A 60,948-nucleotide genomic window follows, 5' to 3' on the forward strand; every position below is an offset into this window, starting at 1 on the left:
TGCTTCAGATTTGACCAGACAAGTTTATTGTTTTAGTTAACTAAAATAATAAATGCTGTTCAGATTCCCTAAAAATGTTAAAAATATCAAAACTTATTTGAGCTCTGAATTAGAAGCTGGGAATCAGATTCTAACTTCATTGTTTTTAGCCAGCAGCAGTGTATGTTTTCTAACGGTGATTACAGTAATGACCTGTGATTGATCACAGAGTCACAAGACAAAGCGGCTCCCCAAAATCTGCTGCTCTTAATGGAAATCTTATTAGTTGCAAAATAGTGCAGACTGTGACTATAATGACATCTAGTGGTATACATTGCAAATAACATTCCCTAAACTACTAATGTTCCTCAAAGGATGTTGGGGGTAAAAACTGAAAAGACTTTTTCAGGTTTGTTTGTTGCTCCTGAAAAGTTTATTCTAAGGTATTACTAATCTTGTTTTCATTATTTCTGCATTACACTGATGATAATACTGTTTAGATCAACTATGTTTCCACGCAGCCAATATGAAGCTTATTTTCTGGAACCTTCAGAAACAGAAATCTCATCTCACTCAGTGACTCTCACACATCGATGCAGGTTTGGACCAAATCATAAGCCTGATTCAATAAATCATACAAGCTATTTTTAACTGTAACCAAGTGTCTTCCTCTTTTTCTGACGATACAACTTTTATTTACACAATTGTTAAATGATAGTTGATCTGTTTTTTCATCAATTATTAGCTTTGTCTAAAGGTTCTGAGCTGGTATCTAAGTATGTTTTCTCTTTGATACCCAGCCTCATTTTAGGTAGCACACACACAAAAGTGATTGACAGCTCTAAGACCCATCGCAGGGCTCTGATTGGTTACTTCTAGTTAGTAGAGGGAGCACTGGGAGTAGTCAAAGGAGCTTGATTTTTTTTTCACATATTATGTGTCTCATACCATAGTGTCATGACATAGTGACAGTTTCAACAAATATGTGGGAAAAAAAACAATTGTAAAAGCTACTTACTGTTGGGTACCAGGCTGGTGGGTCTGCTGAATTCCTTTTCAGATCATCCACCAGAGGGCGCCTGATGAAAGCGGGTTCTTAGAGGGCGTGCCGGTGTTACGTCAATCCGCGTTTCCCCATCAGATACGGTTCCCCTTGCGTCTTCTTGCCGCTCCGCCCCGCCCACGCGGCAAAATACGCGCGTGCTCGTGATGAGCACCGAGAAAGCACGCGCGTAGGGAACTACGGACACCGTGAAAGTTCAAACAATATGTTTCGGCAAAGCTGTCACTTTCTTCACGTTTTTGCGGGAAACCAATAGTAATAATACTAATAACAATAATAATAAAAAATAATAGTAATGATAAATACATATATGTCACACACACACACACACACACACACACACATATATATATATATATATATATATATATATATATATATATATATATATATATATATATATATATATATATATATAAAAACAGGGCAATGCATTTTAATGCTCAATATTACCCATCAGATACCATTCCCCTTGTTTTACAGTGGGGGAACAGTATCTGATGGCCATATTTCGCCCATCAGATATCGGGGAATGGTATCTGATGGGTAAAATATGGCCATCAGATACCGTTCCCCCACTTTAAAACAAGGGGAACGGTATCTGATGGGTAATATCGAGCATTAAAATACATTGCCCTGTTTTTATTTCATAAATATATATATGTATATATATAACTAAACATAGGCTATATATACATTTATAATAATTATATATATATGTGACTTATATGTATTTATCATCACTATTATTATTATTATTATTATTATTATTATTACTATTATTATTGTTGTTGTTGTTGTTGTTGTTATTAGTTTCCCGCTAAAACGTGAAGAAAGTGACAACTTTGCCGAAACATATTGTTTGAGCTTTCACGGTGTCCGTAGTTCCCTACGCGCGTGCTTTCTCAGTGTTCAGCACGAGCACGCGCGTATTGTGCCGCGTGGGCGGGGCGCCAAGAAGACGCAGGGGGAACCGTATCTGATGGGGAAACGCTGATTGACGTAACACCGGCAGGTCCTACCAGACTCACCTGTGGGGAATCGTCATTTCCTGGAGTATATGAGCAGCTGGCCGCCAGCACATCTTCGCCAGAGTGTTTGCCTGAATTGGTACATTGAGCCCTCAAGAGCTTACGCTGAGTACACTAGCAGATATTCGAGTTGCTTAGAGATCTAACTTACCCTTGTGAAATTTTTCCAGGACGCCTTCAAGTGGCTTAAGGAAATCTCGAGCCTTCCCCACTTTGGAAGAAATGCTCTCGTGACGCCGTGAGAAGTAGTGATGGACAAATGAAGCCTCATGAAGCAATGAACCTTTCCAGCCCTTTGCTTTGCGAAAAGGTTCATTACTCGATGCTTCATTCATGACTCACTAGTGACATCTGCTGGTGAAACTAACAGCCTGGTCACTCAGTTGGATCATACTTCCAAAAATTACTAAATGCAATATTGTCACAAAGTTTTTTATCAAACTCATATTTAGTAACAGGAGAATCAATGAAACCATATTTAATTGTCATATGTTTTAATTATTAAAATGATTTGTAGCCAATCTAATCCTGGTTTATGTTGAACGTCAGTGGTTGTGTTGGGTTTTCTTTTATGTCAGGCTGATTTGACCATAAAGACATTTGATGTTTTAGTATCTTGGGAGTGCAGTGCATGTTGGGACATTTGCTTTTTCTTGGATTTATAATTGGCTCTGATCTCTTATATTTGGCTAGATGTTGAATTTTAGTTCTGCAACAGGATTAAATCTGTTTCTGCTGTGAAAGACTGATATATCTTTGCCAATCAGACTACAAATAATAGTGGAACTTTGCAGAAGGTGGGGAATTGGGAGGTGGAGGGGTTAATTATTGTTATCTAAGAATTTTATTGTGAGCGATCATCTCAAAGTATTCCCAGATATCAGAGATTTTCCTCTTTCTGGCTCAATTTCAGACAATTAATCAAGTTTACTTGTGTAGCACATTTCAGCAACAATGCAGTGCAAAGACATTTACATCATAAAATCACAAAAATATAATTATAAAAAAAAACACCATAATCTACAATTGAGAAAAGCAGTAACAAACATTACATTTTGATGAGTGCCATCATCAATACACATCAAATATGTTGGTCAATGTTCATTTTATTTTGGCTACTGATGACAAATATCCTCTGATGCGAGACCAAAAGGACAACAACCCATGATGCAGCACGGCTCATAGTGCTTTTATTTTGAAAACCGACACGCAAAATGAAGCAGTCACGTGACCCATGCAATGCAAGGCCTCGTTTGTTGCCAGTCACGTGGTTTTCAGCAAGACGACACAAGCCTCCTGGTCGTGGAACACTGGACCAGCTCTACACCCTCAGCAGGGTCCTGGAGGGTTCATGGGAGTTCGCCCAACCAGTCTACATGTGTTTTGTGGACTTGGAGAAGGCGTTCAACTGTGTCCCTCGGGAGGCCCTGTGGGGGGTACTCCGGGAGTATGGGGTACCGGGCCCTTTGATACGGGCTGTCAGGTCCCTGTATGACCGGTGTCAGAGTCTGGTCCGCATTGGCGGCAGTAAGTCGGGCTCGTTTCCGGTGAGAGTTGGACTCCGCCAAGGCTGCCCTTTGTCACCGATTCTGTTCATTACTTTTATGGACAGAATTTCTAGGCGCAGCCGAGGTGTTGAGGGGATCCGTTTTGGTGGCCTTAGGATCGCATCTCTGCTTTTTGCGGATGATGTGGTCCTGTTGGCTTCATCGGAACGTGATCTGCAGCTCTCACTGGAGCGGTTCGCAGCCGAGTGTGAAGCGGCCGGGATGAGGCTCAGTGCCTCCAAATCCGAGGCTATGGTCTTGAGCCGGAAAAGGGTAGAGTGCCTTCTCCGGGTCAGGGGGGTCGTCCTGCCTCAAGTGGAGGAGTTTAAGTATCTGGGGATCTTGTTCACGAATGAAGGAAGAAGGGAGCGGGAGATCGACAGGCGGATTGGGGCAGCATCTACTGTGAAGCGGGCGCTGTACCGGTCCGTCGTGGTGAAGAGAGAGCTGAGCCAAAAAGCAAAGCTCTCGATTTACCAGTCGATCTACGTTCCCACCCTCATCTATGATCATGAGCTTTGGGTCATGACCGAAAGAACAAGATCCCAGACACAAGCGGCCGAAATGGGTTTCCTCCGCAAGGTGGCTGGGCTCTCCCTTAGAGATAGGGTGAGAAACTCGGTCATCCGGGAGGCACTCAGAGTAGAGCCGCTGCTCCTCCACGTCGAGAGGAGCCAGTTGAGGTGGCTCGGGCATCTGGTAAGGATGCCTCCCGGACGTCTCCCTGGTGAGGTGTTCAGGGCACGTCCCACCGGGAGGAGGCCTCGGGGAAGACCCAGGACACGCTGGAGGGATTACATCTCTCGACTGGCCTGGGGACGCCTTGGGATTCCCCCGGAGGAGCTGGAAGAAGTGGCTGGGGAGAGGGAAGTCTGGGCCTCCCTTCTGAAGCTGCTGCCCCCGCGACCCGACCCCGGATAAGCGGAAGAAAATGGATGGATGGACACAAGCCTCGAAGCGGGGCTTCATCAGACACGCCCCCTTTTTACTCGGTACAAGCCTCGAAGCCTGGATTCAGACGCCCATCACTAGTGAGAAGGGCTCACTGGATTCCCGAGACACTCTGTCACCTCCCCCGTGTCTTATCTGTTGCAGTCTCCAGTTGGCGGCCAGCTCCATTGCTCCTATGTGCCGTCAAGAAATTACCTATCCGCCCAGCCGTTGCCCTCGGAATTTCCCACCGCCTGGTGCCTGGCTTTTCTCCCCCCTCTGTTCGGATTCAGACTATCACAAGTAAGAGCAATCAGATCCTGTTCAACTGAGTTGATTTTTCCCCATATCTCTCTCCCTCAGGGAGCAGTTGCACCCGGACCCCTTTGGCAGAAGACCAATTCCTGACTTAACTGTTGAACTGAGTTTTGTGAATAATGATAAACCCTTTGTACTTTTACACCAGTCTCTCTGAGTGTTTCTGCATGTGGGCAAAGAACATTAAACCCGACATGACACTTACTGCCGTTTTAATGTTCAGGGAAATTTATTTTTAGTGCCCAATCAAAACGTGTAGAAACTAGGTTATTAAATTAGCTACAGCATTTAACTTCCTTTTGGGATTAATTAACTATTTTTGAATTTGATGGCACATGGAAATTAAACACTGTTCACCTTTATGCATGGTGGCAAAGTTAGGTAGGATTTTCCCCATTTGTGTTTTAGAGAAAACTGAGAAGAATTTAAATGAATCTTTTGCTGTTGAAATTGACTTATCTTTTGATATTAAGCCCATATTCCAAAAAGAATAGTTGACGTTACTTCTTAAATACTCGCTAAAACATCCATTCCCAGACATGAATTTCTACATTAGTTAAAATAGGAATTTAGCAGCAAGAATCCTGGAAATAAAAACAAAACCAGAAAGATGGAGCAGAGTTTTAAAAGTTTGACAATAACTGAGGCTGTACAACAATACAAAAGGGACTCATGTTTATTGATTTTTGTTTATTTTTCAAAATCAAACTGCTTCATGGAGTTTCCAGCCAAACAGGAAATCAGTTAGACATTTTATTTTTCATCCCCTCTCATTAAACACTCTTTCCATTTAGTAAAGATAATGGCAGCCGGAGAAATTCATACTTGGCTTGTTACAGAGTAATGGTGAGCTGAAATGAGCCGTGTAAATTAGTGTGCAGATCATTTCAAGATGGCAGCTGGATGGGGCACAGACGGGTGAGCAGCAAAGATATGGAGGCAGCAAAAACAAAGCATTACCAGCACTCGTATAATCCAACATTAAAGCTTCAGTGGAACAAGTGGACGAGTCTGGTGAGGTGGAGCTACTAAAGTCAGAATGATGCAGAGATATTTATACTACTTCAAGTTTTCCACATTTTGTCACATTTCACCCAAATATTATATTGAGATTATATGACAGACTAAAGCAAAGTAAGTGTGAAGTGGAAGGAAAATAATGCATGATTTCAAAATGTTATGATTAGAAATTGGAGATGTGTGACAAAAGGATTTTCAGGCCTTTTTATGCAAGTTAGAAGTTGCATTCTTAGACAACAGCATCATGACTGTAATGTTTTACAATATAATGCAAAACTTCCTAACAATTATTATTACTTTTCCAATCTTTCTGACACTGACTTTTGTATTGTACATTCATTACTGTAAATCGCCTCGACACATTTTGTAAGTTTGTGCTAAAAGAGGCTCCATTCTAAAACTGCAGAAAGCAAATTCAATCCACTAATTGGACCAGAGGTGGGTAGTAACTAGTTACATTTACTTAGTTACATTTATTGGAGCAACATTTGGGGGAAATATAAAATAAAATAAAATAATTTTAAGCATAGCTAAGAATAGTTTTACAGCACAGTACTTTTTACTTTTATTTTTGCAGTATGATGAAGTATCATTGCTCTTTTTTGAGCAAAATATCTGGTTACTTCATCCACTAAATGAAGAACAAACAAATTTTAACCAAACTGCTGCCGACACAGACAATAACATACAGTTTATGTCAAAATGAAAATTATTGTTTCTACACAAAGTTTCATTTTATTCTAAGTCCTCTGTACCATTTGGAGATCATGGGGATATGCTGTAAACAGCTCATACTGTATTGTCACTGAAAGAACTCTACCATTTTCTAACACTGTATACAGATAACTTACTGTAAGTACTGGTTTTATCATTTTTATGTTTTTGTATTCCATCTCTGAGGAATTAATCTAATGTGTTTAATTTATTTCTTAATTATTCATCTATTTATTTATTTGTATCAATGTTTCATTTTTGTCTTAAAAATATCAGAACTTATGAATAATTTTACAATTGTTTTCTCTTTGATGACATCATTGCGACATATTGACTCAGATTTTATTATCAATTACTCAGAACATGAGTATAGTTTCTTAAACATATTTTGGCCATCTGTTACGCCCCCAAGGTCTAGGGGTCCAGGGACGATAACATAAAATGTGTCCAGAGGAACAAATGGTGTGTAAGATGATTTATTACAAGAAAGTTTTCCAAAACAATACAATTTAACCCAACTAATGCAAAACAAAGGGGTCAACAAAGTAAAGAATATTAAGTGCAAATTAAAGTTACGAAAGGGGTCCAAACAAGTCACTTCAAAGTAAACTCAAAATAACCCAAAAGGTGAGGAAAGAGCACACAAAGGGAGCACCAAGCCTCCCAAACAAGATTCTAGCTTGGCAAAGCAATCTAAAGCTGTAAAGCTACGTAGCAAAACAAGCAGAAACAAAATAGTTCAAAACTGCCACAGCAGTTGTACAAAATGGTTCAAAACAAACTTCCCAAGCAGTTGAAAACACCAAACATGGGGGACAGCTTCACAAAACCTCTTCCAACTAGCTGCCCCCCTAGAGGAAGGATTCAGGAGCCCTTTATAGGGTGCAGGTGGGCCTCATCAACATCTGATTGATTGGAAAATCCTCTGCTGGTCCAATAGTGGAACTGTTCTCCGACAGCCTTCAGACCAGCCAATCAGGAAGGTGTGCTCCCACAGCTGAATCTGCATAACAAAAGGAGCCTGCACAGCCTCAAGAGGCCAAGGGCCGTAACACCATCTTTCAAAAATTTCTGTAAAAATAAAAATTGTACAATCTCACTGACCCTGAATATAACACTAAGTGGTATAGTTAACTGAGTAAGACATAAAATAATGAGCTCATTATTTTGTGTTTAGTGATTCTGACCAGCTTGATTCACACAACATGTTTTTATCAATATTGATGTGAAATTTGCTGTAGATTTAACAAACTTGACCTGACAGATATTTATTTTACCATCACATCCAAATTCAAAACCACTCCACTTTATTTGCAATGATTTTGATTTTTCATGTGGTTTATTTGTTAAAACAGACCAAATACAGTGACTGTCCCAAATAAATGTTGTGTTTAGAATATCTGGCCCATATTTACGGAGGACTGAAACTAACATACTTAGAAATAAAAGCAGAAAAATAAATGCACCAAACCTTCCTGAGTTTACTTGTGATAACTTCATATATACTTATTTCATTTTTTGTAAACTGTTTTTATTGAATATCAAGTTTAACAGAACTGCGCAATAAAGAGGTCCAATTTAAAAATGTTTTTTATACTTTGTGTTCAGCTGCACATGTTCTATCATTTGAGATAAATACAGATTTTAAAAAGAACAAATGGTCTATTATTTGTATTTTATGTACAATTGCAAATTATTTAAAAAAATAACATAAAAACAACTCAAAATGACTTGAAATTAAAGGTTCCGGACTTGAGACTTGACTCGATTTTTGCCTGTCTTGACTTGAGACTTGACTCAGACTTGAGGACAGAGACTTGAGACTTGCATCACAGTGACTTGGTCACACCTCTGCTTCTTGGATGGCTATGTTTTACTTTTACTTGAAAAAAATATGTTTAAGTACTACTACCTGAGTACCTGAGTACTCTTACCTGAGTAAAACTTTGCCGGCACTCTACCCCCCTCTTCCCCCTGTTATCCAGAGATGAAAAGAGACTTTTCATCTCTGGATAACAGTGATAAATCATGAAGGCAACACTCATCCATCTTCAACAATCATCAACAATAATCTCAGTTAGTGTGTCTTTCTTTCAAAAGCAACATTTAGAAACATTTGTTTTATTATACTAAAATCAACTTTAAATAAGGGAAATATGTTTTGTAGTAATTAAAAAAACAATAACTTAGTGAAAAATTAAAAACACCCAAAAGCTTTCCAGTATTTATTCACTTTAATTTTTGAAACGAAAACCATGGCCGACTGTCCAATTTGTGCAGTATTACTAGATGACCACTAGATGGCAGCACATAACACCAACAACAAGTTACCCCAGAGGGAAGTGAGCTGGGCTGAGGTGTATCTGTCATTATTGTAGGATTTCATTTATTTATTTGTTTATTTATTTATTCAAATTTTTGCTGGTATAGAAAATTCAAAGTTTCAATAGTCACTGGATTTGTTCGTCCATGTCGAGCCCGATTCACTGCAAAGATCACATGTCTCTTCAGACACATCTCACTTGGACGAGACGTCGGCCAGACTCATTTCCTGGAGAAACTATAGTACACTGTGAGATTGAAAGGGAGGGCCTGGTTTTCCAGACAGAAAGTGCTACCTTCATCAACCAATCTTATGTCAGTAGAGGACATTGGATGGATCAGTACAGAATGTTAAACCATTTGGTAATGCCTAATATTACTTATTTAGTGGCCATCCCTAATTAATGGCCACTAACAGCTTTAGTTCTCTTGGGTTCGTAGAGTTAGATTCCCAGGTGGTATTTTGTTACCAACCAGTGTGACGCCAGTAACTTGCTAAGTGATGAACTTTTAAAGAGATTCTTCTCTGTGTTCACCATCAGTTCAACTGGAAGAGGGGTCAGCTCGATAAAAACTTGTGAAACGTCAGACATATTAGAGCTGTGTTTAATATCCTTCTGCTTATCTTCTATTTCCAACTGTTATGACGTTTGTCTTGTTTAAACAAACACATCCGTGACAACATTCAGACAGTGGATGACAACCCAGTACAGAGACTGTACTGACCTCTGACACCATTGCTATCTTATCTGGTTACATAATGGTTTCTGAACAGGAGTTTGACTTTGATGAACTCTAACAAGTACAGGAGACATTCAATAAAAACCCCTTGATTAGAAAACATGAAGCATTTACATATATAAGATAGAAAGGAATTGATCATTGCTTAGCTGATCAATGAAGCGGAACAGTGAGTAAGTTTCACAAAAAATCAATTAATCGACGTAAAGTCCCCTATGTGGGGAAACCGGAGAGCTGCTGATGTCAAAATTCGTCATACTTGTGCTGTAAAATTCCAGAACGCTGATTGGCTGAAGTGTGGGGAAAGTAACGCCCTTTTTTCTCATGAGTTTCCGCTCAACCTTACAGAAGCCAGAGCGGCGCAAACCACAGCTGCTCAGTAGGGGTGACAGGTGGATGAGCAGCTCTTCAAATTGAAGTTTTTATTAATTTGTTAAGTTAATTATATATCTACATTTAACACGATATAATCACTGTTATTGTAAATGGCATTTGTTTTGTAACTGTGAGATTTTCACAGAGAATTGTGGACTATCCCACCAGTAGGGTTTCACCTCAGCTACCGGCTTTCCGTAACTCAGAAAAATTATGTAACTTACCGGCCGGCTTTCCGTCTTCCTTCAGTTCTACACAGAGAGAGAAGAACCCGCGTGAAGGGGTACATTAGAAAGACAAAAGGCTTTTTTTTAGTGCGGCTCCCGACAGTTCACAATGAATTCAGCTCGTCGTTGTTCCGCTTTGTTCAGCCAAATATGCGTTTCATCAGTGGGGGGACAACCAGCCCGGACACCGCTTCCCCCGGCTGGGTCATCCGCTACTGGAACCCGCTGTTGTCACACTGGCCCCGGAGGAGGGGGAGTCCGAAGAACCGGCGGCCCGCTGAAGCCGGATGCCGCAGCCACCACCATAACGGCACCAGGTACCATTCTCTGTTTTCACTAACATGTCACCAAGAAACTTTGGCCTAACAACACACCGCGACGTGGCGTTTTCATGAGTCAAACTGTGGGCTCTGGTTGAGGGTAACCCTCTACCCCTTCCCTTCCTTAGTGTCACCTCATCTATGTTACCACGGCAATCGAACTGAGATTTTAGGTGTCCAAGGTTCTGGACCAGTGGTGACAACTTTCTTAAAAGATGAACTTGGTGTCTACTTCGCCTCATTAGAGACGAGCAAATTAAATCTAAAAACCAAAAAGACATTCATCCTTTTTAGTGTCAATCTGGCTTATTTGTTGTCCATTGTGGCCAAAACGAGTAGAATGGGAAGGTAACATCTTCAAGCCATACAATATGGCTTGAAAACCACTTTGTTGTAAATGTTCTCCAGAACCAAATTATTTCAAACATATTTGAGTAATATTTCGCTATGAAGTCATTCTATAGCAGAACTCTTAAGTAGAAAGCTGATGGAGTCATGACTTCTGCAAATCCCAGAGCAAGCAGGCCTTTAAAGCAGAGGTTTTCACACATGATGGCAAGAATCTTGCTTCAAATTTAAAAACACTTTATTTATCCCAAAGGGAAATTAAATGTTCTTATGAATCCTATCATCCAACTATCTTCAAAGTTTCATTGGTGAGTCTGTAGCAACAAATCTGAAGAGGCCTCTGACTGAAGACTCTTGCTGTACCATAGTTTCATGACTATCATGACATACCAACAGCTCATCAGACTGCAGGCAACAAAGATTATATTCCACAGTAACATTTCTTGAGTGATGCCATCGGTTATTACCAGGCACAGCTAATCCACCTCATTAGCTTTGACGCTTCTCTTTAAATCCGCAAACGCTATCGTATCTGGCAGTATGGTTGGAAAGCCGGGCAGAAGAAGATGTCAGCTTATTCTCAGCTCTGCAAAAAACCTTTCACCAGCATCATCCCTGCCTCCTTCAGATGACCTCTGTCACATGTTCAGTTCACAGACCTCTTTCTTGTTTGCTGATACTTGTTATAGCTGAAGCAGACCATGTAATGTGTGCTGAACTGATAAGAAATCAGCAAAAAAGTCAAAATACAGAGTACTTTGACCTGCCTGTACTTTTTCTTTCTCTTTGTTTGCTCTGACATCCACACATTTACTTTTATCATTTTCAAATACTTTGGCTTTATTTTATGAACATTTAACAAACGTGTCATCTTCTTTGAGTTCTACATACTTTAGATCCAAAAACATCAATCAACCAATAGTTGATTAGTTGAAGTTTAATTATAAAACACATCTGGGCAACAAGGCAGTTCAAAGTTACATAATAAAAGAACATGCAGTCGACAATTACAAAACCAGGGACAAACATTACATTTTGATGATTGCCATAATTAAAATCATCAGTACATGTTGAATATGGCCAATGTTCTATTTAGTATGGTTCAAAAGAAACTAAACAGGTGGGGCTTTAGCCTTAAATTAAAGGAACTCAGTGTTTCAGCTGTTTTGCAGTTTTCTGGAAGTTTGCTCCAGATTGGTGGTGCATAAGCTGATTGCTGCTTCTCCATATTTGGTTCTGGTTCTGAGAATGCACAGACTTTTCTAAAATATTTACACAAATAACAGGTCTGGAATGTATGGTAAACCCCAAAATTATTCGAAAGCCTGATGGATTTAGATTTAAGATTTTATTATTTATTTAACCAAGATGAGATTCTTGGTTCCTCCTGGCTGTTTCTTTCCCAGCCAGGAAATGAGAAATGACCATCTGTCATGATTTTTTTTATTAAATACATTTTTTTAAATATTCTGTAAAACAAAATAAAAATGTCAAAAGCTACTTTTATCTTTCTCAAAAGTCAATCACTTAATCTTTATTGGCTTACCGGCATTCAGACCCTGCTTACAACAGCATAGGGGCATTTTGAGGATTTATCCAAAGGGATTAGCTTTAAGGTTAGAAAACCTTCTTGCCATAACCTTAATCTTTTGCTTCCCCTGCAGATTCTGTCAGATTTGAGTTGAAGCAAAAATTACTTCTAGTCATAAGAAATGCATACATAAATTCAAATACTTCTTAAATCCTAATATTCCAGCAGTATGAGACATTTTGTGCCTAACTGCATAGTGTGTCATTGTTCTTGCCAAGTCACTTCTATTCCTGCCACCACTAAAACTCTGAGAGCGGATGAACCCGAACCCTGATCCAGATGATCCTCCGGCTGGTACCTGAGCCCAGTAATCTCCTCCGGCTAATTCTCTCTTTACTTCCGTCTGTATTCCATGACTCTCCACTTCTCTTCTCAAAGTAACAGTGAATCAGAGCTGCTGACAAATGGTCAGGTCTTCAAATAGTTGAACCAATTCTCCTGGATCCTCCCCTGTAAACGGTTCAAAACTCATTTCTTTTCTCTTTTTATTTGGGCCTGGGTTTTTTAAAACTGAAATTGTTCAAACATTTCATGCTGATCTCTGCTTTAAAGGTCTCTTAGAGATTGCTAGAGATTTTTTGTATTATCATTTTTATTATTACTTTAGGTCATTATTCAGTCTAATGTTAATGTGACGTGCTGTACTAAAACGTTTTGATTGCTGTGTTGAATATCTGTGTTCCTGAGAACTGATTGTTCCCTCCACCCTTGGGAGAAATCGCTCTCAAGGGGAAGGGCTGGATGACCTGTGTGTTAGATGGAGCCTGCCATCTGTTTTTGTTTTATCTTTTCTTACTCTTGTTTTCCCAAATAAAAGGTCTGCTCCAGCAGAGAGGGCAGAACGCTCCGTGAACAGCTCAGAGGAGCAGTTGCTGAGTCTTCTCCTTTTGCGAAAGTTCGGCCATAAAATTCATATACGTTGTCTGTGGTTCTTTTATGTAGGTACTCGAAAAATACCTATCAGTCTCAATGTGGCTTATTGTGTAACTGAGCTAGGACTTTAGTCAACAGATGATTTACACGAGGTGAAGTAGATCTAGGTCTGCCTCACTTTCTGTTCTGATATGTTGAGTCAGCTAAATCGGATTGAAGAGCTGAAATCAACAATATGAATAGAAATAATGCATGAAGACAGTCAATACCCTGCTGATTATGGATCAGCAGGGCAAGTACTTTGTCCCGTATGCATGGACATGTTTAACTGGCACAGAGTTAAACTGCTATGTTGTGCAGGTTCTCTGTTAATTCCATATGTTGCACAGCGGGACTGTAGTAGTAGTAGTAGTAGTAGTGCTGATGAGGACTAATCAGATGAAGGTTTTACCAGCAATATTCGCCTTATCTGTAGTGTCACCATGAGCTTGTTGGAAAGTACAGACACCTTGGAGTGATGGAGCTAAAGCTGGTTAGTCCAACATTGTTTTAGCTGACTTTAGTCTTTTAGAATGACTGTTCATTTCCATATCAAGGGGACATAACATCCAATGTGGAGATCCACTATCTAAACCTGCGGGCTTTGACTTTGTCTGATCAGCTGCGACTCAGCAACCCACTGTCTCTGTCAAGGACTGAGTAAACTTAGATTTCAGGCTGTCAGTTTTTCACAGGGTGATGGCTAATATGCTGCTTCACACACACCTTCAGTGTGCGTTACTTAGGCATGCTGAACAGCATAGCTTAAAGAAGCCAACCGAACCACATCATTGGTAAAAAGTAGGGTTAGTCCCTGAGGTTCCACACTACCTTGAGAAATTGTTGATGCAGAACAGTAGTATGACTGGGAACATAGGTGTCCAATCTCCACTGGTGAAGAGTTTGACATAGCATCAGGAATCTGGTCCTAAAAGGTCTCACTGGTACCTCAAGTGACACGGTGCTCATGGTCCTGAGCTTTCTCTGACGCCACAAAACACCTGTTGACCATACAGCTAAAGTTCCCTCAACTCTGAGGGTAAAGATCTGGTCCACTGTTGTGTGAGACAAAAGCTGTATTGCTTCTGAATTTGGCGTATGGCAATGAGTGTAAATCTCCTCTTCAACCCCTACAGGAAGCTTTTCCATAGAAGCAGAGAAGCGTGACCACTTAGTAATTGGAACACCCTAACCAATCTCCTTAAAAAAAAAAAAAGAGCGCAGATTAATTCTGTTCATTTTCCACCAGTCCATTGCACTTCTTCCATGTCCCAGTTGGAAACCTTGGATCCTATCATTTATGTTGATGTTGTCCAGTGCTATTGGTCCAATGGGAATTGCAATGGTTTCTTTTATCAGGATCGTTGTCCCTGCCTTGATATCCAAGAGAGACTGGGTTATTCAGTACCATCTATTCATTTTTCTATCCGATTCTCTTCCAATGGAAAATATTCCAGCTTTTCCTCCTCATTGGAAGCTTTAGCGCTCATATCTGTTAATGGTTCTGTAATTAGTTCCTCAGTGACTCTCTGTATAAAGCTTTGCTTTTGTTTTCCATCACATGATCTACTGTCATTTCTTTCACATTCCGTGTAAGTGAATCTAATTTGTGTTCCTGGTAATTCAGTTAGGGGGGGCATGTGATTGGTGCTGCTGTGGGTTCTCATTCTTCTACAGATGAATGTGTGCCACCAGGCTGTTCTGGAGTAAATCTGTACTGTCCTGAGACTTCATGCTTAAAATACCAGAAAAAAGAGCTAATAATGTTCCTTGAGTGATTTAGTCTAGTCACGTTCCAGATGACTGTGTGCTGTCACTCTGCGCCACTCAGAGGAGAAAGACCGTGGGATGACTGAAGGTCCAACGGAGAGGACCGGTGGTGACAGACAGTTGTTCCGTGGAGATCCTTCGGACTGACTGGAACAGGGTCCATGTGAGATGTAGGTGGTGTAAGTATCAGTTTGTGTTTCTGATAGAGGCAGGGGATCAGTGGAAGAGTTTGACTCCAGCTTGTGGCAAGGGAAAGCTTTGACATGTGGCAGACGGTAAACCTCTAGATACTGCCGCCTATCAGTGTGTGGATGTGTTTAGATGGATAGAAAATACTAGGTTTAATCCATTTGGTCTTACAGAGTAGACTAGAGAACTTTGTCTTTAGAACAGACCTGATCTGCTTCTGAGTTCTGGGGTTGTGATTCAAAACCCTGTGATTATTTGAGTAGTAGTAACCATTCTGGTGGATCTGATAGGTTAGATTTTCAGCTCAAATCAAGTGAGAACCAGCACCAGCCTTGGCCTAACCGGAGGAGGAGAAGAATTAGATGTAATGCAAAAGGAAAGCTTTTTTTTTTTTCCTTTTCCTTACCTTCTTATTCCAGGGTGGAGTTATTATGTTTTATCTCTAACCGTGCTACGTTCATGAGTTCCCAAATGGATGGAAATATATGATTACCTGAATTCTCAGGGTTTATGGCAGCAATGTGATGTGAAGATTCTGGTTCAGACCTGAGTCTTCTGTATTTCTACTCAGTAGTTTCATGTTGGTTTCAGAGATACTGTGGTTGTTTCACATCCACACCTCCTAGAAAAAGCTGTTGATTAGATCTTATGTTAATTTCACAGCTGGAGGCTCACACCGTCACATGTTGGTCACTCCAGTTTGACATAGATAAACTTTACTCTGAAAGAGATAAAGTTCTACAGTCTGAGTGTAGAAGTTCTAACATACACTTTCTATTTCAGCAATAAATTATTTCTTTAGAAAAACACTGACATGGTTCTGAACTCTGAGCCTCTATCTAAACACATGCAGCTCCTTTCATTTGTTCATCAACCCTCATCTTCATCACAATGAAGGAGCTGTTCTGGTCTGAGCCTGGCTTAGTTCGTCTCCCAAAGGTCACTCTGTCACCCAGCAAGGAGGAAGGGGAGGGGACTGATGAGTCAGGGAGGATGAGATGCTAAGCTGAGTCACTGCAGACAGGAGGAAGGGCTGTTTTATTACAGGACTATCAGAGAAGGAACTGACAGACAGACGGACCGTCCTGTTCTGTGGATTCAGATCTGACCAAAGATGGAGGCCATGGGTAAGACCCTTCCTTCCTCGACCTGGTGGTTAACTGTTGTAGATCAGAGAGGCTGACAGCACTGCAGCTTAGGAGATTCCCTCAAAGCTGTTTAGTGTAAAATCTGGCAGGGAAGCAGAATCGTCCTTCTCTCAGCTTACTGAAGTCTTGTTTACCGATGTGCAGCTGGTAATTACACTTTGCAGTAGACTTGATCCTGAATGGTCCTTTGTCTTTAGACAACCACCTCGCCCTACTAGAATTGTAGATCAATTTCTGACCCAGTAAATGTATGTACTGTACCCCTAGTGCAGTAGCAGATGTTCAAGTTTGGGTTCCCAGCTGCAGGAATGTTCTAGACGTTGGGACCATTGGTACCTGGCTTAATCCTCTGTTGGATCCATATGATCCAATTTCTTTAAAGCAGTTCTTTTCAAATAGTGAGGTGGTGAGTTGTCTGAGGGGGAGTGAGAGGCAACAGGACTTTGGTATTCATATATTTTATTCATGAGTTGCACAGTGGGGCAGTTGGTAGCACTGTTGCCTTGTTGGTAGCAAGAAGGTCCTGGGTTTGTATCCCGGCTCAGGGTCTTTCTGTATGTATGGAGTTTGCATGTTCTCCCAGTGCATGCATGGGTTCTCTTGTCCCACTGTCCAAAACATGACTGTCAAGTTTATTGGTCTCTCTAAATTCTCCTTATGTGTTCTTCCCTGATGTTGTCCTGTCTGTCTCTGTGTCGCCCTGTGATTGACTGTCCAGGGTGACCCCACCTCTCACCTGTTCACCGCTGGAGATGGGCACAAGCACACCTCGTGACCCCACTAGGGATATATAGGGATGGATGGATCTTTTATTCATGCTTGAACCATAAACATCTAGTCACTAGGTGGCAGCAGTGCTCAGTAGGCTACTGGTCCAGTCAGTAGAAGAAGTCTCCTACTCAGACTGGTGTGGTCATTTAACTTAAACTTTTAAGAACTGAGAACAGATCATTTGCACATTTTCACTTTTGAGTATAACTGAGCAGTCTGGATAAAATGTTACAAATTGACTTAATAAACTGAACTGCAATTAATTAATATGTAAACTGTTGCAGCTCATTTATGTGGGGATGACGATGTTTACAGCTGCCTTAGATTCAGAACTGAACATTACTCAAAATATTTGATTTATCTTTCCTTGATTTTGTTGATGGCATTTGACATAATGTAATGTTTATTGTTTGTTTCATAATTGTTGACTGTATGAAGCACAACACTTTCTGCCTTGTTGCTGAAATGTTCTTTACAAATAAACTGGACTTGACCTTAATTAACAGAACCATGGCCTTACAGGCTGAAGCCTGTCAACCTCAGTGCGGTTCACCGCCACCGTGTTTCACCTTTGACCCCCACTTCCTGTGACTAATGCGTCTCTGTCCTGCCCCCCCCACAGTTTGTCCAATGGGCAGCAGCAGCAGTAGCAGGTTGTTTGGGTCGATGGCCCAGGCATTGAGCAGTTCCTCTCTGGCCCAGCCTGACCCGGACCCGGATCAGGACCAGGACCTAGTGGAGGTAGAGCCGGAGCAGTTGCTGAGAGAGTGTGAGGAGGCGCTGCGGCGGCGCCCGGCCCGGCCTCAGCGGGACTTGGTCCGACCCAAGCTGCTGGCGCCCTGCAGCCACCAGCATAACCCGTCCATACGGGTCCTGCAATGGAACATCCTGGCCCAAGGTAAGGCTCTGTATGCTGAGAGGAGCTGTGTTCTGTCAGCTACTGTGTGTTCATGCTGTGTGTGTGTGTGTGTGTGCTTGCAGCTCTCGGTGAGGGGAAGGACAGCTTCATCCGCTGCCCCCTAGAGGCTCTCAGCTGGCATGAGAGGAAGTACCAGATCCTGGAGGAGATCCTCACCTACCGACCCGACATCGTGTGTCTGCAGGAAGTCGACCACTACTGTGACACTTTCCAGCCCGTTATGGCCCGCCTCGGTTACCATGGCAACTTCCTACCCAAACCCTGGTCTCCCTGTCTGGATGTGGAGCACAACAATGGCCCTGACGGCTGTGCGTTGTTCTACCGCCGCTCGCGCTTCCACCTGCACTCCACAGCCCACCTGCGGCTGTCAGCCATGATGCTGCCCACCAACCAGGTGGCCATCGCCCAGACGCTGCGCTGCCTGGCCACGGGCCGCCAGCTGTGTGTGGCCGTCACACACCTGAAGGCCCGCAACGGCTGGGAGAGGCTGCGGAGCGCGCAAGGCGCCGACCTGCTGCAGAGCCTGCAGGGCATCACGGCCCCTGGCTCGGGGGCCGGGCCGGGGCAAGTCCCTCTGGTTGTGTGCGGGGACTTCAACGCCGAGCCTTCGGAGGACGTCTACAGGCGCTTTAGCTCCTCCCCTCTGGGCCTGAGCTCCGCCTACAAGCTGCTGAGCGCTGACGGGCAGACAGAGCCGGCGTACACCAGCTGGAAGATCCGCCCATCTGGAGAGAGCTGCAGCACTCTGGACTACATCTGGTACAGCGAGCGCGCCCTGAGGGTGGAGGCGCTGCTGGACATCCCCACAGAGCAGCAGATCGGACCCGATCGCCTGCCCTCATACCACTACCCCTCAGACCACCTGGCCCTGCTCTGTGACATCAGCTTCAGGGAGGAGCCTCACAGGCTGTTTTAGGCAGCCAATCACAGCTCCAGCTGTGACTGGCTGCCTAGACAAGACAGCCACATCAAAGGAACCTGACCTTTGACCTGATGCTGAGCTTGTCTTAAACCTTCCTGTTTGTGTGAAGCTGGCTGCTGTGAAATCCCTTCTGCTGGAACTCTGATGGTGAGACTGAACAGCCCCCCCGGGGGGGTGGGGGGGTCTCTCTTGGGGATTTCTGGCTCTATGAGGACCTGAGGGTTTCATTTAACGACATTTGATCACTGCAGTTATTTATAAACAGCCTGACTGTCTTAAATTATTCCTTACATATAGTGTTGTGGGTTTCATGATTACTAATAAAGTGATTGTTTTTACTCTGAACATCGTCTACCTGATCCTTCAATCACTTCCAGTCTCAATCTGCTGGCAGTTGGATTAAAAAAAGTTTTAGTGCTCCATTAAGTTACTTATGAGCCAGCATTAAACAAAAAAACATATTTATTGAATTTTTGCAATACTGCAATTTTTGGTGTTAATCTGACACCAGCAGTGCCAGTATCACTACTGAGCCTTCTGAACATTTTTGTGGTTTGAATTATTTTGTTCAAACCTAGGATCGAATTTCGACAAAGTTTATAGGTGTCTGTAACATATTAATGTTATTTATCATGTAACATTAACATGATAAATGACAATGGAAATGTAAAAATGAGGGTGCAAAAATGTATCATGAAAGCAAATCAAAACGGTCTTTTCTGAGGTAGAGTTCAGAGACTATAGTACAAAAATAAAATTACAAGAGAAAATCTGAAACTCGAGCATTGACTTAATACTGATACTGATGTGGCATCAATATTTTACATCGATCCATCCACCTCTCCTCAGCAGATGAATGAAACATTCTTGAGTTCCTTGAGACTCTAAGAATCTTGGAGAATCTACTCCTTGGATTCCAGTTTAGTTTATTAATCATAGAATATATCCAGACAAGACAAGTCACATTCATTTCTAAAGAAATTATCTGCAATGGACCCAATATGCAAACCAGTGAGTTGTGAAGAGGAAATGCTGGAACACGCAGGAGGGAAAATGTGGAGCTGGTTCAACGTTCTGAGTGTAAACAGGAGGAACAAAGGTGAAGTCAGCTTGACGGGTTTAAAACTGAAAGCAGTATTTCTGAAATGAAAACAATGAGACCCAATACTAAGAAGTAAAACATCAGTAACAGCCAGAGGACAATCAAAGGTTCTGGTGGGTTAAAGAGGAGCAGACATGTAGTGTTTGATAGGATCAAAGGCCTATTGAGCTGATGAATCACTAATCTGCATTAGAGAAGTTGATTCCCAAGTCCTTAGTGGTTTCAGCACATTAAGTCTAAACTCAGTTTGACTTAAGCCGACACCTCTTAATCAAGCTGATTATGACTTATTCTTTTGTTGTAGCCATAGTTTCTTTTCACCTGTTATTCTCTTACACATGTGAAAACTTTTCAGGTGAAGCAAACATCAGTCAGTGCCTCTGTGACTCAGTTCATGTGACATCATTCTGTCCTGCTGTCTGTCCAAGCAGATCCACATACCTTCACTGGACCCACATACCTTCACTGGACCCACATACCTTCACTGTTTGATCCACGATGAAACCAAAGAAAGTTCTGCTGATTATTTCAGCATCATCGCTGCAGGAGCAACAGAAGACAGTTCAGTGAACTCTGTCACACCAGAGGAAGACAGACAGACAGACAGACAGACAGGGAGATGCTGCATTCTGAGAGAAAGAAGATCTGAAAGTGGACTTTTGAAGTTCAGATCTGTAATTTCATCATCTGTGGAATTCTCTTAAATACTGCAGAATTATGCAGTTCAAGTGTTTTTGGAACCAGCAGGTGGCGCAAACCGTCACTGACTTTGGAATCTTAACATTGCACTTCATTTCTGTGCCTCTCCACTCTTCCTGAAGACTGTGGCACCTTGATCTCCAAATGAAATGAAAACTTTACTTTCATCTGAAATGAAATGATATCTCTGTAGCACATGACCTGGATATGTCTGCATGGGACCTGAAAATCTCCACCAAACTCTTGAACACCCTTTGCTCACCCTGTCTTCATTTTTTAAATCCACAATTTTTTTTCATCCATTCAACTTTCCATCAATGTACTTTTGTCCAGCACCATCAACAGTCAGCTTCTTTAGCCTTGTGTACTTTACTCTGCTTGTGGAAGGTGTCCGACCTGCATGAACTTAATTTCTCATGGGTCTCAGACCGTGTTGTGTGCTACGGGCACATTATGATATTTTTTGTCTATTTTTTCTTTTTTTTTTTTTTTTTTATAGACTTCAGTTGAATGACTTTTTGTTAATATATTTTGGAGTTTGGATAACTTTTTTTTTTTGGTAATTAACTTGATTACGTTAATTTGTGGCGCTGTTTGTCCGCCTGTAAATAAGCTGGGTTTCGACATGTTGGAGATCCGCCTTTCCGCTCGCTTCCGCTCGCTCCACCACCACCCGGAACGCGTCTTGACGCGCTCGTCCAGTCGCTGGGCCGCAGCTGACGACTCCAGTAGTGATGGGTAAATGAGGCGTCATGAGGCGTTTCGACTCATAGCAACACTGTATTGATTCTGTGTCGATACTGTGTCACTCAATACTGACACCTGCTGGACATTAAAAATTCCTACAGGCAACGTAGTGATTTGATGACCAAGTCTGTACAATAAGATTTAAGTCTTTGTTTTTTATTGAATATTATATGTTGTATTATGTCATATCTTCAGTTACATTTAAAATATATTTGATATACAGTCAATAAAGAATGTGACTTTATGGTACTTTATGGTACCATAAAGTGAAAATGTAAGTGAATGTGTTAGGAATGAGGATGCATGGACTGTTTTTTCCCCCACACATTTTTATTAAAAAAAAGTTTTTACAACCTTTTGAAATTAAGGCTGTTACGCTTTTTGACAAAACTTCTGCTGTAGAAAAAAATAAAGTAAACTACATTTACAGCGAACCCTTGTTTTTCTTAGTAGTTGCGTTCCGAAAATAACCCGTGAGGCGAAATCCGTGAAGTAGTTACCTTTATTTTTTACAGTTATTACACAGCATAAATAAATACTCTACATTGAAACCAAAGAACAAAACCTGTTTTCAGGTCAGCGGATGTGCGTGTGCGTCAATCGGGCATTAATGTGATCCGCAGTCATGTCATTAAAGCGTCTCCTCCAGATGCTCCGACAGATTCACAGCTGGATCTACGGCAGAGCGACGGATCTCATCAAACGAGCCTCCAGTCAGGTTTTGTTCTGCCTCTGGCCACAGTTTTTTTTTTTTTCCAGCAGACATTGAAAGTTTCAGTTTCCATCTCCTGAGTGGCCAATTAAACACCGTAACGTTATTGGCACTCAGGTAGCGCGGAGACTGTTTTTACCAATCATATGGTCAATTAGGACGAAAAACACTGGAAAAAAAACTGCACAAAAAAATCAGCGAAGCAGCGAAACCGTGAAAAGTGAACCGCGTTACAGCGATGGTTCACTGTATATAAAATAATTTATAATAAGCAACTGAGTAATTTGTAGAATAGCTGCATATCTGAGTTTATAGGTGAATCTGGGACTTCATTCTCATGCCTGGCCTCATAATGCCTCAGCATTGAAAAGGTGGATTTATTTAAATAAGACAGTTTAGTGAAACAAATGCGACACTTAACCTGCAGAACATGATATGAAAGTAAACTAAAAGTCAGTTTCAGCTGAATTTGGGTTCAGATAGATTAAGTAGAAACTGATGAGAACCGGATGAAACGACAAAAATGAAAACAAATTTATTTTCCAATATAAGATCAAAATGGTCCCACAGAGGAAACATTTCCTTTGAAGCTGCTCCATAGATGACAATGTAAAAGATCAAGAATTTGTTTGGAAAATGCTTTTGACAGATTCGCTTCCTTATAAACACAGTTTGGCATCCAGTGTCATTTCAAAACAGTTCCTGTATTGGTCACGTGACTTGCTGAAACCAATACGCGCACCGACACGGGTGTTGGTCTATGGGCTTGACGCATGCGCCGGCGCGTCGGCGTTGTTGGAATATCACTAGTGAACAGACTGCTGTGCGGTATTTCTGTTAGCCTTTGTTTATTTGCTTCTGTGTTGTGATTTTGGGCTGGTGGGTTGTTCTGGTTTCGATCTTTCTTTTGCATTAGGTTCTTTTTTGCTTTAGTCCCCCATCAGTAAGGACTTCGACGGTCCTGTATAGGGTTGGCCCCCTGCTGTACCGTTTTGTTCTGTTTGATCGGTTCACCAGGTCCAACTTTCTGTTAATACTTTTTGTTTGTTTTTTTAGGGACACGGGAAACTGAGGACATTTAGCTCTTTTTCTTCACAGAAAATCAGAAGCAGCTGAACCAAAGTTCAAGAATAAAATATTTTGTTGAACTCTCATTCTTGTCTCGTGTCCTCAAGTATGTTGTGCCCTTGGTGGACGTAACAGACAGGTACAGACAGGTACATGCAGGTCGCTACTACATATTAGTTGCGACCCTGCATGTACACATAAATCGGCGCCCCCTTCCTCACAGCCTTAGATTTGGTCCAGATCTCAATGCTGCAGGTTTTATCTGTATCTCTGTCTGCATGAACACAGAGATGTCAGTCACAGATTGTCAGAGTTGTGTGCAGCCTGTGTAAATGTCTGGCGGGACCAGCGGACGGACAGGGCAGGGCTGTAAAGTGGGGGGTCAGTAACCTCTGCCCCCCTGTTCCGGCGCCTATGTGCAGTATTTGACTTGGGACAATGGTGGTGACAGTGGGAGGAGTTCATCCCTCAATCAATGGGTTGCCAGTTTAATTCCTGCTCTGTCTGCCTGCCTATCTTGTGTACTTGGATAAGACACTTCACCCACCTGCTGGTGGAGGTCAGAGCCTGGTGGTGTTGGAGCATGGCAGCCTGGCCTCTGGGAGCTGGACAAGTCATTTGCCAATCCACTTTTTCTTAAACTGATTTTGGGTTTTCACTGACCATAACCCAGAAGAAATAAAATTCATGAAAATTGTCTTCTTTTGGCTTTTCCCTTCATTTGATTTGTTTAAATAAACAACTTCTCATCAGACAGAAGTCACATGTGCTTTACATTACGATGTCACCAAGTGACCCTGAACCCATCCAAGCTCTGACCAGCTGCTTAGAACAGATAAATGTCTGGATGTGAGATAACAAGTTTAACAACCTCCAGCTAAACAGAAACAAAACTGAAGTTATAATTTTTGGACCTAAAGAGGAACAATCCAAAGTCAACAGAGCTGGAATTAACTTGACATGCATGTGTCTGAACAGTTGGAAGGAGCCACAGTACCTGGAGAGAACATATGCATGCACAAGAACATGCAAGCTCCATGGCCCTGGCTGGGATTCAAACCCAGGACCTTTTAGCTGCAAGGCAGTAGAGCCTGTATCGTATAGTGCATCCCTTCCCCAAAACACCTGAATCAAATAAACTGCTTCAGCTGCTGGAGTGAGGAAGCATCTCAAAGTTCCAGGATAGAAAGGGCTGGACTGGGTCATCCTGTAATAGATAGATTACCAGTGGCGCCATCTTCTGGGGAAACCCTGATTGTGCAAAGAAAAATGTATGTTCTTGTCGCGTATGTATACCTACACAATGTAGGTTTGTTTAACATTTGATTTTAAGAAAATAAAAAGACAAAAAATACATATACTTTCAAACAAATTCTGAAAATCTGCAACATTAAGCAACACTTGCGGTTGTAAAAGAGATAAATTATATTCTACATTACTGAAATGACGTACAGCTGTTGGTAAAGATCCTCCATCTTTTCACTTCTCAGTACTCAAGGCTGTGAAGTCATTTCTACACACCTGAATAAAAAGTCACACTGTTTTCTTTCACATTTGTATTTTTTATAATACATATTTCAGTAAAATCTACTTCAATACACTGATAGTACAAGAAAAAAAATAGTATATTATGCTTCAAATGCAGGGCTTACTTAGTTCACTGACATGGATGCAGACATCCTATTGATTCCCTTTTAAGGAAGAGTAAAAAAAGAGAAGCAGAGACCGACGGTGCTGAGAAGAAACCATGGACTGCAGAAGCTGATGTAGCCTCTGATTGGACAATAAAGAGACAAGTCCCACAAACTTGTGTTTGTGGCCAGCAGGGGACAGAGTCAGATGATGATGAGATAAACCTCTCTTCAGGCTTTGCATAGTGTTCTCTGCTCTTCACTCTGAAGTCAAGCAGCTGAAGCAGAGGGGCTTTGTGTGTGTGTGGGTGTGAGTGTGTGTGTCCCCCCAGAAGGACGTCTGGAGACTGAACCAACGTCTGAATCCTCGTTTAAGCTGCTGAGTATCAAAAATGTTTTTACACCACAAAGTCTTTATATCAGGGCTGATTACAAAAAGACAGATTTCCATTTACAATCTAAGGCTGCCCATGTTATTTGAGCGCTGAGGGAACTCTGTGTGTGTGTGTGTGTGTGTGTGTGTGTGTGTGTACAATCGTCCCTTTGATCCTCTGGGGGCAGCGCTGTGACTACAGCCAATTATAAAGCAGTTCTCATCTGAAGGTGTAGAGAGAGGACGTGTCCTTCATTTCCTGAGCAGAGTCTACAGTCACTTCCTGCAGTACCCCCACTCCATTGCCCAAACCCCCCATTCCCCCTGCTGCCACCCACCCCTGCTCAGGTCAGGTTTTCAGGACGATGCCTCTGCTGCTGCTGGGCTGGAGAGGAGTGGAGGCTCCGCCCCCTCTGATTGTGCTGCTTGGGGCTGGGGATGCTGCTGTGTGGGGGTGGAGGGGGGTGCAGGGTGAGGCTGGCCCACCTGCACTGAGAGCTGCGGCAGAGCCTGGGCGACTGTGGCTGGTTTGGCCAGGATGAGCTGCGGCGCGGTCCGGCTGGGCGCCAGCTGGACGGCGGCCGGCTTGATGGCGGCTGGAGGCAGCTGGGTGGCCACCTGCTTAGCCTGGATGATCTGAGCTACCTGGCCTGGGTTGTTAGTCTGCATTAGCGTGGCCAGCTGGTTGGCTGGGATGGTGATGATGGTGATCTTTTCTCCAGCCTTGGAGCCGGCTGGCAGCATGGTGGGCAGCGCCTGGATCACCAGCTTGGGCGGAGCGCTGGTGGAGGCCTTTGCTACGGTCACTGGGACGCCTGTGGTGGTGAGGATGGGGGAGGAGTTTAGTGTCACCTGGCCTAGAGAGTTGGTCATGACCAGTGGCATGGCTCGGATGGGCCTGTGGGAGAAGAACGGAAGAGGTCAGGGGTCATGAAGCTGAGGCACATCAGCTTCTATCATGTAAGTGAGAAGCAGCTGACTGACTGAGACACACGGCCAGGTCACTTTGGGTCATTGTGGCACCACTAGAATTACTGCTGTGACCCGTTTAGACTGAGCCGGTTTTCATTCAAACTGGAACATTTTTGTTGATTTCATACGTTGTTCATACATCTGCTGGTCAAAGTCTCTGACATGGTCACTATTTGAAATCAGGACTGAGTGGAACTTTTAAGGACATCCCACATGGAGATGTGAAAGCAAACACAGAACACTCAGCTTTAGGGTTTGTTCAGGGCATGAACAAAAATAACGGTGGGCAGCATTGTACTGTGTGCTACTTAACCTGTTCAGTTTAACAACCTCTAACATGGAGCATATGAGTTATATGAGCACCTGGTTCATCTGAGACGGATTGCTGTTTTCTAAATGAGGTGGAAGCTAAAGGTCAAAGAGCATTCAGGTCTCAATGATGTGCTAAAATCACAGTGCCAACTAGTAGCCGGATATGACAACTATAAAACTCAATGTTTTGTCTAAACATGAAAATTTTCACCAATCAACATCTGAAAATACCAGCAGTTCCCAGACAGCAGACTCATGTAAGAATAGTCTAAAGCTCCTTCTCTGTCATCCAGAGTCACTCCAGCTTGCTAACGTCTGATTAGCTTCTAGCCCAGTTGGTTGTGTCCACTGGCAGTGTGTTCCTGTGTGTTCCTGCGTGTTCCTGCGTGTTCCTGCGTGTTCCTGTGTGTTCCTGCGTGTTCCTGCGTGTTCCTGCGTGTTCCTGCGTGTTCCTGTGTGTTCCTGCGTGTTCCTGTGTGTTCCTGTGTGTTCCTGTGTGTTCCTGCGTGTTCCTGTGTGTTCCTGCGTGTTCCTGCGTGTTCCTGTGTGTTCCTGCGTGTTCCTGTGTGTTCCTGCGTGTTCCTGCGTGTTCCTGTGTGTTCTGCGTGTTCCTGCGTGTTCCTGCGTGTTCCTGCGTGTTCCTGTGTGTTCCTGCGTGTTCCTGCGTGTTCCTGCGTGTTCCTGCGTGTTCCTGCGTGTTCCTGCGTGTTCCTGCGTGTTCCTGCGTGTTCCTGCGTGTTCCTGCGTGTTCCTGCGTGTTCCTGCGTGTTCCTGCGTGTTCCTGCGTGTTCCTGCGTGTTCCTGCGTGTTCCTGCGTGTTCCTGTGTGTTCCTGTGTGTTCCTGTGTGTTCCTGTGTGTTCCTGTGTGTTCCTGTGTGTTCCTGCGTGTTCCTGCGTGTTCCTGCGTGTTCCTGTGTGTTCCTGTGTGTTCCTGCGTGTTCCTGCGTGTTCCTGCGTGTTCCTGCGTGTTCCTGCGTGTTCCTGCGTGTTCCTGCGTGTTCCTGTGTGTTCCTGCGTGTTCCTGCGTGTTCCTGTGTGTTCCTGTGTGTTCCTGCGTGTTCCTGCGTGTTCCTGTGTGTTCCTGTGTGTTCCTGTGTGTTCCTGCGTGTTCCTGCGTGTTCCTGCGTGTTCCTGCGTGTTCCTGCGTGTTCCTGTGTGTTCCTGTGTGTTCCTGCGTGTTCCTGCGTGTTCCTGTGTGTTCCTGCGTGTTCCTGTGTGTTCCTGCGTGTTCCTGCGTGTTCCTGTGTGTTCCTGCGTGTTCCTGTGTGTTCCTGTGTGTTCCTGTGTGTTCCTGTGTGTTCCTGTGTGTTCCTGTGTGTTCCTGCGTGTTCCTGTGTGTTCCTGTGTGTTCCTGTGTGTTCCTGTGTGTTCCTGTGTGTTGCTGTGTGTTCCTGTGTGTTCCTGCGTGTTTCTGCGTGTTTCTGCGTGTTCCTGTGTGTTCCTGTGTGTTCCTGTGTGTTCCTGTGTGTTCCTGTGTGTTCCTGTGTGTTGCTGTGTGTTCCTGTGTGTTCCTGTGTGTTGCTGTGTGTTCCTGTGTGTTGCTGTGTGTTGCTGTGTGTTGCTGTGTGTTCCTGTGTGTTCCTGTGTGTTCCTGTGTGTTCCTGTGTGTTCCTGTGTGTTGCTGTGTGTTCCTCACTACGTGGCTGTAAGAATGGGCAGATCTTGACAGGGTTTGAAAACAGTGCTGGAGATGCTGTTTGTTGACTTATTGGCCAATCAAATAATAATCGAGTTTATAGATTAGTCAAATTTTCTGTTTCTGAAGATTTCATATTTGGAAAATTGTGATCTTTTTTTCACCAATGCACTCCTTGGGTTCTGTGGTTCAGAGTGATTGTGTACCATGTTGTTTTGCCTTAATGTTTTTCAGCTTGTGTTTATTAGGACTTGGTATTCAGATCAAGTCAACATTTATAACATCTTTTTAAGAAAATAAAAATTTACGCAAATCTGGTATGAAAAAAAAAAAAATATATATATATATATTTTTAAAGCCATACGGCCCCGCCCTAAAGTGAGACAGTGTGGTGCGTCAGACCTGGTGGAGGCGTTGCTGGGGATGACTGTGACGTAGGTCTGCTGGGGCTGGGTGCTAACAGGGGTGCTTAGGCTGGCAGGGCTCTGCTGGTGAACCGGGAGCTGGCTGGACACAATGACCTCACTGTCCTCCACCTTTATGTCCATGCCTCCCTCGTCGTCGTCAATCACACGGATGTTTTTGGGCATTTCTTTAAACTGGTAAGCAAGTCGCTGACCCTCGACCTTTGCGAGGATGCCTCGCTGGTAGTAATACCTGCAACGAAAAGGTTAAAGCTGGATTATCATTCCAATCAATTAATAAATAAAAAGAAAACGGAAGCAACTTTGTATCAGCCAGTCATAAGTGACTTGATGTGTGTGTGTAGCAGGAGCTGACCTCAGGGCGCGGCCCATGGTCTCATAGTTCATGTCGGGCTTGTTCTTGTGCTTCCCCCACAGCCTTGACACGGCCTTGGAGTCCACCAGCTTGAAGATGCCTTTGTCTCTCTGCATCCACTTGATGTACCTGGGACAGGTGTTTTTATCCTGCAGCAGCTCCAGCAGGAACTCCCACAGATATGTGGTGTTTCCTAAAGAGCGCGTGCACACACACACACACACACACACACACACACACGCACACACACACACAACAGCATGAAAACCAGATGAAGGGAGCGTTCCTGCAGAATGAGGCTTAGGATAGGAAACTAGAGCAAACCTTTTCCTTCCCGCGGTCTCTTCTTGATCCCCAAGTCATAGGAGCCGTTGGAGGCAGGCTGCTGCGTTTTGGGTTTACGTCCACCTGCGTTCAACACACACCAATATTAGTTTTTATTTCCTCTCTTCTCTCCTATTGCTGTTGAATGAGACCTGGAGCAGAATTTGATTTAGGGGCCCCTCTTGCTGCTAAGTACATTAGCACTGCTAAGAGCAATTCAACATGGATCTGGTGAAATCTTGGAGAAGAGGGCCTAGTTTAATTGGCTGAGCAGTCAAATATAATTGTAGTTTACCAATTTATATTTGGGGACAAATAGAGATAAAAGTCAAAGATTAAACTCACAGCATCAGATTATAGCTGTGGTAGTAAAACAATCTAACTATGAACTTTGAACTTTTACAAAGTAAACTTGCCAGCTACTTAAAATCTTAAATTTAAATGTTAAACAATTTAAAATGGTTTAACTTATGTATACAGAAACCGGTGAATCTAGTTTAACTGCATTAATATTCTCTTAGTTCATTTATGCCTTGGACAGGTTCTAAATATTTTACATCATGTTTTAGATCCACTAACTGATGACTTAATTTGGATTAAACAGAAGTGCAAATAATTAACATTTATTTTATTTTATTTTAATTTAATTTTATTTTTATTTGTTGTTTGTACGATTCAATAGTTGTGGGTTTGAGTATTGTTGACAGTGTCTTCCAGTAACATAATTACTCAGGGATATTTTACATTTCCCATCAACTAAACATCTTTTAATACAAACCCCGGTGGACCGCCATGGTGCCCTGACCACAGGGCGTAGCAAGTTTTCTGGGGGAAACCCTGCATGATCCAAATGCCTTCAGTGATGTTGTTAGTGCTAGCTAACTTGCTATCTATGTTGGGGGATCATTTTCAATTCTTTCATATTTTGGCAGTATTCATGTTTCTAAAAGGTATCTGACATGTAGTTTGTGTTCAAATATTGTTGACATCTTTTAATCAATTTGGGAACAAAAGGTTCCTCTGCCAGTAGATAATCGAATCTCTGCTATCAAACTACAAAAATGTCCGAACAGGTTTGAGTGCAGCGCATCAGCAGCATTTAAAGAGACAAATTAAGTTGCTTTCAAATGCACCTGTGGAGCTACAGTAACAAGGAATTCAGACTGAAGCAGCAATGTTCCACTTCATACAGACACTACTGAACCATTTCAATAGGTAAAGGAAGGATATAAAAACATGATGCGACTGTAAAAAGGCTGGTTTCCTGGAGCTAAATGTCCAGAACATTCACACACTGACCTCCTCTCTTCTTCTTGGCAGCAGGTTCACAGTCAGGAGGGATGGGGAAGGAGTCCTCCTCGATGGGCCCACACTCAGTAGAAACCTCCACCACAGTCTCCATCATCACATCCTCTGCTGAACAGATAAGACACATTTACATGCTTTACCTGCTGCACACCACAGACTTTACACTATGGTTAGCTTTCAACTCTGATTATTCAACCAACATGAGACAAACGACAAATACAATATTATTTCTGTTGGAACAATTCAGTTAAAACAGCCTCTGATTCAACATAAACTGAGAAAACAACAAAAGAAAAAAAGAAACTACAATTAATTTTCCAAACTTCTGTTTATGGTTATAATATTGGTGCTATTCTTTGTGAAATGTCTGAATCTATCCTACAGCAGGATATTCAGTCAGAGAGCTGGCAGTGTTTACCTGTGCTGCGGTCATTGTGAAGGCCTCCGGGTGATTCCATGTGTAGCAGAGCTTCAGCTGCCTCAAAGGTTTTGTCAAAGCACACCATGTCGTGGCCTGACATCTCCACTGCAAACAGAGCAAATAAGAGGTGGTCAAAGCAACAACCCCTGGCTCACTGAGCAGAGGTGCTCAGGTCAGACCTGGGTCATCCAGAACCCACTTCCTGACCTATTTGCTGTGAAAATAGCTGAATTCAGAAGTTGCAGCAATGCCAGCCACTATTTTGAAATGTTTACTTCCTGGTCTGAGATCTGCAGAAGAAGTCTGCTCCTCCCTTCCTGTTTCCTGTAAGTGGGTCTGAATGGCGACGCCTGCTTCCTGCCAGCAGAGGGCAGCCTAGGCCAGCAGTCAGAGAGTGGAGGACTCACCGGACTCAGCCGCCTCCGTCACCACCTCCTGCTCCTCAGCCACGTCCTGCATCAGGTACGTCCCGTCGTCGTATACCAGGACCTGGGCCGAGTAGCACTCCTCCACCTGGGCGCTGGGCACCTCCTCCACGATGACGGCCGGAGACCCCTCCTCTTCTTGCAGCACCACCCCCTCCTCTTCTTCCTCCTCCACCATGATCACAGCCTCTCCGTCCTGCTGCACCACCTCCTCCTCCTCGGCAGCCTGCTGCACCAGGTCGACACACATTAGACAAAGAAGAGAGCAATGAGAGTTTCCAGAGTTATGATCTCCTCTGGCATGAAGTCCTGACTTCCTGCCGTCCGTCGGTGTTTCAGATACAGGCGATAGATTGTGGAGCTGTGGCGCTAATCTGGGATCAGTATTTCCTTCCTCTGTGTCATAGTGAAAACGTCTCAACATAAACATCTCAGTGGACACGAGGCCCCTCATAGTCGTCCACCCTGCCCAGCTTTTCACCACCATTAGGTGGTGATGATGGGGGTCAAACTACTGAGCTGATTCTCACCCAGACCAGCTGCAGAAGCCCCACATCATAATGCTGCCACCACAGGCTTCCCTTCATCTGCCTCTCTTCTCTCTGCAAGGGGTTCTTTGCATGTGAACTTCTGCGTTCGAGGATAAGCGGCTCGGTAGCTTCCAGTCTATTGAAAATGGCATTCTACCCCATGTGCTTGCAGGGCTTGCCCAAGGTCACAATTAATGATGAACGATCCAAAGCCCCAACAAATAAGCTGGAGAAAGATTTTAAGATGTAAGAATCGTTATATATCCACAGATACGAAGGTGAGTTTTACTTTCTTTAAACTTTGTGGCCAACATTAACTTTAGCTTATGCTAGTAGGCAATATTCTTGGGACATTTTTCTTATTAAAAATGTGCTATTTAAGTATCTAAACATTTTAATCCATTCACAATATTTTTACCCTATTTTGTATTTATTTTCAAGTATATTATGTGTGTGTGTTGTCGTTAGTGTCAAACAGTGAGAAATTAACAGGTGAGATTACGGTTTGGGCTTTTTGCTTTCGAAGCATGAGGAAGCACAACAAGCCTCACAGCTCAACAGTACGGCAGCTCTGGGAATTGTTAGAGTTCCAGTTCAGCTGGCTGTTCAGGCTCAAAGTTGTTGTTTTTAGAAAAATATGGCCGTGTTCCTTAAGGTTTCTGTGTTATTTAGTTTTGTTACTTTTTTATGCTTCTTGCAAAGAGCTCAGATAGAATGGTGTTTACAGCAGGACAGGCGGATCAGTTGCTCTGCTGTCTGGCCCTGGTCTGCTCACTCGTTCCCATACACTCGCTCTTTTAGTCTGAATACAGAAGTGATTCCATGTGATCCCAAATAACTTGGGGACGGCTCCTTTACTTACCATCCGTCTCTCCCTGGTAGTTTTAGGCTAAAGAAGCTCATCTGGAGTGAAGAGAAGGCTGCAAACTTTGCTGTGCGGCGTTAGCTTTAACTTGTCGTGGGGAATATTTTCAAGCCACCGTCTTCTTAATTCAGGATCATTTGGAAATCCATGAAAACTTAAAAACCCATTATATCAGGAAGACAGCAATGTTCAGAGTATTGATTATTTGCTTCTGAAATATGACTTTGTCTTTTCTAGCTGTCATAGAAACTCAAAGCGGAAGCAAGAAAGCCACTTTTTGCTTATGCAGAAGAGCCCATGACCTTCTTACAGAGCTCCAGAGGACCAATCAGTGCACTTCTTCGCAAACTGAAGCTTTTTTGCTGTTTCCTTATAGTGTTATAGCTTGTTAGTCCCTTTGCACTGTGGAAATATTCTGACTTTTACTAGTAAACCCAGCCTATTCTCTAACCATGTCAAGATTTTCTCCATGACAACAGGATGGGTCACTTCAGACATGTTTGATTAAAATGAGAAGCTGCTCGTTGCATCACTTGGTGTTAAACAACCATCTGAAATATAATGCACTTCAAACAAAAAAAATATTTCTACTCCAGAATCAATAGCTTCAAGCATAAATTATATTAACTCTGCTTGTTTTCAGCTCAAAATTATTCGTACTCTTGGCTGTTTTTATGAAACCGAGAAATAAGCAACAGAAAAGTAAAACATGAGTTACAACAATATTCAAATTTCCCTTTGGGATTAATAAAGTATTCTTGAATCTGAAATGTTGCTTCTGGCTGAAAATGAGACTCCTTTGTTAACAACTGTTTGTGGTTCTGGTCTGCTCTGCATCCCTAGAACCAGAACCAGAACCAAACACAGAGAAACAGTATTCAGCTTCTATGCTCCACTAATCTGGAACAAACTGCTGACACACAGAATTTGTGTAAATTACAGCCAACAATCCAACTGTCCAGAGTTACCATTGATTCAGAACTGGAACATTGATCAATACATTTAATTGTACTTGCTTGAGGATTTTGATGATGGCACATGTAAGGTTTATTGTTTGTTTCATAACTGGTTATTGTATGTTTTATGGTGTACAGCAGGTTGAACTGCCTTGTTGCTGAAATGTTCCACCCAAAAAAATGGGCCAGGCTTAAAATTCAATCTGAAGCCAACTACCTGGAAACACAGCTGGCTGCTCATGAAAAACCAGAGGTGAATGTTTTCTTATGACCAGCACTGTGAAGCCGCAGCTGACAGAACCGGCAGGTTTCTGCAGAAATGTGCAGATTTTTAGATTAACTTGGATATGGACATTAATAATTCCATATTGATGCAGTGATTGGACATAACAGAGACATGTGAGACTGCTCTGTCATCTAGCTGAATACACAGCCATTTTCAAAACATACAGAATATACGTTCTGATTGGTTTCATTTGTCAGAATAGCAAGTATTAAACACAATGTTAATTAAGACCAAACTTCTGTTCTTAAAACCAGTTTGTTTTATTGGTCTGCTACAATATTCTAATTAAAAATGTTATGTTTTCAGTAACTGTAAGCAGAAACTCATTATAATTAACAGACATAAAAACTTTCAAACATCCATCTGTATTTACTTATAATGTGTTTCATATGTGATAAAGTTCCTGAAATGACTTTTCTGTGATATTCTAATGTATATTGAATGTGTCCACTCTATATGCACACTGAGCAGATGTGTCTGAGTGAGAGTCAGCAGATGGAAGCAGTTCTGATCTTTCTGTAGTGGGTCACTGGAAGAAAGATTGATTTGCGCTGAGAAAACAGACCCACTGCAGTAAAAAAAAAAACTTCTATGTCCTCAGAGTATTTTAATTATGACTGATTCCCAGAGTTCCACCACACTCAAGATGCATTACCAAGGCAAATACATTTTAATTATTGAAAATAAATAAGCAAAACAACAAATAGAATGAATTATGACATCTGTAAGCAAAATTCTCATTCAATAAAAGGGATAGATGGCTCCAAAGAACCAGACTGAAGACTTTAATCATCCAATTTTTGGTAGAACAAGAGAAAAGAAAAAAAGCAATAAAACAATTATTGATCTTGTTTTAATTTGTAGATTACAAAGACTAGAAGAGGTTTACCTGCTGAGACTCTTCAACCACAGTGACATACTCCACTATGTTTCCTCCTCCATCTGACACCACCACAGAATTCATCCCTCATTCCTGTTAAAGAGAGAGAAGAGCGTGCCAGAGGTCAGGAGGTCAACTCAAGCTGAGGGAAGTGTGCCGTTTGTGTTCCGAATGTGTTTGAACAAGATCAATGTCAAGGGAAAGCCTGGGGCTGATGTGAGACGGTAAGGTTACGGTCAAAACCAACTACTGCTACAACAACAACTACCACTTCATCATCAACAACAACAACTGCTTCAACAACTCTCACTTTAAGTCAATAATGTCAAGAAAGTAGGACTGCCAACAACTAACTATTATTTTAGTAATCCACTAATCTAAAAATATTTCTACAGATGTTTTATTTAACCACTTGAGGTGGTTAAATGAATTTTTAAAAATGCACAAAAAAGCATAACACTTCAATTCTTTTAAACAAGAAAAACATGTAATTTCTTAAAATATAATAACAGCACTCCTTTAGTGAACGCTTGATCATTTGCAGCAAAGAATGCATCTGCAGCTAAAAAATACTTCCAATACAATAATAACAATAACTTTATTTGTAAAGCGCTTTAATTCAAAGCAGCTAAGGGTTGCAAGAAAATAAAAGACAAAATAAAACAGTGCAGATTAAAAACAAATAAAACTCGTTCCCATACAGTTCCATGTTTCCATAAACATGGAAGCAGAGTTTATAAAGCATAAACAAGTGGCTCTTTAACTTTAAAACCATTCACAGACCCAGCCTGCCTGGGGTCCAGAGAAAGGTTGTTCCACTGAAAAGGAGCATGAGAGGAGAAAATACGCTCGCCAACAGCTTTTCTCCACACTTTAGACATTTTTAAAAGGCTAGGGCTGATCTACTGACCAAGCAACTAATAACCGGATTGGAAAAGGTGCTTAATTTGAAGGGGGGTGGAGTTTTTGTTTTTTTTTATTACAGAATCTGAGCCAAGTGAAGGTAAAACTGTCACTAGAAGAGTTCCAGGTAGAACAGATTTACAAAGAATTTTTTATCTAAATGCAAAATGAATAGATTTTTTTGTACAGTTTCAGTCTTCCAAGTGGCATTTTTAGAATCTGTATACTCCAATTAACAATGAATTGATTACTAAATTAGTCAACTCAATAATCAATCCATCTTATTAACCCAACTAATTGTTTTAGCCCTAAAAGAAAGAACATCCTAAGCTTCATCATCATCAGCTCATTGCACTACAAGCTAATGCAGCACACAGGTAGGAGAGTGAAAACTGATCAAGAGGTAAGAAGGATATTAATATCCAGCCATCACACTCAAAGTTCAGGTCACCAGGACTCCTGGCATCACAGCTTTCTGTCACTCCGACAGCTACAGACAGATCTTAGAGGACAGTCTGTCTTTGGGTTCTTCTGAACACACCAGCTCAGCCTCCCTGCTGTACCTGATCACTACTATGACCACGACAATCATCTGCTGCTGCTGGAAGTCCTGCATGAACAGACTCCAAACGGTCCCAAAGCAAGCATGTGGTCGTTTGCGCTAGTTGTAGCTACAAGTTAATGTTGAGCACAAAATCACCATTTAACGTTGAGTTAGCACGAATCGAGTACCAGCTGAGCCGCAGTGTCCTCACAGCTTTACTGTAAACAAGGCAGCGATTCTGTAGCTCCGAGAAAACAGCAAAACAACATGTTAGCTGACTGCCTGCCAAAACAAGCTATGCATAATTAAAACTGTGACTTATTAAACTTTGAACTCCGTCAAACCAGAAGACGCTGATGGGTGAGGAACTCTAGTTAGTTCTCCATCTGCAGCTAGTGTTTACTTTCTGAGCGGGATCAGAGCTCAGTGCGACCCGTCTGTCACTGCAGTCTCCGTGGCTACAGTTAGCTCCTCTCTGCGCTTAGATACCAGGTCTGTTTACTCACTGCTGTTCAGAAGAGTATTCAACTTTTAAAAGCAAGTCAACATTCATTTTTGCAGTAAAACACAACACTAGAACCTTGCTGTGGTTATTTTTATTCAGCTTCAGAGAGCTAGCAACTGGTTAGCTGCTAAAACACTGCTACTCGTTTTGAGACATTAAACTTTAAGGCTATTCCAGTAAATAGCCTTAAACAGCGGGGACCGTGAGCTTTCAGAGTGATGTGCCCGTGTTGTGGGTTTTCTTCTCTTACCTTGTTTTGCTTTGCTTGCGGGAAGTGAGCTCCACTGCTAGCAGCAGCTAGGGCCCAAGTTAGCTTGACGTGACCAAAACGCTCCTTTCGCTCGCTTCTGTAGGTGTTTCCAAGGCCTCGTTGCCGCGGAAGTCCCTACGCAGGTACCTATTAATCTTCTGGAGATTGAATGTACAGGTCGATATGCCACACAGATTTCGAAGTCAGGCTTCTATTTCCGATGGAGTTCTGCTACCCGTTAGCTTTCCGGTGTGCCGCCTCTCTGCTACAAATGATTCAACGGGTCAAAGCACAGACCGCCTTGACGTCAGACGAACGGACGTAGAAACAAACTCTCCAGATCTGGGCAGCAGCTCAAGCGCCATCTAGTGGAGTGTGAAGGAGAACGCGTTCACTTATCTCAAATCTAAGCGTTTTAAGAAGCTTTTTCGAAAGTAAATGATGATCAATTTGACTCCGAAAATCTTTAAAGAAATCCCCAACTGTAGTTACTGCAGTGAGATTTATGAGGGAAATTAAAGGATAAATGTTAACCCTCAAATTTTAGTCTCTTTTCATTGGCACTCTGGGACAGGTAGTCATACCATCACACAAACAACACACACACACACACACACACACACACACACACACACACACACACACACACACACACACACACACACACACACACACACACACCCAAGAGTAATTTAGAGTATTCAATCAACCTAACAGTCAAGGTTTGGACTGTGGGGAAAAGCTAGAGTATCCATCACTCTTCACCTTTCTGATGATTAAGATCCAATGTTGTGTGAGCCCGTCCCAAATCAGTCCCTTTAAACAAAGGGACTGATTTGGGACAAAACGTTGACAAAACGTTTTGTCAACGTTTTGTCAACGTTGGAAGGGACAGAGGATGTTCACACCTCATTGCTACTACTTCCGTAGGCTTCTATCAGAGTCATTTCAGTTCCTTTTGAATATTTCAGGAGACTTCAAAGTCTCCTGAAATAGACTTCAAGTCTGAAATATTAATAGATTAATAGATTACTATTAATCTATTAATATAGATTAATAGTTTTACTGAAGGGATCCTAGAAGGTCTTCCAGTGTTTTAGAGCAAGTAAACACACACTTTAACAATAGCATCGGTCTTTAGAAGTAAACCACGAAGCATTGATGACAAGTTACAAGACTCTGCTATCACTGGGGAAGGGCTTGAATCTCAAACTGGGTCTTCCTGCAGAGATTGCAAGTTCTCCCTGATCATGGGTTCTCATCAGAACATCGTAACCAAACAGCAGTATTGCCCAGAACATCCTGACGATCTGAACCTGTCGTACTGACCTTGCAAGCACTTGTAGAATAATCAGGACCTGTAAGCCCAATTTGGAGATTTATCTAGGCAGGGAAAGACCTAGAGAAAAACTGAGAGAGGGTTTCAACTTTAATTATCAAGCATACTTTCATTAAGCAAAGGGAGGGTTTTGAGTTGGGTGGTTTGGAGCACCAATCACTCTACACTAAGATGAAACGCCAAACTGAAGCTGAACATGGTTAGTCATCAAAGGTACAACCTGTGGTCCAATCCAACAGATTAGCTACTGTGGCTCAAATTCTTAAGCCTTTATTTTTGGTTCTGATAGAATACAGAATACACAGGGCATCAGTGTGTAGCCACAAAACAGTCAAGGAATTTATTCGGACCCCTTTCCACTAACAATGGGCATGTGAACATTTGACCTGGACCTTTGAGAATTGGAAGTAGCTGGACCAATTTTATACGAGTCATGTTTTCTTACCTCACATGGATGGCCAAGTGTGTATGTGCGTGTGTGTGTCACTACCTGTAAAAGGCATGGTCCCCACAATGAACTATGGGAACAAAGTAAGCTGGCAGAGGTGGTGTGATGGTTTGACAAACATTTGGTCTCATCATCCATGTGGAGTTTACTGACATGTCACCTAATTAAACTTTGTTGAGGACCATGTAGAGAGTATAACAAAATGGCTGTGGCCTTCTTAATCAGGTAAACGAACACTGCTTCGATGCAGAAATGGGACTGAAGCATTGATTTGGTCTACAAATCGATGCTCAGAACTCAGTTTCAGCCAGTGTCTATGCCACTGGATGGGCAAGAATCTCCTATACATGGAAGCCTCAGCTCACGTGTTTGGTGCCAGATCCCATCCCAAACATTTACACAACGGATTCAAGAAAAATAATAATTAAAAGAATTAGGCAGATGGCATTATGCTTTGTTTTCTCATATATGTCCCAACGTAATAAAAAAATAAAAGCTACTTTTTTTTAGTGTAAACCCATCACCCTAAAGTGTGGTGGATAAATACTGACATGCAACATACCTGAGTCCCAGATATATTGATATAGTGCCAGAGTTAAACAGCCTGTAAAGAACATTTGTCTAATTAGATTTAATTGTTCACACTTAAAAAATATTAAGCAATGCAATAAATGAAATTCTGTTTTCAAATTCTTTATTATGCAAAACAAGAGTACATTTTCACAATATCTTCTATTTAATGGCAACCATCTAGAATCTAATAGAGAAATCCAACTGAAAGCATAGAGGACAGTGTGTAATATACCATTTAAAAACATCTATCAGTTCAGTTTCAGTGATCCCTGCTGCCCTACAAAAAAAAAAAAGAAATTCACAAAGAGGAAAAATCTGAAGGAAGAGAAAACCACAACAGAGTTGTCAAAGCTTTTCACACTGGAGACCTTCCTTCAGACATACTGAAACATTTGACACATTAAAAATCACAATCCCTTAATATACAGTTTGTCACCTGTTTGTACATGCTGTATAACCCTGTATTAACCCTGTATTTAAGCTCCACTTAAATACAGGGTTAACTCTAGAAAAATAGAAAAACAAGACAGGATAGGAACACAAAGAGTGAAAGAACAAGATGCTGCTTTATCTCCCCATTTAACCCAATGATTCAATTATGATTCCAGTATGTGTAAAATAGAGATGTTACTGACTACAGTTACAGTTCCCTTACTAGTTTCCTTTTTCAATCTTAATCTGTGGCTATAACATCAGGTACATGATGCTGATTATCCTTTATTCACATGATGTCCTTGGAGTGTTTCTAAAAGTGACCCCATTACAATGGGACCATTATGAAGGTAATGGTTTAGGTGCTATGTTGCAGAGTAAGAAGCCAGATTGGATTGCACAGAGCTCTAATGGGTTGTTTTAAAATGATGAACATGAGGGAAAACAGTGAGGTAGTAGGTCATACTCATGGGTTCGCGTATTTGTTCATAAACATAAAGTACAGTCAGAGTGATTCCACCTGGAACCAGAAGCGGCAGAGAAAAAACCTGGGGCTGGTTTCTACAACGCAGTGCTGGTGGATCTGAACGCTCCTCAGTTTGAGAGCTAATACTGTGGCGGCGGGGCAGTGTTTGGAGATGCACAATGTCAATATATTCCACTTTTTAAGCTTTAACGTGTTAACAGTAAAAGCTTTGGGATGTTTGAAAGGCTCAGTTTAGTCAAAAGCTGTAAACAGAGGAGACAGGAAATGTTCCTAACAACACAACAAAAACCATATGCCCATAACAATCTGGCTATCATGTAACTGTTATACATGTGACGTTTCACAGTAATGGGCTATGTGGGCTCCCTAAAGCAGCTGGTGATCTAAACATTGTACCATGTCAGTAATGTGTAACCAGTTACTCCCTTTGTATTTCAGAGCTGAAGGATGAAGTGTAGGAGAAAGGCACATCCTCCGTCTTCTAGTGGAGGACTGAAAATCATCATTTAGGAGTGCTTTACTGCAACAAATTAAAGCAGCATGTTAGTATTGTACAGATAACTCCAAAACCTTCCTCTAAGTCTACAACCCTATAGTGGAAAGTACACACATACAGGAGGAATCTACATTTTACATGGAAGCACATAGTGTTCATAACCTAATCTAAAATAATCCAAATAATTACATGCTCAATACCTTTGTTGGATACTACTGCATTTGAATCCTAAGAAGATGTCGCCTACCCTGAACAGCAAAGTTTAAAGAGCTATGTTAATTCTTTTCCAGACCACACTGTAAGGAAAAAAAGGTAATCCTTTTTATAGTTTAAGTACCACTTAAAAATAAGTCATTAAGTTTTCTTGTGGAGATGCACAGATCAGGGTTTTAGTAGCTGATATTCATGTCAGGTAATTTTATCATTTTGGTTGACTAAGCAGGTTCATTGGTAGGTACAGTAACTTTTATATATAATACTTATATATAAAAGTTAATCTCCCTAAACTTAAGCATCTCTTCATCTGTTTATCTTATAAGTGCACCAAAGAAAACAGTTTTTTTCTTAAACACCAATGAAACCAGAGTTCTTGGCTGAGGTATTTGATGAAAAGGAGAATGAAATCAGATTTTCCAGTATCTGACCTGCCACTGATCACTGGTTGGAGAAGGTTAGAAAAAATTTGTCAATTTTTATCTCTTGCAAAAGGATTAGTGCATCGCCATTTACTAGTTATAATACTTGCATGCTACTTAAAATTTTAAAAACAAACTGTTACCTCAGAGGCAGGGGTACCGTCATCTTCTGGAGCTGGGATGATTCTACCGGTCATAGGACCAACTCCTAAGACCTTTGGTCTTTTCTCTTCTTTGGGTGTTCCTTCCAGGACAACAACAATGTATTCTTTGCTAGAATCTACTAGTACTGGAGTATCCTGCATGACTGGAGCAAACTCTGTGGATGCAGGGGCCTCGACAACTGCCACAACCTCAGTGGGTACTGGAGCCTCCTCGACAACCGGTGCAACCTCTGCTTGTGTCGAAGTCTCCTCAACAACTTGCACAACCTCTACTAGTACAGGGCCGTCATTGACAACTGGTGCAGCTTCTATGGCTATAGGGGCCTCCTCGACAACTGGCTCAACCTCTGCTGGTATCAAAGTCTTCTCCACAACGGCTGTAATCTCTATGGGGGCAGGGGCCTCCTCGACAACTGGTGCAACTTCTACGGGTACAAGAGTATCCTCAACAATTGCAGTAACCTCTGCTGGTGTTGAAGGTTCTTCAACAACAGGCGCAACCTCTACGAGTGCAGGAGCCTCATCGACAACTGGTGCAGCTTCTATGGCTATAGGGGCCTCCTCGACAACTGGCTCAACCTCTGCTGGTATCAAAGTCTTCTCCACAACGGCTGTAATCTCTATGGGGGCAGGGGCCTCCTCGACAACTGGTGCAACTTCTACGGGTACAAGAGTATCCTCAACAATTGCAGTAACCTCTGCTGGTGTTGAAGGTTCTTCAACAACAGGCGCAACCTCTACGAGTGCAGGAGCCTCATCGACAACTGGTGCAGCTTCTATGGCTACAGGGGCCTCCTCGACAACTGGCTCAACCTCTGCTGGTATCAAAGTCTTCTCCACAACTGCTGCAACCTCAATGGTTGTAGGGGCTTCTACGGCAACTGCTGAAACCTCTATGGATACAGAGACATCCTCAACAACTGGTGCAACTTCTGCAGAGGCTGCGGAGTCTTCCATTGACACTACCTCTACTGGTGTAGGAGACTTCATGGCTGGTGCTACTTCTACAGTTCCAGAAACTTTTCCATCTTCCTCTGGTCTAACAGTCTCCTCACTAATTGCTACAGCCTTGACTGAAGTATCTCCATCTGATGTCGAGACCTCTGTAATAGTAGGGGTCACTTTTTCAACAGGTGTTTCTACTTCTGGTGGTAGAAGTTCTTGATCATTGGATGCCAAGTCATCCTTTCCTTCGGCTTTCTTCAGTATCTCTAATGAAGAGGCAGCTGCTAGTGGCACTGCAACACAAAAGCCAACCATCTAAACATCACAACTACTCAAGTTGTATTTTCTCCACAATTAGCACACAAGTTGAGGTGATGATGCAGTTTACAGATCATCTGCTAAAGTCTTCCAATGACTCATAATTATGAAGTGGATAACACATACATGGAGTTTTAGTGTTAACTGTGAAAAGGGGGATTCGTTTAGCAAAAATTAGATATGGGTTCAATTAAATGGGTTCAGGTTCAAAGACAAACATTATGCAATGTATGCAAACATTTGGTCTCAAGTGTAAATACTGGACAGTGCCATCATAAATGTAGATTAGAAACATGGACAAATCAAAGACGGCAGTAAATATTTTAGTTTAACAAAAAGCTTTATTGTAGGACCTCGTGAAATATCTGTTCACAGTGCTCATTGTTCAGTTATAAGCAAAATAAAAATATGATCACATATGATTTGAATTGGTTTGTAAACTATTAAAATGAATGATTCACAGTATTTCTGACGCTAACATTTCTCTAGACAATCTGACATGACAGTTATTACAGAGTTGGAACATAGCTTTGCATTAAGACACACACACGTGTATCACAGTAGGAGATAAACATACATACATGTACTCTGTGTGATACTTAGAATAGCAGGGCAACATTACAGATGCTTAAAGCAAAGAAAAACAGAGTTTGGTCAAATCAGAAAATAGCATCCAAGGTTTTAGAACAAAATGGTACCATTAATATTACAGCGTCTAACTCTGGCTTAACATTTTGTTGTTGGTTTATACTGTTTGAACTTTTGGCTCATATACCTGATGAGGGTTAACGTGAATGAATAAGGTTTATACTTGTTGAGTGATCACATTTATTTCACCCATAACTGCAAATGAGCATTGCTTGAGAGCTCATAGCCACATGGGGAAGTGCAGATATACTTCAGTTAGTAGTTTCTGACAAGGCCAAGGCCTTGCAAGGCCAGGTAAGAACCTGAACAAAAATCAGACACACAACTATCTACATGACACACCCCACGGATTTCAAGTTACTTTCAGCAGCCTCTGCCCGTTCAAACCCGCTCCAATAAATAAAAAGCAAATATATACTTTCAGGACAACAAGAGAAAATGTGCAGTAAGAGGTGAGGCCAGACACTTGGGGTAAAGCAGCTAGCCTTTAGAGGTTCTACAGACTGGGACAGGTCTTATTGCTCCCTGTGATGTTAGACGACTACTGATGTCAAAGAGGTCTTTGCAGTAATCCAGAAATAATCAGGTGTGTGTGGTGGTGTGTATGTCTCCTTGCAGTTAATGTGTGCAGCATCAGGTTTCCTCAGATTAAGAGCTCGTACCATCGCTTTGCGTCTCCTCTGCGCCGAAAGCAGCAGGTTCGGCCACAGCCTGGGCAGCCTCTTCCACTGCCTCAGCCACTTTGGCTACTTCCTCTGCAGCTGCCTCCACTTCCTGTCCCACCTGGGCGACTGCCTCGGCAGCCTCTGAAACCGCCTCGGTGGCTTCTGCGACCACCTCAGCTGCTTCCTCCACTATGGTTTCTGCCTCATCAGCAGCAGTAGCAGCAGCTTCCTCTTCCCCAGCGCCAGCCTCTCCGTCTGCATCGCAAAGAAATACACACACCGGCTTAGTAGAATAACTCTCCTAATGTTACACACACAAAGAATCCTTCAGATTAATGAATCAGATCAGAATATATAGGATTGGATCTGAATCTTACTGTAAGGCTGAAGTGATTGCTTTGTATCAATTTGGACCAAACTGAATTTGCTGTTGATCATTCTGGTTTCAGTCTAAGAAATGTATTATATCTGGGTCTTTAGATCCCTGAATGTTACTGCTTAATGTATGTAATGAATAACTGTCAAGAACATTACACATTATGATTTTGCTCTTTGTAGAACAACATAATTAGGCATTGTGCATTTCATCAACTGCCTTGTTGCTCAAAGTTTTTTTTACTACAATGTGCCTGTATCGTTTGATTTCAGATTCAAACTCTTAAAGTTGGGGGCAGGAAGGCAACTCGTGAAAAATGACTTGTCATTGTTCAGGTATATTTATAGTTTATATTTCAGTCCAGATTTTTAATAGCGCCCTCTAGAGTCAGTGTTGTCCATGCCTAATACAGATCTCGATACTAAATGGATTATACACATTAACATTGGTGTATTATCACTGATTAATGATGATTCACTTCATGCCAGAAGTCATGAAATCTTGTTGCCAGCATGTTTTCTACTTGATCTTGGTGTTTAACAGCCTGTAGAGGTGACACAACCACGGTTTCAATCTACACTTAAGTTAATAAAAAATAAAGCCTTTTCTGCAATAAACAAAAACAACTGATGAAGGTTGAAAATATCTTTCACCCATGTTTGACTGTCCAACCAAATTACTAGCAACCAAAATATGCTTAGTTTTTATTAATGTATCCCAACACATCCTTCATTCTAATTTGCCCACATTGTCAGTATTAAGCCATTTTTCTTTAACACATTCTTAAAATTTACACAGATCAGCCATTATGATTTCTGACAACTGAAGCACAAAAAAAAAAATCATTGCAATGAGACCCGTAAGTTTATGGTATTTATAATGAAACAAGCAAATCTTTGATATGACTGTGCAGGACATTAGTCCTTAAGATTTACTGTCCTGCAGGTTATAGATGGAACCCTGCTCCAACACACATGAATCAAATGACTGAATTTCCTCTTCAGTATGCCATCAACTTCGGCAAAAGCCTGGTAAAGAGCCATTAATTTGATTCAGGTGTGTTGGAGCAGGGATGCATCCCAATCTTGCAGGGCAGCAAATCCTGAGGTCAAGGGATTGAGACCCCTGGTGTGGGAAGTAGGAACAAGTTGAAGAACCTCAGCAACTTTCACCAGGTCCAAAACATGAGTAGGCAGACTCTTCACATCTGTGAACAACTAAATGTTGTTGAAGTTACAGAAACTAGTGAACTGGCAACAAAATTGTGAACAATCAAGGTTCACTGATAGGTGTAGGGAGGCTACACTGGGCTGTACTGGTTGTGCTCCTAAATGATCCCACAGCAGACCTTCAATGATCTAAAGCAGGGGTGGGCAACTCCAGGCCTCGAGGGCCGGTCTCCTGCAACTTTTAGATGCGTCTCCATTTCAACACACCCGAGTCAAATATTTGAGGTCATTAGCAGGACTCTGAAGAACTTGACTGCACTTAAGAGGTGATTCAGCTGTTGGATTCAAGTGTGTTGGTCCAGGGAGACATCTAAGAGTTGTAGGACACCAGCCCTCAAGGACCAGGATTGCCCACCCCTGATCTAAAGAGTCCTTGCCTCTGCAGCTCTGGCTTGTTGTGGAAAAGGGGAAGGGTTTCACAGGGTGGAAACCTTGACTCCATAAGGGTGTCTAAAGGGTAAAACAGAGTTTGATGGATCTACAAGGTTCAGAACATCATGACAACCTGCCTAGTGGTCTGTTGGTCACCACTTTTGCAACCTAATTAGTCCAGACATGTTGAGGCATTCGCTCCCCTTCTGTAACTTCTGGCACCATTATAGCCACTTCTCCACTGGATTGACTTTATCCAGCTCTGCCCCAATCTGTCCCAGTCAGATTCACCTCTATCACGAGATCCTGTGTGACTCTTCCCCCATTTTTCATATAGTCCAAGCCGCTCAAATCCAAGTATTACAAACAAGCAATTTGACAGCATTCCCTGACTGGTCCATGATGTACAACATCTCAATCAAACAACACTGAAGCTCCGCAGTGGAGTGGGAGACATGCAGACTGATGCCAGAGAGCAGATCAGTATGGAGAAGCACAATTATGAGTTTAATTTCGAGTGGTGCAGGAGCACTTATAGCGCAAACCACATTGTGGAAGAGTCGACCACAGTATACTCGTCCACATTGACGCCCACAATAGTAGGGAACAGACCATAGTGAAGGCGCTTCAAACGGTAGAACCAAACCAGACATTAACCAAATAGAGCGAGACTTGACAATAGAAAAACTAATTTTGTAAGGCTACTTTAGATCCGGCAAGTTGCAAGATGAGGCCTTCATAGTTTGGACTTGTTTATCCAGGGTTTTTCAACTGGATTAGGACCCGTCAGCATATAGAGGGCAAGTCAACACTTTAAACTTGTTCAGAACCATCTCTGCTTTGCAATAGGATACATTACTCTGATGACATAGGTCTGCTCCTATGATCCAGTCACCAGTTCACCAATATGTCTTCCTTGGCTGACTACTGACCACTGAGTACTGGGAACACAGGAGTCCAACACTTCAGCTTTGAGGGCAATCCCACCCACTAACAGGTGCCATAATGAAGAGATCGGTGTAAATGTTACAAAGTCGTAGGGATTACCTTCCCCTGCTCTTGAAATATTATTTATTGATGACATTTAAAAACCTGCCTCATCTCCAAAAATTTACAAGTAGATAAAGACATGCACAGAACAAACTGCATGCAAAATTAAAAGACAGGAAGGAGGACGACACAGGCAGAGGGAGGGGAGAGGTAAAGAAGGAGGAGCAGGCAGGGAGTGGGGTTAAGTGCAGGGTAGAAAGGGTCAAGTGGAAAGTTGGTTCTTACCATCAAATTAACAAGTTAGTGTTATCTGGAACTGTGAAAGCACATCTGACAGTGAAACATACAGACACTGAGACAGGCCAGGTAGGTTGTGCATCTTTAATCTGTAACTGAGGAATCTTTCCATTGCTTCACATTAAATCACAAAGTACACAAAACAGCAGGCTTACTCCTTCAGTGGGGACAGTGTGAGAACAGCTGTGAGTCTGTTGACAAAGGAAAGGCTTGAACATTTCAGTCTGTTGACTCATTGTTCTATGTAGTAATTTTAATAGAAGTCATAAATGAAACAGGCAGAGCTCTGGGGAACAGGAACACTGAACCCTACAGAAGTGTGTGCAAAGTGTGTTTGTCTGAATGGACTTCAACAGCATTTGGTACAACAATGGTCTAGAGTCCCACAACCACAGAGGTTAACAATAGCACAGTCCAGAAAAATCTCTCAAAGTCTCTCAGTCAGATCCATCAGAGACTGTCTCGAAGTTCTCTATGGGAGAGGAAAGGAGGAGGAGGAGTAGAAGGAGGAAGAGGAGAAGGGTTTTCACATCCAGTTCTAGGACGAATATCCAAGCGGCCACAGAGGACCTAAGTTTTAAGCATTATGCTGAAAGAGTAGAGACACAAAATGTTAGAGTTTGGAGGAGGAAATTCTGGTTTTTAAAGAGCTACATTTACACATCATCTCAGTCCAAGTTCAACCACTCTAGCTGTGGGAATGCAGGTGGAACATGAACAAGGCCTGCTAGCATTATGTCACACAGGGAGGTGAGAACCTGGCAGTCTTACATAGAGAAAACAGAGGGAAGTGGGTGGAACGAAGGGGAGGAGTGTATTAGTGCATCACTAAAGCTTGGATTAAGACCGTTTGTTAGAAGGATGGCTTTTGGTTTAGTTTGTGAGGAACATACATTGACATCATGCTAGCCCCTGGTTTCTGTACAATCAGGTTCCTTTTCTGTTTTCTACACTCATCGAAACAAAAGTAACCTTTTTGGCATAGAGATTTGGTTTATCACTAAACACAAAGTCATAATAAAAAACTTGTGTACAGCCTCTAAATTCTAAGAATTTTCAAATCGGAACAAAACATTTTTGTTTCTTCATTCAAAAAAAAGAAAAGAAAGAAAAAGAAACGTTGCTCCAGGTTGACCCTATCAACTCAGTAGTTAATCATGATGATCCTGATCACTTCAGCTCCTGAGGCTGAAGTGCTTCACCGTTCCTCTCAAATGTATATTCACAACTGATACAGTAGTAACAGGTTTAAAAGTGTGTATCCAGCATAGAAATATCATCCCAGTCTGACCTCAGAGTAGGCTAAACCTTTGTATCTGTAATACCATCCGTCTTCAGGTAACAAAAAAGCAGGTCTCTACTGTTGAGGCCTCAACAGTTGAGGCTCATCCAGATCATTTTATTACCATCAGAACCATCGTTGCTCTCACTGAGACAGAGAGCAGACATGCTGGGAGAGCAGCTGCAGGCATTTAGGCATCCTGCCTGTTCAAGCAGATATCCCAAGCTCAAAAAACCCAGATTACAGTAAAACTACTAACACATGTTTCCTACTTATTTCATCACTTAGAAATATAACTGTGTTAAAAAGGAGACTCGTGCTCCGTTTTCAGTGTGGACTTCCTCTTCTGTGGAGGAACCAGATGGATAAGCAGGTTTATTTGTGCCGACAGCAGGTTGTTTAAACCAGGTGTTTGGTTAAAGTGTTTGCAGCATGTTTACACCCAAGCTCACGTTTCATTCAAGCCGTGTGAATGAGGCAGGGACACTACTCACCTTCATCTTTGCCTGCAAACAAACAAAACAAACAGGAAGTTAGAGTTTCATATGCAACATTATATGCCAACACATTAACACAACTCAGACCTACTCTATACATCATGGATTTATCTCCTCTCATGCTATAATTCCTGTCCAGTACAACAACTGATGCCATCAGCCAGAATTTCCACTTGGATCAAACAGCCTAATCTGGTCCATCTACAGCAACAGACATGGGCTGCTGAGAGTCAGTCAGCTGAATAAGTAAACATCCAACCAGGGCTGCTGTAGGCTGTGAAGGAGGTTTGTCATGGTACAAGATGAACTAAATGAAGCACATGGTAAAAAGCAGAAATACATTCATACATAATGCTGCAGTCTGGATTCCCTAACAAATACCTTTCACAATATCTGCATGTGGATCAGTGGTAAGGACAGTGGATGGGAGCGTTCACTACATCAGAACCTATTCAGCAAATGTGTTTCCATCTTCCATTTACCACATTAACTCTTTTTCAAGAAAGACAAAAACCACCTCAAACAAGGGTTAAAACTTTTTTGCAAAACTGAGGAAGTTATTTCAAAATTTGCCATTTCCATCAACCTCTTTTAATGTAATGCATCAAAATCCCCACAAAAACCACTGAAGGAAACATGACTAGTAAGGTAACTCTGTGTGGAACACATGGTGGTCGTTCCAAGTCAGCTGCGTCTAGAAGTTGCTTTGATGTTGACACTCCTGCTCTGAAATTCAACATGGCTCCTCTATTAACCCTTTAACGTTTTTACCAGCGTTGCACTGAGAATTTGCTTGTATAATAAACTCAGGTCTTCCTGAGTTTAGAGCTGAATAGGAAAACAGCTGATTCAACTGTTTTCTGGTGGAACTGGCAAACACCAGTTCCACCAGGTGTTTGCTAACTGCTGCTGGCTAGTCTGAAGGAACTGAATGGGGAAGCTGTAGTCTCTGAGACGGAAGCTTGGAGACTGCAGCTTCACACAGGAGCTGAATCTCAAAGGTAGTTTTGCACAGTTAATGGTTGCCATGGAAAATAATGGATTTCTCAAACATGCATGGAAGAACCAAATCCACACATCATGTATGTTTTTGATGAGGGAATAACATTATACCATGATGTAAATTTCACAAAAGGTTGATTTTACACGATACTGCCCCTTTAAACATTAAGATCCCAGTTATGCTGCAGCCTTGTCTCCTGGCTGCACGGACTGAGCTCAGTTTCTAAGTGCATATTGCCTGGCCTGATCACACTGATTCTGATTCTTTCACTGAATGAAACACATAACACACATTTCTATACACATTTTAAATTATGTGGTATCAAAGTAATCTGGTTGAAATGTTACTACTACTGTTTTAAGTGGATCCAAAAGCAAGTAAAACTCCTCATAAAAAGCTGAAGATGGGGAGGGGGGGGGGAACTTGCCTTTAGGTGGCCAGGGTTTAGGTGTCCATTCAGTCTTGGGTCTGGCTCTGAGCTCACTGATGCGGTCATTAAACCGATCATGATCTGAGGTCACAGTCTTATATCCCTGTTAGAAGAAAAAAAAACAGAACATCTTACTGTGAGATACAGTTAGAGATCACATCTCTGTTCATGATGTTAACTCAACTGTCTGACAAACCTCTGATGGAAAGTAGATAACTTACATATGACAGAGCGCCGACCAGAGCTCCACCACACAGCACCGTGTACAGGATGTTCTGTCCAGAGCCTCCAGGAACTGACGACATGGGCCGCCGCTCCACACCTGCACACGAAACCATGCACACGTTGGATAAATCACTGAATTTGGTTCTCTTTGAGTCCAAAATGCTGCGTCACCCCTCCTCCACCCATGTTAGGTTCCTGCTGACTGGTCGCTCTGCATAGCTCCTGCAGGGCAGGAATAATGTGTGGTTGAGCGCTAAGTTGCAGCTCTGTTAATGTGAAACGGATTTAAAGGGCTCAACTAACTCTGATACACCAAGAGAAAGGATGATTTCCCACTGTCTTGTGAAGAAATAAGACATGGCTGTTCAGAAGCTTCACCTTAAGTTTAACTCAGCATTTCATTTCCTGATGGAATTACTGAGTCGTCTCAGTTTTCCAAAACTAACCTAGAAATAAGCATTTATTGGCAGAACTCTACCAAAGAGGAGGCAGCTGTGAATGAGGAAATGCTGTACAACCAGTTGAACAATCAGAATATTTATTTATTTTCAAAATAGCCTTTATTTTTATATATCGATATTTTTTATTTGGACTCTTGGATTTGTGTCCTGGAGAGTAAGCAGATATTTACCATCTTTTCTTCTTGAGAGAAAATGAGAGGAACTGTTTTAGTGACTCCTGTGTGTTTTAACATCACATTTATTCTCTTTTTAATTTTCTTTACATTTCCATCCCCAACTGTACCCAGTGGCGCAAAAAGTGGGTATGCAGCGCATGCAACGCATAGGGGCGCAGCACCAGAGAGGGCGTTCATACACTTCAGCATGCCTTACGCGCCTTCACCTCGTGCACATAACAAGGTAAATGTAGCGAGTTTTACCCTTCAAGTATCGTCGCCTTGGTGGGGGGAGCGAGTGTATGTTTTCTACGCTCCTTCACTCTGACATATCTTCCTTCGGGTGGGGATGCCAATTTATGTTTTCGCATCCACCTGAATAATGTGTATTTGCGCCCCTGACTGTACCAACGTTATTCCCAAAGAGAGAAACTGAAAACCTGGCATACAGTACAGCAATGGTTTCCAAACTGTGGGACACGCCCCACAGTTTGGGAACCTCTGCGGTAGAGAAACAGATGACAGTCACAGTTTCACAGTTACATAAAAATAAGTAATACATAATTGTTTTGTCATAATTTATTATTTTTACAACAGTACCATAAAACATCATAATAAACATAATCTAAGTCCATATTGTCCGTAAATAAATATTTACAGCCATATGGTAAATAAATATTACTGGGCTCAATGCTTCCTTCCTCCTTTTTTTCCCGTACTTCATTATACAAAATAAAAACAAACACGTATATAAAGAATTAAATATGAAAAAGATTGGGTAAAAAAATAAAAAATAAGATAAGCATGAAGGAGTTAAGGTTCATGTTAACCTTTTTCACATCACAGTATTTATATGTTGTGCAAAATGTACACAAACAATAAAGACAGAAGATAAAGAGCTCACTCCGCTATCTCCATGTTCTATGGGGCTCACGCTGTCAAATTATTAATCAGCTGCTGCAGTAGAAGCCAAGGTCTGAGGAACCTGGTCCTGTCCAGAGTTAAGGGTATTAACCTGTTCACTTATCCAGACCTAATCCTACATGCTGGCAAATGACCTTCCAAACCTGTTATTTATACTTTCTAATCAGCTCAGGTCTATAAAAGTAGGAGGACATGGGGAGAACATTTCTAAACACTGTAGGGTACGCAGGTCAGAAAGTCATTGGATTTGCCTGTTACACCCTCCTCTGTTTAAGTGAAAGGACATTAGAGAAAGGAGCTGAAGAAATTACAGCCCAGGAGTCACTTTGAGAACTTTACCAGTTAATATTTCCAAAATAAAACTTCTCTAGCTGCCATGTTTTTAAGCGCTGTCATTTTCTGTCGAGTTTCATCTTGTAGTGTTTGGTAAATGACAGATAGTGTGATGCCTTCTCGTCGTTTGATTGGATATATTTAGAAGGACCTGCCACCCTAAATGCGGTTTTGAACCCAGTGAGTGGGTGAGTGAGGGGCTTCTTGAAATACGTCACGTAGACACGCAAACGCTGATGGCGGTATTTTTAGCTGGTTGTAGTAGATCATAATGAAGCATTTAAAGCAGAGCTGATGTCACACGCTGACCTTCCTCTAGCAGCGCGAACTGCACTGCTCCGGCTCGTGCCTCAGTATTCTCTCCCTCTACATTTGTCCACTGTCAAACGCGCGCGCCACGTGACTGACAGCGGCAACCATGTTTCCACGTTTACCCACACATTCATGAAGGTCATTTTTAAGAGACTGCGCACTGAACGCGCAGTCCGTCAGTGACGCTCGGCAGAGGTCACTATGGTTCCCATACAGGCCATGCTAGCTCCTAGTCCGACAAGAACATCTGGTAAAAGGCTGTTATTTTGTGCTGCTCCGTGAAACATGGCCACGCTCTAGCGTTGTAGTATTAATTACAAACAGTGGAAATGACCAGTATTGTCATGTCACATGGGGACACACTTAAATTTTCAGTCAACTTTCCACAACGGAGTCAAATTATTTTAAAAACTAAGGAGCGACAATTAAACTTAAAATTTAAAATTCCATTCTGACAGTCATGCAACATCCTGAGTCATTGCTTTTTACCCAGGTATTGACATTCGCATGAGGACAGCGTGTCCTATCACGTCTGTTACGACAGAGAGTAGACATTACATCACAGACGCACACTGTGGAGAGAAGACGGACATCCAGAGCTACTCTGTAAACTCACCGTCCAGGGGCAGCCTGTAGACCGCTCTCCGAGCCAGAGGCCCACACCTCTGCCAGGCCGCTCTGCAGGAAAACATCGCAGCAGCTTCAGAAAGTGCTGAGTGGAAGAGAAGCACGGCGTGGTGTAGTCTCAGAAATGTGCAGAGAGGCGGAGTCCAGACCTGCCCACTGTGGTGCGCTGTAGAGACAAGTGAATAGAGCACTGGTGAGAAACTGCAGCAGGAATGTATGACGGGCGAGTAATGACAGAGGACAGTGGCGATATATGAGAGGTGCTTCCGAACCTGGAGCGCTGTATTCAATTGGGGGCTCAGAGGAGTGCTTTTAGAAATTATAAAAGGCTAATAAGCAGATAGAGGAATTCCCACTAAGACCATTATGGTTGCCTGGGGTGGTGGTGATCCTTTACAGCGGTCAATGGTGAAGCGTGACCCAGTCCATTACTGGAAAATATAAGCTTTCTCCATTGTCAGGTTGAGACCTGACAATGGAGTGAGCTCCAGCCGGTTAATGTCTGTCTCCATTGATAGTGTGGCCCTCACTGTTATGGACCTGAGTAAGGGCAGGAGAAAAAGAAAAGAAACTGGAAAGAAAGAAGAAATATACACCTGAAAAGGAATTTGACCATCCTTGTATCGTTCATGATCTACAGAAACACGTTCTCTGAATGTTGATGACATCAAATCTCTCCACACCATAATTCTTCAGAACAAGACTGAGTAGATCTTCTACAATCTGCTTTATGGTCTGCCTCCATACTATCTGTTGAATCTGAAACTCTGTTACCTCACACTGGCACTAATCACCCCCTATAAATCATAGAGCCTTAATGCTTCCTCCACACCTGTTTTATGACGCCCAAAAGCAGCATGTGGAGATAATTTGTCAGATTACAGATGCATCTAAGAGTTTAAGTAGCAACAACGGGGTGTCGTTTATCGTCCCAGAATTTAATATTAAAACATTTAAGAGAATTTCTGATGGCATCTCAGTGTTTACAGGGGAGATGATGGGAATCATTTTGGCTTTAGGTTGGATTGAAGAAGTTCGTCCTATGAGAAGTTTAATTTGTTCTGATTCAAGCTCATCGTTATATTCAATTAAAAATAATCAGTCTAATAGTAGACCAGACCTTTTATTACTTTATAGAATTCAGGCCATGGGATTAACTGTCATTTTTATATGGGTTCCATTTCATGTAGGAATAAAAGGAAATGAGTTGGCAGACAAATATGCTAAACAAGCTTTTAAAAACAGTTACATTGAGGTATTGATTCCATTTAGTAAAGAGAAAATAAAATCTATTATAAAACAAAAGGTTAAGGAAATATGGCAGAAGCAGTGGGAAGAAGAAAGAACTGGTAGATGGCTTTATAGTATTCAAAGGAAAGTTGGTGCAATGAGGGGAACATAAAGAAGTAGAAAAGAAAAAAACATATCCAGGTTACGTTTTGGTCATATAGGTTTAAACAGTACACTATTTAAAATGGGGAAACATCCAACATCCAGCAAGAAGGTTCTGGGTTCAATTCCCGGCCTGGCATCTTTCTGCATGGAGTTTGCATGTTCTCCCTGTGCATGCATGGGTTTTCTCCAGGTACTCTGGCTTCCTCCAACAGTCCAAAAACATGACTGTCTGTCTAAATTGTCCCTAGGTGTGAGTGTGTGTTTGCATGGTTGTGTGTCCTGTGTGTCTCCGTGTTGCCCTGCGACAGACTGGCAACCTGTCCAGGGTGAACCCCAGCTCTCACCCGGAACATTAGCTGGAGATAGGCACCGGGTGACAAGGGTGTCAAGAAAATGGCTGGATGATTCTCCTGTTACTAAATATGAGTTTGATGAAAACTTTGTGGCAATATTGCATTTACTAATTTTTGGAAGTATGATCCAACTGAGTGACAAAGCTGTTAGTTTCACCAGCAGATGTCACTAGTGAGTCATGAATGAATCATCAAGTAACGAACCTTTTTGCAAAGCAAAGGACTGAAAAGGTTCTTTGCTTCATGAGGCTTCATTTGTCCATCACTAGTAACCACAGAATAAACAAAGAAATCTACCGCTCTTTAAAATGAAAGCATAAACTAACCACTAGGAGTCACTGTTGGACCAATGAAGAGAATTTTCCAATTAAGCAGTTATTTACATTTTTAGTAATTTTAACCTGCACGATTTCTTTTGCCTTCTTCCTTACTTCACATCCTCCATACGTAACTCTATGTTTCCCTCCACAGTTAAAACATTTTTCTTGTGCTTCTTCTGTACATTCTTTTAATTTGTGATCTTTACCACATTTTGGACATCTCTGGTCCCCTTACAGACTGCTGCTAGGTGTCCATACCTCTGCAACAGCTCTACCAACTGCGCCACTGTGCAGCCCACAGGAGAATCAATGAAACCATATTTAATTGTCATATGTTTTAATTATTAAAATGATTTGTAGCCAATCTAATCCTGGTTTATGTTGAACGTCAGTGGTTGTGCTGGGTTTTCTTTTATGTCAGGCTGATTTGACCATAAAGACATTTGATGTTTTAGTGTCTTGGTGCAGTGCATGTTGGGGTGTCAACTTTTTCTTGGATTTATAATTGGCTCTGATCCCTTATATTTGGCTAAATGTTGAATTTTAGTTCTGCAACACCATTAAATCTGTTTCTGCTGTGAAAGACTGATATATCTTTGCTAATCAAACTACAAATAACAGTGGAACTTTGCAGAAGGTGAGAAATTGGGAGGTGGAGGGGTTAATTATTATCTAAGAATAATTTTATTGTGAGGATAAAATCAAAGTATTCCCAGATGTCAGAGATTTTCCTCTCTGGCTCCATTTAAGACAATTAATCAAGTTTACTTCTGTAGCACAATAAAACTTATTTAAGATGAGTACAAACAACAAGTTGTTGAGAATTAAGTGATGTTCACTTGAACTCTTTTATTAAGCAGAATGTTTTATTTTACAGTGAGGAAGGCCGGAGTCTAGCTTTAGCAGACGGCTGGAGGCATCTGACCCGCTTCAAACTCAGTACCTGTTGCTCTCAGGCAACAATTTGGTAAGATTAAATTTAGTCGGCTAAAGAAAGTCAGACGGTTCATTACGAGTGAAATCTCTTGAGGTAGTCAAGTTTCTTGTTTGTTCAGATCTTGCTAGTCATTTCCATAGTATTATTACTAATTAACAGTTGATTCTTTTGTGTCTAATCTAATTATTTAGTTCACAATTGAAGTTTTATTATCAGGATTCTGCAAATACAATATTTTCATAGTATATTTCAATCATTCCTTTCATACAGTCTAAGCTCCCTAAACAGGATACATTACCTTTCTGTGAACTATAATTTTGATTCCTTTCAGTATCATGATATTTTACGAAGTCTGACTGATATGATCTTCTTGAACACATACTGATGCTTCACATTGATCATTTATAAGGTTATTAGTTACAGTTACTTATCAGTTACTGTCTGTTAGTGAACATTAGTGAACAGACAGCATCACAAGCTGTAGATTATTTTAAAGGTAACAAAACAATTTACCACATTGTGACCAACTCTCGGAGCCTGGTTGTGTAGTGAGCATGTTTTATTATTAGGTAAAGTGTAGCAATAATAAGTCAATGTTATTATAAGTAGGACCAGGTGTCAGAAGATGTAAGTAAGTCTCTGTGAGAGGGGCTACTTGAAAAAAAACACTAAGATTCACTGATTGAATTGTTGCAGCATATATTTGAATTTGTGCAACAAACATTGAAAAGAAAGCAAAAACGATATAAAACCAGAATGATCATTCAGTTTGATAAATATTTACATAGAGCATTATTCAATAAATCGATAGAAATCTAAGTGCTCACATCAAAACATCAAATCTAAATAAATAGAACTTGTATTAAATATTTTAATACGACTGATGGTTGACACTGATCATTTATAAGTTTTTAGTAGTGAAACCTTAACAACTACATGTGTACTATATTTTGTTAGTGAACACACTTAAGCATGTAAGATAACAGATGGAAGGAAAGAATCATTAGTATCAAAAAACAAACAACGTATAAGTCAGAGACAAAAGCTGTGCGTAATTTTAAAGGTAACAAAATGTTGGAGCAACTCTCGGAGCGTGGTGGTGCAGTGTAAAAACTTTAAACTTTGGGGAAAACTGAAAGATAAATATGAGCAGTAGCCTCACGTGGGCCTGTTTAGTCTGTCACATATTCTTAAGAAATAAATTTACAGATGAGGAACTTTAATGAAATGTATCACACTAGCAAGTGTTGAAGAAAACAAAATCTTTAAGTTTCAACCAACCTTTACTATTTTGGAGAAAGCATGAAGCACTGAGAAGATCAGTGTTGATTCAACAGCAGGAAAAAGACTGAAGCAAAGTAGAATTCACAATGATGCGAGAACAAATCCTGGAAAGGCAGCGATGTTAGAGTTTGTCTTTCACTTTCACTGCAGAAAACTAAAAGTTACATTTGAGTAGCCTCATGTAGGCCTGTTTACTACTTGCCACATATCTTTAAGAAATGCAATTACAGATGAAGAACTTTTACTGAAATGTATCACACTAGCAGGTGTTACAGAAAAGTATCTATAGAGTTTAAAATTTAAGTGACTGTTTTCGGAACGGATGAAGGAAATTACAAACTCAGTCAGTACTGACTAGTCGTGCTACCTTAAATATTGCTGTCTGACATATCCTGTGGGTTTCTCATGCTTGAGCACACACACACACACACACACACACACACACACACACACACACACACACACACACACACACACACACACACACTATATATATATATATAAAAAATTCCCTTCTCACCCTCCACGGGTGGTCTGTTTCATCCTCTGAGCTCGGGTCCTCTACCAGAGGCCTGGGAGCTTGAGGGTTCTGCGCAGTATCTTGGCTGTGTCTAGAACTGCACATTTCTGGACTGAGATGTCTGATGTTGTTCCTGGGATCTGTTTGAGCCACTGCTCCAGTTTGGGGGTGACTGCCCCGAGGGCCCCGATGACCACAGGCACCACTGTGGTCTTCACCTTCCAGGTCTTTTCCAGTTCCTCCCTGAGGCCCTGGTATTTCTCCAATTTCTCATGCTCCTTTTTCCTGATGTTGTAGTCACTTGGTATTGCTACATCCACCACAACGGCTTTCCTCTGTTCTTTATCCACCACCACAATGTCCGGTTGGTTCGCCATTACCATCTTGTCTGTCTGGATCTGGAAGTCCCACAGAATCTTAGCTCGGTCATTCTCCACCACTTTTGGGGGTGTTCCCCACTTTGATCTTGGGACTTCCAGTCCATATTCTGCACAGATGTTCCTGTACACTATACCCGCCACTTGGTTATGTCGTTCCATGTATGCTTTCCCTGCCAGCGTCTTGCACCCTGCTATTATGTGCTGGACTGTCTCAGGGGCCTCCTTGCACAACCTACACCTTGGGTCTTGTCTGGTGTGGTAGATCTGAGCCTCTATTGCTCTGGTGTTTAGGGCCTGTTCCTGGGCGGCCAGGATGAGAGCCTCTGTGCTGTCCTTGAGTCCAGCTTTCTCCAGCCATTGGTAGGTTTTCCTGACATCAGCCACTGCAGTTATTTGTTGGTGGTACATCCCATGTAGGGGCTTGTCCTCCCATGATGGTACTTCCAGCACCTTGTCTTCTGTTCCCCATTGCCTGAGACATTCGCTGAGCACATCGTCCGTTGAGGCTTTGTCCTTGATGTATTTATGGATCTTGGATGTTTCATCCTGGACAGTGGCTCTCACACTCACTAGTCCTCTGCCTCCTTCCTTACGGCTCGTGTACAGTCTCAGGGTGCTGGATTTGGGGTGGAACCCTCCATGCATGGTTAGTAGCTTCCTAGTCTTAACATCCGTGGCCTTCATCTCTTCCATTGGCCAGCTAATTATTCCGGCAGGGTATCTGATTACTGGTAAGGCATAGCTGTTTATTGCACGGATCTTGTTCTTGCCATTGAGCTGGCTTCTCAGGACTTGCCTTATTCGTTGGAGGTATTTGGCTGTGGCTCCTTTCCTTGTGACCTCATCGAGGTTGCCATTTGCTTGTGGTATTCCAAGGTACTTGTAGCTGTGCTCTATGTCTGCTATTGTTCCTTCTGGGAGTGAGACCCTTTCTGTGTGGGCGACCTTTCCTCTCTTTGTAACCATCCGACCACACTTCTCTAGTCCGAATGACATCCCAATGTCAGTGCTGTAGATCCTGGTGGTGTGGATCAGTGAGTCGATGTCTCGCTCGCTCTTGGCGTACAGCTTGATGTCATCCATGTAGAGGAGGTGACTGATTGTGGCCCCATTCTTGAGTCGGTATCCGTAGCCAGTCTTGTTGATGATTTGGCTGAGAGGGTTCAGGCCTATGCAGAACAGCAGTGGGGACAGAGCATCTCCTTGGTATATGCCACATTTGATGGACACTTGTGCAAGTGGTTTGCAGTTGGCTTCAAGGGTGGTTTTCCACAGCCCCATCGAGTTTGCAATGAAGGCTCTTAGAGTCCTATTGATGTTGTACATCTCTAAGCATTCAATGATCCAAGTGTGTGGCATTGAGTCATAGGCTTTCTTGTAATTAATCCAAGCGGTACACAGGTTGGTGTGTCGGCTTTTGCAGTCTCGGGCGACTGTGTGGTCTACAAGGAGTTGGTGTTTGGCTCCTCTGCTATTTATGCTTGTGCCCTTCTGTGCCTTGCTCATGTATTTATCCATGTGCCCGCTTATCTTAGCCGCTATGATGCCTGACATGAGCTTCCATGTTGTAGAGAGACAGGTTATTGGCCGATAGTTGGATGGGACTGAACCCTTCGAGGGTTCCTTCTGTATCAGGATTGTGCGCCCTTCAGTTAACCATTCAGGGTGAGTCCCATTTTGTAGCAGCTGGTTCAGTTGAGCTGCCAGTTG

The 60,948-nt window shown here is 42.1% G+C and overlaps 3 protein-coding genes across 10 annotated transcripts; 1 reads left to right on the forward strand and 2 right to left on the reverse strand.

Annotated features, from left to right (window-relative positions):
* The first annotated feature begins 10,015 nt into the window (after positions 1 to 10,015).
* Positions 10,016 to 19,502, forward strand: nocta (nocturnin a). Of its 3 annotated transcripts, none has more exons than XM_008419989.2 (3): positions 10,016 to 10,584; positions 17,939 to 18,214; positions 18,298 to 19,502. In XM_008419989.2, the coding sequence occupies exons 1-3, from the start codon at positions 10,377 to 10,379 to the stop codon at positions 19,149 to 19,151; spliced, it is 1,338 nt and encodes a 445-aa protein (XP_008418211.2). In that variant the 5' UTR covers positions 10,016 to 10,376; the 3' UTR covers positions 19,152 to 19,502. The 3 variants fall into 3 exon arrangements, with proteins under 3 accessions (XP_008418211.2, XP_008418213.2, XP_008418212.2); XM_008419991.2 differs by lacking the exon at positions 10,016 to 10,584 and adding an exon at positions 10,613 to 15,387; XM_008419990.2 differs by lacking the exon at positions 10,016 to 10,584 and adding an exon at positions 15,666 to 16,524.
* A 3,435-nt stretch (positions 19,503 to 22,937) lies between these two features.
* Positions 22,938 to 37,703, reverse strand: elf2a (E74-like factor 2a (ets domain transcription factor)). Of its 3 annotated transcripts, none has more exons than XM_017307272.2 (9): positions 37,387 to 37,703; positions 35,194 to 35,277; positions 31,650 to 31,893; positions 31,240 to 31,347; positions 30,813 to 30,929; positions 29,514 to 29,597; positions 29,190 to 29,382; positions 28,812 to 29,066; positions 22,938 to 26,387 (listed from the first exon to the last, which is right to left on the reverse strand). In XM_017307272.2, the coding sequence occupies exons 2-9, from the start codon at positions 35,266 to 35,268 to the stop codon at positions 25,847 to 25,849; spliced, it is 1,617 nt and encodes a 538-aa protein (XP_017162761.1). In that variant the 5' UTR covers positions 35,269 to 35,277; positions 37,387 to 37,703; the 3' UTR covers positions 22,938 to 25,846. The 3 variants fall into 3 exon arrangements, with proteins under 3 accessions (XP_017162761.1, XP_017162762.1, XP_008418210.1); XM_017307273.2 differs by having other exon boundaries at positions 30,813 to 30,926; positions 31,650 to 31,896; XM_008419988.3 differs by having other exon boundaries at positions 31,650 to 31,896; positions 37,387 to 37,702.
* Positions 37,704 to 39,850: 2,147 nt separating this feature from the next.
* mgarpa (mitochondria localized glutamic acid rich protein a) lies at positions 39,851 to 54,257 on the reverse strand. 4 transcript variants are annotated; one of them, XM_081611605.1, is made up of 8 exons: positions 54,039 to 54,257; positions 51,234 to 51,334; positions 51,010 to 51,115; positions 49,577 to 49,588; positions 44,534 to 44,791; positions 41,940 to 43,198; positions 41,362 to 41,409; positions 39,851 to 41,185 (listed from the first exon to the last, which is right to left on the reverse strand). In XM_081611605.1, exons 1-7 carry the CDS (start codon positions 54,112 to 54,114, stop codon positions 41,374 to 41,376), a joined length of 1,848 nt encoding a protein of 615 aa, XP_081467731.1. In that variant the 5' UTR covers positions 54,115 to 54,257; the 3' UTR covers positions 39,851 to 41,185; positions 41,362 to 41,373. The 4 variants fall into 4 exon arrangements, with proteins under 4 accessions (XP_081467731.1, XP_081467730.1, XP_081467732.1 ...); XM_081611604.1 differs by having other exon boundaries at positions 39,851 to 41,409; XM_081611606.1 differs by lacking the exon at positions 41,362 to 41,409 and having other exon boundaries at positions 54,039 to 54,256.
* Between the last annotated feature and the right edge of the window lie 6,691 nt (positions 54,258 to 60,948).

This window comes from Poecilia reticulata, chromosome 10, assembly GCF_904066995.2.
Source record: "Poecilia reticulata chromosome 10, P_reticulata-male-v2, whole genome shotgun sequence".
In the NCBI taxonomy this organism is placed as follows: domain Eukaryota; kingdom Metazoa; phylum Chordata; class Actinopteri; order Cyprinodontiformes; family Poeciliidae; genus Poecilia; species Poecilia reticulata.

Bases quoted from the DNA above. Each gene is read 5' to 3' on its own strand.
- nocta (XM_008419989.2), top strand. From the start codon at position 10,377: ATGAATTCAGCTCGTCGTTGTTCCGCTTTGTTCAGCCAAATATGCGTT. The intron at 10,585-17,938 runs GTACCATTCTCT...CCCCCCCCACAG, and splicing joins CACCACCATAACGGCACCAG to TTTGTCCAATGGGCAGCAGC. The intron at 18,215-18,297 runs GTAAGGCTCTGT...GTGTGCTTGCAG, and splicing joins ATGGAACATCCTGGCCCAAG to CTCTCGGTGAGGGGAAGGAC.
- elf2a (XM_008419988.3), bottom strand. From the start codon at position 35,268: ATGAATTCTGTGGTGGTGTCAGATGGAGGAGGAAACATAGTGGAGTAT. The intron at 31,897-35,193 runs GTAAACCTCTTC...GACCTGGTGCAG, and splicing joins TGGTTGAAGAGTCTCAGCAG to CAGGCTGCCGAGGAGGAGGA. The intron at 29,383-29,513 runs GTTTGCTCTAGT...CGCGCTCTTTAG, and splicing joins GAGACCGCGGGAAGGAAAAG to GAAACACCACATATCTGTGG.
- mgarpa (XM_081611605.1), bottom strand. From the start codon at position 54,114: ATGTTTTCCTGCAGAGCGGCCTGGCAGAGGTGTGGGCCTCTGGCTCGG. The intron at 51,335-54,038 runs GTGAGTTTACAG...TTTCGTGTGCAG, and splicing joins CTACAGGCTGCCCCTGGACG to GTGTGGAGCGGCGGCCCATG. The intron at 43,199-44,533 runs GTACGAGCTCTT...TTTGTGTTGCAG, and splicing joins AGAGGAGACGCAAAGCGATG to TGCCACTAGCAGCTGCCTCT.